The sequence below is a fragment of the Euprymna scolopes genome, chromosome 45, assembly GCF_053919585.1.
Source record: "Euprymna scolopes isolate OS-2025 chromosome 45, ASM5391958v1, whole genome shotgun sequence".
Lineage (NCBI taxonomy): Eukaryota > Metazoa > Mollusca > Cephalopoda > Sepiida > Sepiolidae > Euprymna > Euprymna scolopes.
The window spans coordinates 29925532-29997620 of record NC_136526.1 but is presented as its reverse complement, the minus strand read 5'-3'; the positions used below and the strand labels follow the sequence as shown (position 1 = coordinate 29997620).

Below are 72089 nucleotides of genomic sequence, written 5' to 3'. Positions count from 1 at the left end.
ATGTGTGTATTTGTTCTTGAGTTGTTGATATTTGCTGATGTTTTTTTTTGTTTTTTTATTCTTGTTAGGGAAAAGAGTTTTGACCTATGCTCCCTTCACTGTTATGAATTCCGGGACCAGGTTGTTGCCCCTTCTCCATACAAATGTACTGCATATTAGTTGTTTTTCAAGCAGTAATCAAGGAAACACATGTCAGTTATAGGTAAAAGTTATTCAACAATTTCATCCATGATGTGTAAAGGACGCATAATATTAGCTGGATTTTCAGAAGTAGAAATCATGTAATATTGGTAAGCTTTTCATATTGATTTCATGAATGTAATTGGGCGTATTACAAATATTTTGACAAAAACGTTAATAAACATCAATTTAATAAAAGAAAACTGCATGAAAATAAACATTTTACAAAAAAAAAACAGTTTACATATATTCTTATTTGTATATTTACAAGCAATATTTTATATCACAACACAACAATAACACGTGAAAACTTTTCCAGCAGTCAAATTGACTGCCACTATCTACTTTGTATAAAGTGCTTCAGAGCAATAGCTTGAATAAATATTAAAATAACAGAAGTTTTTAATCCTATTAAAATAATTTTATTACAACATTGAATCAACCGGTATGCATTTCGTTTCTTGATGAACCATTTAGTGATTTTAATGTTTTTATAAATATGTATGCATTTCGTTTCTTGATGAACCATTTAGTGATTTTAATGTTTTTATAAATATGTATGCATTTCGTTTCTTGATGAACCATTTAGTGATTTTAATGTTTTTATAAATATGTATGCATTTCGTTTCTTGATGAACCATTTAGTGATTTTAATGTTTTTATAAATATGTATGCATTTCGTTTCTTGATGAACCATTTAGTGATTTTAATGTTTTTATAAATCATTGTGAAAAGAAAAGAGAAAGAAGGAATGAATTACTTTTAGAGCTTTTGAAAATGGAATTTAATTTAAAATTTAATTTAGTTTGGTTAATGGAAAGTTTATTCTTGTTTTAGCATTCTTATCAAATTGCCATATATTAAGTACAAGCAAAAATGGACAAAAAAAGATAGGGGGACATAGTTTTGAAAGCCGATTTATCATATTTTTTGTAAGTTTCCGACTACTTTTTGATTGTATTTGGAAGATTAAAAACTAAAATTAATTTGCTAAAGGAAAAAATATTTGTACATGTGAAGAAAAAAAAATTATGAAAAATGTTTTCACGGTGAACTAACCAATTCAGCTAATTTTGAAAGTTAAATAAATTCATTGTAAATATTAATTTTCTGGGTCTACTTCAAAGATAATTAGTTAAGTCCTACGGTTGAATTAAATAAAAAAAAACACCTTGTTTGTACAAAAAATAGCTTAATCAGCCCCCAAAATCAAGGGATTCTTCCCTTTGCAAAATCGCAACAAACAGAAGTTTTGTAAACATCAATTATACAGAAGCCCTAAATCTGAGACAGTTGAAAGACTGTTTGAAAATGACGATATGTAATTAAAAGGAGGTAGGATGTGCTGGTTTTCTTTTTTCCCCCCCAGGCGTGCATCCATACATTCCTACCCAGAAATTTTGTATCAATTTTACCATTTTTTTATTTAATTATTTTTCAATGTTCCTGTTATTAATTTTTTTTTTTTCAAGATTATATAAAAATTATGTTACGCCGAAAGTTTCACATTCATACAAGCAAGGAAAATATTAGAATCTTACGGATTAAAATTATGTGAAACCTGTAATTTAAAACAAGTAGAAATATTTTTTGTAATTATAATTTTTTGTATGAAAATATTAAATAAAAAATGCTTCATTTTATGATAATATCGATAGTTTGAGAAATTAATTTTTCTTCAAGTTATATTGAATTGATTAATATCGACTTTAGGGCATTTTTTCGTAATGTTCCTGTAAAAATTAAATTCTGTTTTTCAATTGTTATAAATTACGATGCTTTATTTTCATAAAAATAATAACTTCATGCATTTTTTATTTACTACTGAAAACCAAAAGTATTTTTTGTTAAACTGAAATAATACATCTCCACTAAGATTTAAGTAAAAATAATGGGTTCATTATATTCCATGATCATAATAAATACTGAAAAATCCTTTAAAATTGGTTAATTTCCTGATTTTGGGTGAATTTTTAAGTAAAGGGAGGAGTCAAATCGGTTATACATTTGGAGCATCGGCATTCATTTTGCACCCAATTAATACAATGGTTATAATCAGCTAACGTCTTCTCTAATTTTGCATGTGGCTGCTACAGAACTGGTGAAGAATCAAAACAGTTTCTTCAATTTCTCTCACGTCTATATCTTCCCGATCCATGTACTTTTTTGTTGTTTTTTTTTATGTTTTAGTGAAAACAGCTTTTTCTAATCTTTGCTTATTAAGAATTATTGGAAACACTTTTTCCATCATTTTTATAAAGAATTATTGAAAACAGATAAAAAATAAAAAAACTATTTTTTTTTATAATTTGTCATTAAAAGTGTAAATAAAGATTGAATGTGTTATTTGTTTGCATAATTTTTTTTTATCATATACTTTTCAATGTTTGTTTTTATAGTTTATTTTAATAACTTGCTTCCAAATACAAATACTGAATATATATATATATATATATATATATATATATATATATATATATATATTAAGCATTGTCTCTTCACCGGTTCTGAAAATTTACGGAAGACGTTACCTAAGCATAACAAAAGTATTAAACATTTTTTAATGTATTTGAATTAAATAATTTGTCACCATTATTATTATTGACAAGTTTTTTGATACTTCTACAGTTTATCGCCGAAAATGAACACGCCATTTTTTTTTTCGTGCATCTGTCGTTAAAATTGTGTTAAAATTCATTTTAAACTATGACCGGAGCATGAAATAAATAACAAAAAAAATTAAACTAGATAATGATTTTTCGGTTTCATTTAAATTGATTTGTTAACCCTTCAAAGTTGCTTTAATTAAAAAAATGTTTCATGAAAATTATCTATTTGTTCGAAAAAAAAGAAAAGAAAAGAATATTTTATAAAAATCCAATGTTGCTTTCATTACAAAATTGTTTTATTAAAATTATATTTTCTTACACAGACTTTTAAATAAATGTTTTTTTCAATTACATTTTCATACAGTAAATGTGTTGGTTTTCAAATGGCGTTCACCCAGTTTAGACAATTATGAATATGTTATTTTAATTTTCTGTTTTTAATAATGTCTTTTTCATTTTCTGTTTTTCATAAAAATATACATATGTTTCATGATAAACTTTCCTGTATATTCATTAATTAAATCAAAACATTTTCAACTAAAAAATTACGGACATATGTTCTCTAGGGTCTGCCAAACGATTGTGAAAAATGGACCGCATGTTTCAATGACGTCAGATTTGTGTTAACTATACAAACTATGGAAAAGCAGAAGCGACTTAATGATTTTTAAAACCTTTGTTTATCTTCTTCAAACTGCAATTAATAATTAATCTTTGTTATAATTTTGTTAGCTTTTAAGATTTACACAGTTTAATGATTAATAATATTATAAACATTTGTATATTAAATATGAAATACGGTTTTACTGAATGTTCATTTGGTTACCTACGGGGTTCCATATTTTTTTGGTAAAAAGAGACAAACAAAATATGAGAGGGGGCCTACAAAATGCTTAATATTTGTGCAATAATATTTTCAAATTGGTTTTAATCTGGCGATAAAATAGCTGACAAGAGTCATGGTTATATTAAAACTTAATATTAAAAACAATTTGAACACAATTAACTAAAAATCTATGTTGTAACGGAACATTTTGAAATGATGGAATTTTAATCGTTTTAATCTTTTAAAAATGAATTAATGTTTACAAAGTTTCTTTTTCTTGGCAATTCAACTGATTATAGTATATATTAATTCGAACAAACGCTATTTAAAAAGAAAAAAAACATAATAATATTTTTTAATTGCAACTTCAAGGTAAATTTTTGTTCAATATGTGTAGTTAAATTAAAAAAATATATATATATTTCTTACTTATTTGAACTCTTATGTTTTATAATAAATAGAAATTTCGATAGATTTAAATATATTTTGTTCGAATTTCGAAAAAAAAAAAAATAAATATAAGAGGGGAGAAGACACACTAAAAATATTTCTCTTCGTACATTTTACGAAAATTGCATTTTATATGTAATTTCATTCTAAAATTGATAAGTATCGAAAATTTCACGAAAATCTGACCATTAGTTGATTTTTGCTAGATTTATTAAATACGGGTATGTTTTCACGTTCGGAATGTCTACTACATGGGAACGTTATTTTTAACCACGATTTTCATCCAGCAATTACATTATTTTCGTTCGATAAAGAAGTTTTAAAAAATGATTACTAGTTTATTTTGCCCTTCTTCTTTTAAATGGTACAAAAGTTTTACTGATAATATTAATTCATCATAAAGTTACATCGTGTTACATATGGGGGGGGGGGTAATTCTGTCGTGAATTTTGGCAGTCCCTAATGTTCTCTTTCAATTTCTTTATTTACTTTTTGTGATAGTTCTTTCCGGAAGTAATTAATATCTAGTTTAATTTTGTTAGTTATTTCTAACTTCGGCCATAGATACTGATTTCTCCCTCGGATTTTAATGACAGGTGCACGAAAAATGGCGTCTCCATTTTCGTCGAGTTTTTATGCATTATTACCGGTCAAAATTGTTCGGATTAATAAAATTAACAGAAAAGGTTTAAAAACATTAATTGAAATAAATCCAATATGAAAATTGGACCCTTAGAATAAAAGATTAAACTTTAGTATAAAAAAGTATATTTTATCGGTGTTTGAAATAAACAAAAACAAAAACAACATTTTTTAAAAATTAAGGAAGTAAATACTTACCTTTCGTCAAATCATGTTAGGTCAAATTGGTCTGCTTTAAAGAATGAAGAACTAAGAGCGATATGATTTTTACTTTTAAAATATAAATCTTGTGGCAAATCGTCTTAAAAAAAGAAAAATGACGTCTTGATACAATAAAATATTTGTTTAGTATTTGTGCTGCGTCATAAACCGGAAATAGATTTTGAATTATTCAACCCTTTTCGTATACGTTCTTCTGTTTTGGTATTTTTGAAAAGTTTCGATGGCATTTATGCAAGCGCACAAAGTTTTTATTTAGAGTTCAAAGCAAGGAGAGACAAATGCCATTTCAGGATCAAATAAATAAAAATAATATCTCAGCAATCAATGCTTGTTTATATATATATATATATATATATATATATATATATATATATATATATATATATATATATATTATATATATATATATATATATATACCACAAAATACACTTTTTAAACACAAATTAGAGTTTTTTTCACCTTTTTTTTTTTTTGTAATAAAACCAAAATTCTTAAATTTTCGAATGGTACTTTTTTTTTTTAGAATTATTTTAAAAATAAATATACGAAACTTATAACACGAAACAGCTTTCTGGCTCCTGATGTACGTTTGTCTGCCCCTGCTATACATTCTCCAAATGTTTCAATTAAAAAAAATAAGAAAAGAAATTTACCTTCCCACTAGGGCACAAGTGTCGTTTTGGTTGTTTGGAAAAAGAAAACATAAGACGCAAATAAACAACCTCTAATAAAATTGCTTGACCACCTTTTCTGTGTATATGCTTATGTTTCACGTCTACATGACACATTAATTTTATTTGTTATAAACGGAGTATTTACTGAAAAAAAAAATAACAAATGAAATAGCCTAAAATAAAAAGGGCATTATAAAAATCCTATTAAAAATGATTTTATTACATCATCGAGTCAGCCAGAATGCATTTTGTTTCTTTATGAACAATTTAGTAAATTTAATTAATTTTGTAAATAGTTCTGAAAAACAAAAACAAAAAAAAAAAACGAAACAAAACGGTTGGTTACTCTTGTTGTACTTATTTGCTTCCCCACTGAGTTATTTTATCTCACAATTTTTGGTCTGCAAAAATTTAATCACGTGACTACGGTGGAGTGTTAGTGAGAATAAAATAACCATTAATACCTCTTTCTATGTTATTATGTAATTATTTTAAAAAACAATTTTGAATTTATATGTAATTATTGAAAAAATACTATGCCGATTGCCGCTGCCGCTCCCCATTTGGAAGCACTAAACTGGTCAAAGGGAAAATTATTCCCAACTCGCATTTAGGTAAAAATGCACTTTCGTATAAATGATTGGGCAAATGTTTACTTTAACTACAACAGAACACCGACGAATAAAATTTGTTTTTTAAAGGTTGTGCTAATGCAGAGAGTGATCCGCGCTATTTTTTAAATCGTATTTCCACATTTAATTAAAATTTTATTATATGTTTTTTTTTTAATTCAATTTTAAGGTTAAAGTACAGAATAGGTACAAAACACCCTCCCCTCCCCATGTTAATAATGGCTTTTTAAATAATAACATTATTATTTCAGCACGGATCACTCTGCATGAGTACCTAAACGTTTTCAGAGTCGTTAACAACAAATCTGATATTCAAACTCGTCGTAAATTTATCTTTTGCATGGTATTAACTAGATCCTCGCACGCTTTTGTGCTATATCACCGTATTCGGTAACACTATGTGTGAGTAGTTCTTCTTATTGAAATGTGCTCACGTGACCTTTCACGAGGCGCATGAATACATGACAGACATTTTAACTGACAGGAAATATTTTCCAGAAAATAAAATGAATTGTTTCCATCTCATTATTAGTAATTAGATTAAATACTTTCCATAAAATAAAATAAAAAAATAGTTTTCCCCTCATTTAATAGTAAAAAATAATGTCAGTAAGTTTCCACACAGAGTTTATAAAAACATTTTTGTTTTTTGTTCCTTTTTTAGGGGGGGGGATTCAATTATAGAACTTGTATAGTTTTTCACAAGTACTTGTGCAGTTTAATCTACCGTTTTTCTGTAAGTAACGCGCTGACATACACCGCGGGCCGCCACACCACATGTTCATCGATCATGTTTCATCTTGGTTCTATGCGCTAAAATGGGAGATTGGTAGCGAGCAGTACAGACAGCGCTGTTTGTGTCAGATTTGCTTCTCCTTCCACGACTGTTCACATTTTATCCGGCTTCACAACAGGTTCCAAAAGAGAACATACCAGTTACACGCCTCAATTTCCAGAAGTTAATTGCACAATAAACCCAAACCGCTTTCAAAAGATTCTGTAAAGACACATCAGCCGCTAGTGTCAGTATGACTATAATTATTTTATTTTTTAGATTTCATTAGTCTAAAAACTATATTATGCGATATATATATATATATATATATATATATATATTATATATATATATATATATAAATTATAATAAATTATAACAAAATTCAACTATTTCCTATGCAACCACCCCTTCATTATCTTCACTGACCATCGATCATTAACATATCTGGACCAAAGAGAGTTCAACAATGCCAAAATACGGAGATGGCAAGAGGAATTCTCATGCTATAAGTTTGTCTTAAAATACTTCGAAGGCGAATCTAACATATGGGCCGACATGCTCAGCAGAGGCTGGGGACAGAAGAAAATTAAAACTCTGCATAACCCAACCCCAGCAGGCTGAACATTCGAGCTTAGTGGTTCAGAATTATGCATATACATCCCATCGTGGTGCCTGGGCGAGTTTAACGGTTTACACCTCATACCTAAAACTCACACACAACAGGACACCCGCACCCAAAAGCACGTCAGCAATGCATTCTTCGCATTCCACTCTTCGTCTGCCTTTCCTACAGACAGAGTTGGCAACCACTTTAGCATTGCAAACGAACAACAGAAGGACAAAACTCTAGCAAAGATCATCAGCACTCTCCAGTCACCCAGTTCAAATGAGCCACATATTGATCCTGGCGACCGAGCTATGTTCTTCAAAAAGCAATTACGGCAATTTTTTATGGAATCAGGCACCTCTGTTCTGATGATAAGAGAAAGCAAAAATTCCTCCAAGCTGGTTGTACCATATAAACTCCATGCCAGATACGTCTTTCAAGCACACAAGGGCAACAGCCACTCAGACATCACGTGCATGCAAGAACTCGTGTCCAGCTTTTCGTGGAAATTCAAAAACCACAACATTAAGGCATGTTGACTCTTGCGACACATGCGCAAGATGTAAAGAGAACTATGGCACATGCATCTACTGGCCCATCGGTCATTTCAAAAAGGGACAGAGACCATTCAAAGTTATCTACATAGACTTTGTGCCAATTCCAAACTAAAAGGAAAAACGATACAACCTGACCATTCTGGATAGCTTCAGCCGATACTTCATGTGCAAGGGACCGCGCCATTGATGCCGCCCACGGATTGTACCTGCTCTTTCTTTTGGCATAGGGAGATTCCTTGCATAGTATCCTCTGACCGAGGCATACACTTCATGGGAGAGGTCTATAGACAATTCTGTAGCCAAATGTCTATTACGCACACTTTTTTTATATATTAACACACACTTTTTTATATATTAACACACACTTTTTTAATATATTAACACACACTTTTTTATATATTAACACACACTTTTTAATATATTAACACACACTTTTTTCATATATTAACACACACTCTTTTATATATTAACACACACTTTTTTATATATTAACACACACTTTTTTATATATTAACACACACTTTTTTATATATTAACACACACTTTTTAATATATTAACACACACTTTTTTATATATTAACACACACTTTTTTATATATTAACACACACTTTTTAATATATTAACACACACTTTTTTATATATTAACAATTCTGTAGCCAAATGTCTATTACGCAGGAACTCTACTGCCCTAGGTAACCACAAAGTTCAGGAAACATCGAACATCAACACCACACAATGAAGAATGCCTATGCATGCTATGCAAAGACAGAGGCTGTGAATGGACAGACGTCTTTGAATCACAGGTCGTCACCCAAACATTTGTCTACTTATGCTACATAGTAAAGAAGTCAGAGGTGATGATCCGGGAGTATCTGGCATGAAGATCAACGCCCTGTTGAGACAGGTTCACCACCACGTCACTCTGGCTAATGACAAGGCTGACCAAAAGCTTGAGAGGAATGCACATCGCCCCACTTACAAGGACTCAATTACAAGTGGACGACAATCAGGAATGGCCCAAGCATCTCATCTACCTTGGGTGGGAAATTTCAGTCATAAAATCAAATGATGTGGTGTGCCAGGTACAAAGTGAAAAGGGAGATACAGCCTGGATCTACCGTGCACATTTCAGATGCTGGGCCCCTCGACCACCACACCTATGCAGTAGACCCCCACTTCCTCCACCATGTACCAACCACCAAGATGATAGCACACAGCAGCCGTCAAATGACTCAGCTATAACTCATGACATACATCCTATAACATTACAGGAGGACAATACAGACAGAATTCCACCCCCAGCAAGGATAACAAGAGGGCGACTCTCTGCTGGCTTCAAGAACTTTGTCATGAACATTCCACACACGTAGATTACAAATCTGATTGACAGCTGCGGGGGCCTTCGTTACATAACAGATCTCACTCAATTACTGTATTGTCCACTATGATTAAAACAAAAAATGCAATTGCGCACGCATTTCGCCGCACATCAAAATTTTATTCTCGTACACAATTTCGATTATGACACGCTCTGCGAAGAACAATAAACAAAACTGTGTTCTCCACGCGGACATAGCAGGCGACATACCACATGATCAGAAAACGCGACTTACTGACCAATCACAGACACAAAAAATGTTTCTTTTTTTTTATCCAATTGGAGCCAAAGGAACTCCTCCTTCAACCACGAGGCAGTTCTACCGTCCTTGGAGATCGTCGTCACTGACACCAACTTACTGCGTATACCTTGCCATCGTCGCTGACACCATCAGTAACTTATCATGAGTAACTCGCCGACATCAACTAGACTCATTGCTACTGACGAGGACACCTCTACCACTATAAATCTCTGATTTGGTGTGAATAAAATATATATATTTAATTTTATTCAGTTGTATTTCTCTTGCAACCATACATGTTACAAGAAAAGGGTCCCTTTTTCCTGTAAGTAAAAAGAACATTAGATAAGTGGAAAATGAGATTAGGATAGACCGAGCTTCGAACGGTGTAAGCAAGGTTCAGAATAGATCCGGAGTTGGAATGGAGGAATTTGGCTATTGTTTTGGAAATAGAGATATTGTTAAAAGAATTTAATTGTGCATTCTTTTATGGGAACTGAATTAAAAAGGTCAGCTAAAAAAAAATAATGAACAATATAATTTAAAAATATATTAAAAAATAAGTTAGGTTGAAAAATAGGTTAGTGAGAATTCTTTGTTGGAGAAGTGTGTTTTAAGAATGTGCCAAGCCATGTATGTTTAAGCCACGTGAGTTGATCACGTTTTGAAACCACACATTTGACGTCATAGCCAAAAATGAATTCTCAATATAGAAGCTTGTTTCAGTCGAAGATCAGAGGCAGTCGAGTCCGGATCAAACAGTCAGCAGAGTCGGTCGGACAGAACTCACATGACCAGAGGGGGGTCCCTTTAGAAGCGAAGCGAGAACATTTAATCATGTAGAATGACTTTGAATTCCTTGACATCATCATCTCTCTCTCTTTCCTCATCATTGTGATATACATGTCCGCAGTCTCTCTCCAATATGAATGGCCCCTATGCCACCTACACTTGTCTATTACATTCTCCTAAGTATTTCCCTATAGGCAGTCCTATATTTTATTTACATGAAAAACAAAACTTACAAATTATCAAGAAAATGGTGCATATATCTGTTTGATTGATAATTAACAAAATGATTTACTCCACGATTCACATATTATTTATTTTCCTCATGTGTTTGTACAGATGACTTCTGTGTGAAGAAATATAACTGACCTTATGTGAACATGCTGGTTTAAATTCCTTTTCAAGTGTAACACATTTTTCAAACGCAGTTCTGTATTTTCAAATGATCTTTCCAGAAAAATTTTTGCGAAAAAGATCATTTCACATAAATATTGTTTTCGTTTCCCTGAGATGTTGGATATGTTTGATCGAAAATTATTTATCACATATTTAGTAAGAATTTTTGATCAAAAATTAATCACATATTTAGTAAGAATTATTTTTCACATATTTAGTAAGAATTATTTATCACGCATTTAGTAAGAATTTTTTATCACATATTTAGTAAGAATTATTTATCACATATTTAGTAAGAATTATTTATCACATATTTAGTAAGAATTATTTATCACATATTTAATAAGAATTATTTTTCACATATTTAGTAAGAATTTTTTATCACATATTTAGTAAGAATTATTTATCACATATTTAATAAGAATTTTTTCACATATTTAGTAAGAATTATTAATCACATATTTAATAAGAATTATTTTTCACATATTTAGTAAGACTTATTTATCACATATTTAGTAAGAATTATTTATCACATATTTAGTAAGAATTATTTTTCACATATGTAGTAAGAATTTTTTATCACATATTTAGTAAGAATTATTTATCACATATTTAATAAGAATTATTTTTCACATATTTAGTAAGAATTATTTATCACATATTTAACAAGAATTATTTTTCACATATTTAGTAAGAATTATTTATCACATATTTAGTGAGAATTTTTTATCACATATTTGATAAGAATTATTTATCACAAATTTAGTAAGAATTAATTATCACATATTTAGTAAGAATTATTTATTACATATTTAGTAAGAATTATTTATCACAAATTTAGTAAGAATTTTTTATCACATATTTATTTTTTTATTTTTTTTTTACACAGAGATCACCACTTATCAAGGCCCGGAAGCCACTCAGGGATAAGGGTTATTGCAAGTACATTACATTAGTGAGGAGATTTGATGAAGTGTTTACTTAAGGGGGCGGTTCGTTAGGAATTTGTTAACATTAGACTTGAAAACATCCAAGTTGTAGTCCGGAGGGAAGCAGGCAGACGGAACAGAGTTCCACAGGCGTGTAGTTCTAAGAAAGAAGCTTTGTTCATGAAATCCGCGTTTTGATTTAGGCACAGATATAGAGTGGGGGAAATTTTTCACAGTAGATTCAGCTAGACGGGTGTTTTTCGTGAAAGATTGGCGAGGGGGGACCAGGGATTGGAGTTCAGACGAGCACCTGCCATGAAAAGAATTATTTATCACATATTTAATAAGAATTATTTATCACATATTTAGTAAGAATTTTTTATCACATATTTAGTAAGTATTATTTATCACATATTTAATAAGAATTATTTTTCACATATTTAGTAAGAATTATTTATCACATATTTAGTAAGAATTTTTTATCACATATTTAGTAAGAATTATTTATCACATATTTAGTAAGAATTATTTATCACATATTTAATAAGAATTATTTATCACATATTTAGTAAGAATTTTTTATCACATATTTAGTAAGAATTATTTATCACATATTTAGTAAGAATTATTTATCACATATTTAATAAGAATTATTTTTCACATATTTAGTAAGAATTATTTATCACATACTTAATAAGAAATATTTTTCACATATTTAGTAAGAATTATTTACATATTTAATAAGAATTATTTATCACATATTTAGTAAGAATTATTTATAACATATTTAATAAGAATTATTTTTCGGATATTTAGTAAGAATTATTTATCACATATTTAATAAGAATTATTTATCACATATTTAGTAAGACTTATTTATCACATATTTAGTAAGAATTATTTATCACATATTTAGTAAGAATTTTTTATCACATATTTAGTAAGAATTATTTATCACATATTTAGTAAGAATTATTTATCACATATTTAGTAAGAATTATTTATCACATATTTAGTAAGAATTTTTTATCACATATTTAGTAAGAATTATTTATCACATATTTAATAAGAATTATTAATCACATATTTAGTAAGAATTTTTTATCACATATTTAGTAAGAATTATTTATCACATATTTAGTAAGAATTATTTATCACATATTTAGTAAGAATTATTTATCACATATTTAGTAAGAATTATTTATCACATATTTAGTAAGAATTATTTATCACAAATTTAGTAAGAATTATTTATCACATATTTAGTAAGAATTTTTTATCACATATTTAGTAAGAATTTTTTTATCACATATTTAGTAAGAATTATTTATCAGATATTTAGTAAGAATTATTTATCACATATTTAATAAGAATTATTTATCACATATTTAGTAAGAATTTTTTATCACATATTTGATAAGAATTATTTATCACATATTTAGTAAGAATTTTATATCACATATTTAGTAAGAATTTTTTATCACATATTTAATAAGAATTATTTATCACATATTTAATAAGAATTATTTATCACATATTTAATGAGAATTTTTTATCACATATTTAGTAAGAATTATTTATCACATATTTAATAAGAATTATTTATCACATATTTAATAAGAATTTTTTATCACATATTTGATAAGAATTATTTATCACATATTTAGTAAGAATTTTATATCACATATTTAGTAAGAATTTTTTATCACATATTTAATAAGAATTATTTATCACATATTTAATAAGAATTATTTACCACATATTTAATGAGAATTTTTTTCACATATTTAGTAAGAATTATTTATCACATATTTGTTATAATGTGTTCGATTAAAACTTATTTTCCTAGTAAAAGGCATCCCAAATACATTTTAAAAATATGGTGTAAGGCATATATATATATATATATATATATATATATATATATATATATAGATCACAAATGCTACCTAATGGTAACCGTTCACACACTCTTTTATATATATATATATATATATATATATATATATATATATATATACACACACACTTTTTTATATTTACACACACTTTTTTATATATTAACAAACACACTTTTTTTTATATATTAACAAACACACTTTTTTTTATATATTAACACACACTTTTTTATATATTAACACACACTTTTTTATATATTAACACACACCTTTTTATATATTAATACACACTATTTTATATATTAACACACACCTTTTTATATATTAATACACACCTTTTTATATATTAACACACACTTTTTTATATATTAACACACACTTTTTATATATTAACACACACTTTTTTATATATTAACACACACTCTTTTATATATTAACACACACTTTTTTATCTATTAACACACACTTTTTATATATTAACACATACTTTTTTATATATTAACACACACTATTTTATATATTAACACACACTCTTTTATATATTAACACACACTCTTTTATATATTAACTTGCACTTTTTTATATATTAACACACTTTTTTATATATTAACACACACTTTTTTATATATTAACACACACTGTTTTAATATATTAACACACACTTTTTTAATATATTAACACACTCTTTTATTTATTAACACACTCTTTTATATATTAGACACACTTTTTTATATATTAACACACACTCTTTTATATATTAACTCACACTTTTTTATATATTAACACACATTTTTTTATATATTAACACACACTCTTTTATATATTAACACACACTCTTTTATATATTAACACAGACTTGTCTATATATCTCCCTGTCGTAACATGAATTGTTTTGTTTTTATCCTTTGGACGATCACATATATAGATATTAATAACAGAGATATGAGTCGTGATATATTTTAAGACAACACCATATTGGCATGCTTTATTTTCCAAAATGTGGCGGAGGCAGGGGTTCCTACTAATCTTTATTTTACTTAGTAGAGAGGGAAGATCTAAGGGAAATAACTCATAATATTACATCACTCTTTTCCTAAAAAAAAAAAGAACTATGACACATTAGGGCATAGCCGGGTTGTCTACCTTGATACTGTCCTCATCATATATAAACCGTTTAGGTGGTCTTATTATATGACTGGATCTGGATGTCCTTTGAGCTTCATGATGATTGTTAGGTGTTTTTTGGGGAGGTATCTTGAACAGGTCTGCCATCTGCTGTGGTGGAGCTGGTTTGTTCCATGTGTGTTAGCCGTTGCTATGCCAACTGCTGATCTTCCATTAGATTCTGGGGATATTACAGCTGAGGATGCAGATGCTCCTGCGTTCAGCCTTACTGTGGACTCAACTTCCCTCAAGTGTTTGCGGTTTCGGTGAAGTGACTTTCCAGATGAAATCTGCACCATGTAGGATTTGGTTTCCACACATTCCTGAGTGACAACTGCAGGGGACCATTTCACGAACGTGTTCTTGTAATTCCAGTAAATCTCTGGTTCTATTGATACTTCTGATATGACTGCCTTTGATACAGGCAAGTTGCGGTTTTCTCTTTGGGTTGAATTGTTTGAACACTTTACTGGTAAGTGTCCCATAAGTTTTCGGTTTAATAATAATTCACCAGATGATGGAATTATCTGGGCTTGACTGTAAACACAGAAATACTATGTCTACATCGCGATTGCTCGAGGTAGCCTTTCGAATAGCAGATTTGATGGCTTGCACGCAGCACTCACCTAGGCCATCTGATTGAGAATATCTAGGGGATGATGTATAGTGTTCAAATCCCCACTCCCTTGCAAATTGCTTAAACAGGCTAGAGCTATAATGAGGACCATTGTTGCTGATGACTCTTTCTGGGATTCCTTGTTCTCTAAATATTTGTTTAGTCAGTTTGATTACTTTTTGACTGGAGAATTCTTTTAATTAGCATGGAATTGTGACCTTTACTATGGAACAGGTCTGTGGCCACTATTTGCCATGGCCTCACAGGAATCTCATGTGGCACCAGAGGTTCTCCACTCTGTGCTTTCTGGTGCTGTTGACATCGAGCACATTGTTGTATGACGCCATCTATGTCCTTATTAATGTTGTGCCAAATACACAACTTTTGGCTCGCAGCTTACATTATTCGATTCCCTGATCACCATAGTGGATTTTTTGTATAATTTCCGGCTGCATCACTTTGGGTATAATCACTTTTCGATGGCCAGCTTGTCCAGATATGATCAATATGGCTGTAGGTTTTTGCTAATTTCTGTGGCTGTGTTGGGTCAGCCATACAGAATGGTTTCCTTTAGCTCGCAGAGTATGGGGTCAGCTTTTGTTGCTAGCCTTATCTGTGTTACTTTTTCTGTGGAAAATTGAACAAAATCTAATTTTATGTTGAGGTTGGTCTCTTCCTTGTTTTTTCTGTAAACGAGAGAATCCGTCTGCCAGGGTCATCTCTTTGCCTGGGCGATATATGATTCTGAAGTCGTACCCTTGTAAACATTACAGCATGCATTGTAAATGTGGTGGAGCCGCGATTAAATTCTTTCAGCTGATCATTTCTAATGGCTTATGATCGCTTTCTACTTGGAATTTGCATCCATATAGGTAGGTTTTGAATCACTTACGGCCAAAAACCACAGCTAGAAGTTCTCGCTCTATGTTTGCATATCTTTGCTCCATCTCTGTTAGTGCTTTGGATGCAAATGCAATCGGTTTCCGTTCTTGAAGGAGTACTGCACCTAAACCTTTGTTTGATGCATCCACTTCTAGGCATGTTTCTTTAGATGGATAAAAGTATGTGAGGAATATTTCCTGACAAATCAAATTCTTGATTTTTTTTAATGCTTCCTGGTGACTGGCAGTCGATTAGTAATCTGAATCTTTCTTTAGTAGGTCTCTCCTAGGTGCAGTCAAATCAGAAAGATGCGGAATGAAGGGAGCTAAGTAGGTGATAATTCCTAACACCTTTTGCAATTCTGTGACGTTGCTAGAGCTGTGAACTTGTTTTATTTCATCCACCTTGCTTGGATCTGGTTTTAATCCATCTTTATCGTAGAACTATCGAGTTGTTATTTTTTCACGATTACTGTAAAAACATATGTTAAATGGGTAGATATTTTCTCAAATGTAACACCAAAAGAACTGATCTGCTTTTGACCAATAGCACATTTTTCACTGTTAAAACATAACCCTCCAACTTATGCTATTTTCATTAACCTGTGCAGGTTGCGATCATGCTCCTCTTTCGTCTTCCCATAAACAATGACATCATCAATTAGTCCAATTGTACCCGGACATTTTTCAAGTATCATGCCCATTCTCTGCATGAATACATCCTGTGACATCACCAGACCAAAGGGAATTCTTTGAAAACAGAATCTTCCAAACGATGAATGGAAGGTCGTTAATAATTGCGATTCTACGTCAAGTGGTATGGACCAATATCAATTTTTAGCATCCAACTTTGAAAACTGTTGAGCTCCTGACAGCTTATGCGATAATTCCTCCATTGTACGATTCTTATAATGGCATCTCATTATCGCTTGGTTAAGATCCTTTGGGTTGAGACATAGGCAAAGTTTTCCATTCGTTTTCTGAACGTGCACTATGCTGCTAACCCATTCGGTTTGTTCACTAACCTATCTAATAATGCCTTGTGATTCCATCGACCTTAATTCTTAATCGATTTCCCCTTTCAAATAGATTGGATATTTTCTGGGTGCATGGATCACTGGTTGATAACCAGGCCTTAGAACTATGTGATATTTGTTTTTGAAATGTCCTATGCGGTCAAATTGATTCGGGTATGATTTCTCTAATTCGATGATGGAATTAATAGGTTCCTGGGTTTCTCTAATTGTGTAGTGGATGCATATTAGTTCCAAGTTTCTGAGTGAGAGCAGTCCAATTATTGTAGGACCCTCTGTTGTAATCACAAAGAATTTAAGCGTGATCCATTTATCTATGTGTGCACAATGTATGGAAATCGAACCATGCTGCATTATACTTGAACCATTATATGCAGTTAGTATGGTGTGCTCCTTTTTTGTTGAACCTGGGATGGGCTGTCCCTGATTATCTATTTTTTATGATGGGAACATCTTATGAAAAGTTTGCAGAGGAACCGTATTTCCTTCTGCACCTGTGTCCACTTTGGTCTTTAATAGATAGGTGCCTGGTCAATTAGGCAGCTTTATTCTCAATTCAGTGAAGACTTCAGTATGCTCATCTTTTTGCTGTTAAATTGCGTCAAAACTTAACTGTTCGAATTTTCTATAAACTTCCATGGGTTCTGATTTCAATGAGCATATCTGGTTATTCCGCTTATTGTTTTATTTTCGTGCGGTTGTTTGCGGTCCTGTGTGGTTCTGGTTTGAGTGAATCTTCTTGTGCCTTCATTTTTGTTTTTCCCCATTTTAACCCAATAATTCTTTTTCCCGCATGCTGAGCATGTGGTGCCCCAGGCTGGGCATTTTTCTTTTTTATGTGGGTTTTCACATCGTCCATACTGGCTCTGTTTGATCGAGTCTATTTCCTGACAATCACTTTCTTGAATCTCAGTCAGCTGTCTCATGTAAGTTAGGGACGCTTCGTGCTTTCGCCCACTATTTATGGTTTCTTTAAGTGTCAGCTCAATGCCTTTAGGTAGCAGGAGTTTCTGTAATTCCGGGTGTCTTGTGCCGCTAATTATTTTTTCTATGAGACATTCTTTGGTTGCCAGGTTATCTCTGAACCTACATTTGTTTGCTTGTAACCTACACCTTGCAACAAAATCGTCAATGTTTTCTGTAATTAATTGTGACAGGATAGGAATGTTGGGTCTCGTAACTCAGAAATTGTTGCCTTCTCTAGTTGTTGGCTAACTAATCCTTAGGCCTGTTTGGGTAGCATTGAAACCTTAATCTTCAAACAATACTCCCTTGCTGCCGTAGAGATTAAACGTTTTATGCACTGTGCCACAGGCCAAGGCCTGTGGCACAGTGCATAAAACGTTTATATATAAAGGTTGGATTTTATGTTCTTATAAATCCAATTTTGTGTTCTTATCTTCCATTGTCGTATTCATACCAAATGTTATTATTTTTTTTATTTTTTAGAATTCATTCCTTTTACAGACTGTTATCTTCATCTTACCAGTTGTTGTTTCACTACGTTTTAGCAAACTCATCTTCTGAACTTCTTCACGTTATTAACCATGAGGAGATATGAATGGCGAGTCTCATAACTTATCTCTAGAAAATCACATGGAGAACACCAGAGGATGAGTTGGCTAAAATTTGGTAAAACAACAACAATTATGAAGATGAGGAGAAGTCTGTGAAAAGAATAAATTATGAAACCTCTTCTCTAAAGGATTCCAAAAAATAATAAACAAAAATAACAACCAGAAACAAGTCAGATTTATTGGTGCTATCTTCAAGAAAACGGGATTACACCCAGACCCTCAATTGTGGAGGAAATAAAAATCCCTCTACAGTCAAACTAATGTAATGAAGCTATAGAAGGAACAAGGAATCATTCCTTGGCTTCTGGGCCTCATGGAAAATTTCAGGAAACTCCTGAAAAATGATATTGACTAGGAATGGAGCAATAACCACCAGAAATTGCTGCCAGCAATAAAGGATATTCAAGGAAACGCTACTCTGTTATTAAGAGCCTTTTTAAAAGTCTATAATACAAGTCAATGTATCATCTAGAGGTTTAGGAGCAGCTCTAATCTAAGATAGCTTTTGTTTCAAAACCTTTGACCCAAACAAAACAACGCCACATCAATATCAAGCATGAGCTATTAACTGTTGTATTTGGATGCAAATGATTTTGCATATATATTTACAGATGATTATTTGAAGTTGAAAATTTCACAAGCTTTTACGAATAATCTGCCCCAAAAACCCAACAGCAACACCTCCCCAACTACAATGATTGCTATTAAAATGCCAAGAATACATGATCATTAAATTTCGACCAGATAAATAGCTGCTACTGGCGAATGGACTTTCCAGACTCCCAAAACGGATGAACAAAGATGTCACGGATTTTAACATTAAAGTAGACTTCATACAATTTCCAAAAGAAAAATTAACATAAATTCATCAAACGTGAATACTAACCCAATCCAAGGTTATTAAGAGTAAGGCTTAGGAGCTATAGCTGATATAACTATTTCTCATGGAAAACCTCATCCTAAAATGAAAGAAAAACAAAGAAACAAATCTAGGTTTCTTTCATGCGGCATATAGTTGAGGTTTTTGTTTCAAACATGGTATGTTGCATTGTTGCAATTGAGAATAAAATTATATAATTCTAAAGATTTAGACTTGAGAAGCACATGTCATTTACTCAATATCAGTTTAAAAAATGTAATCTTTAATGATGGCAGTGTCTAGCTGTATACAACATCTCTTGGGGAAGAATTTCTATTATTACTGAACTGAACTGAACACTAAGCTATTCTTTTGTTTACTTTTATTTTTAACACTGGAATTGTTGAGTAAAAACAGGAGATTGAACACACGACAAATATACAAACTTTCTCTTTTTAATTCTTTTATATTTTAAATTTATATTCCATTATTAAGACATAAATTGCTAATGTTCTTTCTGGTTTCTATTTTGTATCAGGTGGTGGCGGTGTGTAAGCCAAGGGGGAAGAAACACAATTAAAATGTTTGGGTTAATGTTCAGTGAACGGAGAAAGAGAAATACTATGAAAATGTGCATGAGTGAAACGTTTGGAAAAGAAATGTTGAATAATCAATGTACCAAAAACTCTGCAGGAAGACAATCAGAAAATCAGTCAAAACAAAAATAATTGAAAATTGAAAGTTCATTTGGAAAAACAATGTTGAATGCAGTGATGTTAGAGACTGTTAAGCAAAAAAAAAATTAATTCAAAAAGGGCATTTGGAAACAATGATAATGAAGCTAGCGGCCAGCAAATACCAGAAAAGAGATAAAGACCACATTTCAAAGTTCAATGAAGTTTAGTTTTTGAAGAACAGGAGCCTAGAACCAGCTCAGCCAATTCCTGTGTGTGCATCTTTCTCCTATCATTATCTTCTCCCCTGACTCAAGATTGCCACCACCAAAATCCAAAATAAAGCGGTCGTAATATTTTTAATAAATCAAGATGACATCATCATACACCTCATCATATGGAAGTTAGTAATTTTTGAGCCATTGGAGTGCAGCTTCCCTGTACTAGATATTATTGGTTAATATCTTCTGTTCGCTTATGTTGTTTTCATCTCTTTCTGTGTTTCAGTTTTTGCAATTTGGAATGCAAGTTAATCATCTCTGCAGTATTCTTCAGTAGCAACCCACCTCAAGTATTGTGAGGTTTGATGCAATAGATACTCATTGTGATCCCTCACCATTCCTATTATCATATCTATTGAGCTTTCTGTTGTGGCTCGATATGCATGGTTGATTTCAGTGAGGTCACAATTTCCTTCTTTTTATGGTAGGTCTATCCTGCTGTAGCATTCGTTTTCATACATTGTAAAGCTAACATTTTTTCTGGCCTTAGTATCAAGTTTATTGATATTAGTTTGTGGCAAATCAATATCAAAACCATAGGCGAAAGCAGGGTTTGCCAGTTGCTTAATGGCAGTTATCTTGTTTAGGGATTTACTTCTGATTTGAGGATCTTTTTTCTCACTGGTGTATCTCCGTCTTATCAAGATTAACTTCTCTGTAAAAGAAAAACCATTTGTTGATTTAAATTCTTTTTTATTTTTCACAAACAGATTTGCTCCATATTCCAATACTTAATCTCATATTGTTTGTCAAAGGTGAGTTTTGAGTTCGAGTTTATTTGGATGCTTTTTCTAAGCATGGAACACCTTACTGGAAGCCAGGCATTTACAATATTTTAGAAACTTCAACTTTTTTTTTTACTTTCTAACTATTCCTTTAAGTCTGTATTCCTGTAGCACTTTTCTCCAGAAGTCTCTTTGTTGATTCCAGTTGCTCCTATAATTAGTACAATGACAGAAATCTTTCTTAGATCATGTCATACACAGGACCATGGTATTTTATCATCTACTCTGGCTCAACTCGATTTAAGCCAGCATCATTAGAAAAACTGATTCTTATAAGGCTGCTACTTTCGCCTTGTTGTCTGATATTACTATCCTATGTTAAACAAACCAATATTGTATAATCAGAATAGGTGGTGTATGACGTATATCCAACTGTTCTTTCTGATATGTTCTTAGGACTGGCTACTGCACAAGATATTTACCTTTATACAGATGGTCCAGTGGAGATATTTACATACTCAATTGTGTCATATTGTGTAGTGTGTTTACTTATATGTCTTGTCAAGCTTGCCTTTTGTGTAAAGGAAGTCTCACATATTTCACAAGAATATGGCTTCTCTCCAGTATGAGTTCGGATATGTTTATATAAAGTTCCTTTGTGCGAAAATGACTTACTACATACTTCACAAGCATACGGCTTTTCTCCAGTGTGTATTCTCATATGTAATGTCAAGATTGATTTCTGTCGAAACGAAGTCCCACAAATCTCACAAGAATATGGCGTCTCTCCAGTATGTGTTCGCATGTGTTTATTTAAGGTCCCTTTCGCAGAAAATGGTCTGCTGCATATTTTACAAGCATACGGTTTTTCTCCCGTATGAATTCTTATATGTTTATTTAAATCTTCTTTTTCTAAAAACGACTTAGTGCACATTTCACAAGCAAACTGCTTCTCTCCAATGTGTATTCTCATATGCCGTGTCACGAGTGACTTCTGTGTAAATGAACTCCCACAAACCTCACAACAATACGGCTTCTCTCCCGTATGAGATCTGATGTGTTTATTTAAATCATCCCACGTTGAAAATGATTTACTACATATTTCACAATCATAAGGTTTCTCACCTGTGTGTATTCTCATATGTCGATTCAAGTTTGCCTTGTCTGAAAAACATTTATTGCATATTTCACAATCATATGGTTTTTCACCAGTGTGTATTCTAATATGCCTTGTCAAGGTTGACTTCTGTGTAAAAGAAGTCTCACAAATTTCACAAGAATATGGTTTCTCTCCTGTATGAGTTCGGATATGTTTAGTTAAATTACTATTCAGCAAAAATTTTCTTCCACAAATCCCACAAGAAAATAACTTTTCCTCTACCGATGCAGCAATATTATGCTCCATCTTTGATATTTTAATAGAATCTAAAAATTCAAATTATTAATAAAAATTAATATAAATCATAAAATGCTGTTTCTTTGTAGTGTTAGTTCATACATTTTAGACAATAAGTATTGATTCATGTTTAAAATATTCCATTCTCAAATGGTATATAAAAGATTTTCTGCAAATGTGTAGTATGATCTTTTAAAAAATATTTTAAATGTGAAAATACTCACAAATGTGTAAATCAGAATTCATTTCAATAAATTTTAATATTTTTTATTAATTTGCGGTTTTCAGGTTCCTGTTTTCTCGGTTAAACATCCACTTATATGTATGAGAAAAGGTTTTTATCTGTAAAGCAAAAGAAAAGTATATCATGATATATAGTTATCAAATGTTAAAATTATTTAAATTTCCAAAAATAAGACTCAATTTATGCAAAAAATCATTTTAGTACTACAGTAAATCACTTTTATCTAATCAAAGTTATGAAATTATATTTAAAATAATTGAATTAAAGACTTACAATTTTTATATTCTAATTTTATTACATTTTTATCTTATATATATATATTCAAATTACTTTTTCTAGTTTTGAAAATCCTTCAGATATATTCTTAAGCTGCATTACTGCGAGTACTTGAATAATGAAGTTCTATATTCTCACAGAAATTGAATTAAAATATTAATAACTACTATGCAATATAAGTAATGACATTAAATATATATATATGTGTATATATATATATATATGTGTGTGTGTGTGTGCGTACATGTGAAGTTATCAAAATACAATCATGCCAATTAATCTACACAGTATTATACATTTTATACCTATATATATCCAGTGGCAAGGAGAGGTCCAATACTGACTGGAAACAAATGCTGAGATAAGTGGAGAGCACATACAGCACCTGGAATTCCCATTTTAGTACTGACCAGGCTCAACGTTGCTTAACTTTGGTCATCTGATGACGGGAACCATGATGTCAATGTGATTACCCCGTGTATATAATTTTCAAACATTTATAATCGTTTTATCTATTCCCTCTAAAACCCTTTTGCATTTCTTTTTAATTAATTTCTTCTGTTAAAATATTTACATGTTAAGAAAATTAATTCAAGGAAAGCATAGTATTGAAAATATCGATTTTATAATAAAATACATCTGATATCTGTAGAAGTTTTCACATTTAAATCTCATAATTTTGATTTTTTGTTCTTAATTTAAATATTGCTGTTCCTAATCATTTGATTCACACAAGATTTCTTTTTAAAAGCTTTAAATATTGCAAAGGCCTGGATAAATAGATCTCCAAATTGATATTAAAAGTATATATAAAAAAATCATTGACGTCACTTTCTTTGACCTTTCGCTTCCATCTCTTCTCTTTTTCTTCTTTCTCTTTCTGATCCTAGCAAACAAATGAGATGATTCGGGGTTTTTCTCAACCATTTTCCACATGAAAAATAATTTTCTGCCTGTACACATATGCAAATATTCAAAGTAAGCTTACCTGAGTTTCGCCATGAAAATTAATGGACTGTAAAGGACAATTGATTTTCTCACAACTAAAGAACATTCCAGAACTATATATAAACACACGTGTTTACAGACACACACACATTCTCTTATATTTATCATAGCAATCAGATTTACTTTGTACAACTTTGACTTTGCAATTAGCTTCATCCTTCTAAGATACTTTTAGTTAATATTGAAGACAGCGAAAATAAGTCTCATTTTAACTATTTAGCAAACAACTTTATTTGTTATCTCCGTTAGTAGAAGAAAGAAATGGGTAAGTAGAAGAGTTCAGTGTTCATGTGCACACCTGTTTTTATAGTCATGAAAAGAGTTCTTGATGTGGAGACGAAGATTAGACATTAGTCAGGCCTGTTGAAGGAAAAAGAAAGAGAAAGGTATTTAGTGTATACTTTATTTGTTAAACTTATGCATTAATATTTTTTCACTGTTCATAATAAATGGTCTTTTTGTATATATATATATAAATATATATATATAATTCGGTCCTAATGTTGGAATCAAGGAAACTCATATTCACTACAGGTTAATACTTGGTATACCTCAACTACTTTGCTGAAATTGATTGGAGATGGCATGGCTGCCAGCAATTAAAATATTGCGCTTAAGTTAATCATTTTATGTCAGGTCATCATTACTATCAGTGCCATTATCAGTATGATCCTCTTTTACAGCATTGTTTCCAGTAATTTCACAGCACTTTCCCATATCTATGCACTGTACCTTGTTTTGTAAACATGTAAAAATGTTTACATCTTTACATTAACTTGTTTATATTGGTACATTTGCATTCTCTCCAATCCATTAAACTCTCTGGAACGTAATTTTCTACGATAACAATCAGGGAGATGGATATCTGGATTTGCATAAAGGCTAATTAGATTGTGTAACCCAATATATTTCTAGTGGATTTAATGTTCCTTGTTTTTTCAGAGATATAATTGAAATATAGTTATGTTTATTTATCATAGCAAAGTAGGGTTGTAAACGAACACATGAATGTTTTTCTGTTGATCATAAAAAATGTTCTGTTTTTATAAATATAATTTGGCCTAAGTTATTTTAACGTTTCAGTCGACGACACACACACTTATCAACTACATGTTAATACTTGGAATACTTCAACTATTTTGCGGAAATTGATTGAAGATGGCATGGCTGCCAGTGATTAAAATATTGCGCTTAATTTTATGTGATTACTTTTCTAAGTAGTACTTTTGTTCAGAATAGATTTATTATTACTATTTTCTTCCATAATTTCATAAATACTTCTATTTTGCTTAAGGAGATAAGAATATTTAAAAATAAATGGTTGAGTGATCGAAAAATATTATTGTTATTTAAATGCTTGTCTAAAGAGCTTTTCCTAAGAAAAAATAGTTGGTATGATAAAAACGATTCTTTCTATCATTCAGTACAATTTTTAAAACAGAATTCTAAATTTAAGAGTGGATAATTCAATAATAAAACAACGATGGACGAGAGACAACCACGATTCATCTCATTAAACAGATCTAGTAATAAGAAAGCTACAAAAATTAATGCTATTTTTACAAAGAATAATTATAAAATTAAAAAAATTAAATGAAAACTAAACTGGTTTAGAAGAATTAAGAGAATGTTTTAAATTAATCTATAAATGTGCATGAAGACTTTATGAATATGTGCATACCTTCATATATATATATATTCAAACATTACCTAAATCTAAAAGCTTCAAGCAATAACGATTTTTAGCTGCATAAAAATTTTGCCGAAATCTAATTGATGCCATCTCTTTGCACTCAATTATTTCTAGTACTATTACTGTCTTTCCCTGCACGACTTCCTAGGTGAGTTTGAAAATCAGCTCTGACCTGAAACGTTGAAAATACAGTCGGAAGATGAAATAACTACGATGAGATTTATGTGACTACTTCATGAAATTCACATTTTGTCTACTATTATGTGCCTTTTAAGAGTTGGTGCTGATTGATAAATTTTCCTACACTTGACAGAATAATTGATCTTAGATGGCAAGAACATGGTGATTGTATCTGGTAAGCCTTCAGTTGAATGACACAGACAGCCTTTGATAGAATACTTTCACATTTGTAATACTTCAAGTTCTGTGTGACTTCATGAACATTATTCTGTTTATCTTTGTGCAATCTACAATTAAGTATTTTATAGTCTATGTGATTAGTTCTTAGAAATTCACATCCACAATTAACATCTACAATTGACATCTACAATTAAGTATTTTATAGTCTATGTGATTAGTTCTTAGAAATTCACATCCAATCCTAATGTGTTTTCTCTATTCTACTTTATTTAAGGCTAATATTTCTCAGTTCTAAGAATCTACAAATATTCTATTCAGGTGTTCTTTGATACAGTCCTTGTCTATGCTTCTAAGCTTGTGTTATAATCATTTCCCAACCTGCAGTTGATCGAGAAATCGTTATTTTCAAATTCTATATTAATCATGTGGCACATCCATTGTATGTGAATAGAGATTGTCATCTGTTCGATGCTGGTATATGTCTTTCCTTAACAAGAACTTCACTGTTTGGTATTTGATTGTGACACTTAATACTGAGTATGCACCTCAAATATTTTTACGAAAGTACACATTGTTTGAACAGGGGCAGGTGTGTTGTGACCGCCGCAGCCGCCACAACACCTCCACTCCCACCACCTCCAAATGAAAACACAGAATTTCTGTTAAATTTTAAATGGTATTCTACTCTGTAAATGTCGGCATGTTACTAATGGAAAAACGGTTAATTAAACTGCAGAAGAACTTGTTAAACTACACAAGTTCTATAATTGAATACAGCAAAAACGAACGAAAAACATAAAAATATGTTTTTGTAAACCGCTCGTGAAAACGTAACAACACAAAAAAATGAACCACTTTCTTTTTTTTTTAAAACTTTTTTGTTATTTCATGTCTGCTGAAGATTCCTTCATGATGTGATAAGTTACTTTACTATGCCCACGCAAACACATCATGTAAGATCGGCAGATATCAACCATACCGGTAATCATACGTGCCACAAAGCTTATGAAGAAGAATCCGAAGTCCTACTTTACTAATATTCCTGGTGAACCAAGAGCAAAAAGAGATCCAGATAATTGCGCTTAAAGGGAACAACGAGGATACTACAAAGAGCTCTCGGTTGTTTTCAATAAACAGCAATGTTGGCAGCTGGTTTGGCTTCCCCATACCCAACGTTGCAATCTTCAAAAGAAGAACATTTTTTTAAAAAAATCATGTAAGAAAACATTAACATAGCATTAACAAAGACGGTGAAATGATGCAAAGTAGTCCATGAATACAGGAGTTAATACCATGCAAATGGTAACTTTGCGACAGGCTTGATTATCAGACTCATTGTCTGAACTAGAAAACCCCTAAAAAAAAGAAATTAGTGGTCGGTGTTATGTTGTAGGGTAAGGTAATATTTACCTTTTAATTTATTTTAATAAATATTAACTCTAAACGCTATTTTAATTTGTTTTAATAAATATTAACTCTAAACGCTGTTTAAATTTATTTTAATAAATATTAACTCCAAACGCTGTTTTAATTTATTTTAATAAATATTAACTCTAAACGCTGTTTTAATTTATTTTAATAAATATTAACTCTAAACACTGTTTTTATTTATTTTAATAAATATTAACTCTAAACGATGTTTTAATTTATTTTAATAAATATTAACTCCAAACGCTGTTTAAATTTATTTTAATAAATATCAACACTAAACGCTGTTTAAATTTATTTTAATAAATATTAACACTAAACGCTCTTTTAATTTATTTTAATAAATATTAACTCTAAACACTGTTTTAATTTATTTTAATAAATATTAACTCTAAACGCTGTTTTAATTAATTTTAGTAAATATTAACATTAAATGCTGTTTTTATTTATTTTAATAAATATTAACTCTAAACGCGGTTTTAATTTATTTTAATAAATATTAACACTAAACGCTGTTTTAGTTTATTTTAATAAATATAAACTTTAAACGCTGTTTTAATTTATTTTAATAAATATTAACTCTAAACGCTGTTTTGATTTATTTTGATAAATATTAACTCTAAACGCTGTTTTAATTTATTTTAATAAATATTAACACTAAACGCTGTTTGAATTTATTTTAATAAATATTAACTCTAAACGCTGTTTTAATTTCTTTTAATAAATATTAACTCTAAACGCTGTTTTAATTTATTTTAATAAATATTAAGACTAAACGCTGTTTTTATTTATTTTAATAAATATTAACTCTAAACGCTGTTTATATTTATTTTAATAAATATTTACACTAAACGCTGTTTTAATTTATTTTAATAAATATTAACACTAAACGCTGTTTAAATTTATTTTGATAAATATTAACTCTAAACGCTGTTTTAATTTTTTTTAATAAATATAAACACGAAACGCTGTTTTAATTTATTTTAATAAATATTAACACTAAACGATGTTTTAATTTACTTTAATAAATATTAACACTAAACGCTGTTTTAATTTATTTTAATAAATATTAACACTAAACGCTGTTTGAATTTATTTTAATAAATATTAACTCTAAACGCTGTTTTAGTTTATTTTAATAAATATTAACTCTAAACGCTGTTTTAATTTATTTTAATAAATATTAACTCTAAACGCTGTTTTAATTTATTTTAATAAATATTAACACTAAACACTGTTTTAATTTATTTTAATAAATATTAACACTAAACGCTGTTTTAATTTATTTTAATAAATATTAAATCTAAACGCTGTTTTAGTTTATTGTAATAAATATTAACACTAAACGCTGTTTATATTTATTTTAATAAATATTAACTCTAAACGCTGTTTTAATTTATTTTAATAAATATCAACTCTAAACGCTGTTTTTATTTATTTAAAAAATATAAACTCTAACCGCTGTTTTAATTTATTTTGATAAATATTAACACTAAACGCTGTTTTAATTTATTTTAATAAATATTAACTCTAAACACTGTTTTATTTTTTTTTAATAAATATTAACTCTAAACGATGTTTTAATTCATTTAAATAAATATTAACTCCAAACGCTGTTTAAATTTATTTTAATAAATATTAACTCTAAACGCTGTTTTTATTTATTTTGATAAATATTAACTCTAAACGCTGTTTTAATTTATTTTAATAAATATAAACACTAAACGCTGTTTTAATTTATTTTAATAAATATTAACTCTAAACGCTGTTTTAATTTATTTTAATAAATATTAACTCCAAACGCTGTTTTTATTTATTTTAATAACTATTAACTCTAAACGCTGTTTTAATTTATTTAAATAAATATTAACTCTAAACGCTGTTTTAATTTATTTTAATAAATATTAACTCCAAACGCTGTTTTAATTTATTTTGATAAATTTTAACACTAAACGCTGTTTTAATTTATTTTAATAAATATTAACTCCAAACGCTGTTTAAATTTATTTTAATAAATATTAACTCTAAGCGCTGTTTTAATTTATTTTGATAAATATTAACTCTAAACGCTGTTTTAATTTATTTTAATACATATTAACACTAAACACCGTTTTAATTTATTTTAATAAATATTAACTCTAAACGCTGTTTTAATTTATTTTAATAAATATTAACACTAAACGCTGTTTTGATTTATTTTAAAAAATATTAACTCTAAACGCTGTTAAAAATTATTTTAATAAATATTAACTCTAAACACTGTTATAATTTATTTTAATAAATATTAACTCCAAAAGCTGTTTTAATTTATTTTAATAAATATTAACTCTAAACGCTGTTTTAATTTATTTTAATAAATATTAACTCTAAACAGTGTTTTTATTTATTTTAATAAATATTAACTCCAAACGATGTTTTAATATATTTTAATAAATATTAACTCAAAACGCTGTTTAAATTTATTTAAAAAAATATTAACACTAAACGCTGTTTAAATTTATCTTAATAAATATTAACTCTAAACGCTGTTTTAATTTATTTTAGTAAATATTAACACTAAACGTTGTTTTTATTTATTTTAATAAATATTAACTCTAAACGCTGTTTTTATTTATTTTAATAAATATTAACACTAAACGCTGTTTTAATTTATTTGGATAAATATTAACTCTAAACGCTGTTTTAATTTATTTTAATAAATATCAACTCTAAACGCTGTTTTTATTTATTTAAAAAATATAAACTCTAACCGCTGTTTTAATTTATTTTAATAAATATTAACTCTAAACACTGTTTTAATTTATTTTAATAAATATTAACTCTAAACGATGTTTTAATTCATTTAAATAAATATTAACTCCAAACGCTGTTTAAATTTATTTTAATAAATATTAACTCTAAACGCTGTTTTTATTTATTTTGATAAATATTAACTCTAAACGCTGTTTTAATTTATTTTAATAAATATAAACACTAAACGCTGTTTTAATTTATTTTAATAAATATTAACTCTAAACGCTGTTTTAATTTATTTTAATAAATATTAACTCCAAACGCTGTTTTTATTTATTTTAATAACTATTAACTCTAAACGCTGTTTTAATTTATTTTAATAAATATTAACTCTAAACGCTGTTTTAATTTATTTTAATAAATATTAACTCCAAACGCTGTTTTAATTTATTTTGATAAATTTTAACACTAAACGCTGTTTTAATTTATTTTAATAAATATTAACTCCAAACGCTGTTTAAATTTATTTTAATAAATATTAACTCTAAGCGCTGTTTTTATTTATTTTGATAAATATTAACTCTAAACGCTGTTTTAATTTATTTTAATAAATATAAACACTAAACGCTGTTTTAATTTATTTTAATAAATATTAACTCCAAACGCTGTTTTTATTTATTTTAATAACTATTAACTCCAAACGCTGTTTTTATTTATTTTAATAACTATTAACTCTAAACGCTGTTTTAATTTATTTTAATAAATATTAACTCTAAACGCTGTTTTAATTTATTTTAATAAATATTAACTCCAAACGCTGTTTTAATTTATTTTGATAAATTTTAACACTAAACGCTGTTTTAATTTATTTTAATAAATATTAACTCTAAACGCTGTTATAATTTAGTTTAATACATATTAACTCTAAACACCGTTTTAATTTATTTTAATAAATAATAACTCCAAACATTGTTTTAATTAATTTTAATAAATATTAACTCTAAACGCTGTTTTAATTTATTTTAATAAATATTAACTCCAAACGCTGTTTTAATTTATTTTGATAAATTTTAACACTAAACGCTGTTTTAATTAATTTTAATAAATATTAACTCTAAACGCTGTTTTAATTTATTTTAATAAATAATAACTCCAAACATTGTTTTAATTTATTTTAATAAATATTAACTCTAAACGCTGTTTTAATTTATTTTAATAAATATTAACTCCAAACGCTGTTTTAATTTATTTTGATAAATTTTAACACTAAACGCTGTTTTAATTTATTTTAATAAATATTAACTCTAAACGCTGTTATAATTTAGTTTAATACATATTAACTCTAAACACCGTTTTAATTTATTTTAATAAATAATAACTCCAAACATTGTTTTAATTAATTTTAATAAATATTAACTCTAAACGCTGTTTTAATTCATTTTAATATATATTAACACTAAACGCTGTTTTAATTTATTTTAATAAATATTAACTCTAAACGCTGTTTTAATTCATTTTAATAAATATTAACTCTAAACGCTGTTTTAATTTGTGGTCTTATCTTATGTTCTTTTTTTCCGCTCAAGAGTTCTTGTAATTCTTTGCTGCAATAAATGGTAGGGAGGGAGGATTCCAGTTACATGGATCATATTTAGCCTTTTTTGGTGTATTTTCGTTATTGGAAAACAAGATGGCCACCAATAAAAACTATATAATAATTACGTTGGACACTGAATGTTTCCAAATATGGATAACTACTTGTTTGTGCAAAAAACGAACTGTGATATTCGTTCTCGGCATACCTATAAACCTATAAAAGTCAACAAATTAAAGTTGAATGCGAAGGGGTCGGTAAACTAAAAATTTACCTTAAATTATTATTTGGTAATTTTATATACTCACTCCCATCACCAGTCGTGTTTTTTTTTTTTTTTAAACAGGGAAACTAGTTGAAAAAATGCACGCAAAACGTCAGAATTAAAAATGTTAATATCTTGCAAACTAATAATTTGCTTTTTTAACGGAAAAAATTACATAAGAAAGAGCAGTAGGCACTGCCAAGCAAATGTAAAGAATTGTGAAAAAAGGAACGCATGATTCTGTGACGAAAAGCAGAAGCGACTTAATGATTTTTTAAAACCTTTGTTTATCTTCTTCAAACTGTAATTAATAATTAATCTTTGTTATAATTTTGTTAGGTTTTAAGATTTACAGTTTCATGATTAATAATATTATAAACATTTGTATATTAAATATGAAATACGGTTTTACTGAATGTTCATTTGGTTAACTACCGGCTTCCATACTTTTGTTCAGTAAAAAGACAAACAAATAGGAGAGCCGTCAATAAAATGTTTAATATATATTTTTAAATTGGTTTTAATTTGGCGATAAAATAGCTGACAAGAGTCATGTTTATATTAAAACCTAATATTAAAAAAAAATTAAACACAATTAAAAATCTATGTTGTAACAGAACGTTTTGAAATAATGGACTTTTAATCGTTTTAATCTTTTAAAAATCAATTGATTTTTAGGAAATTTCTTTTTCTTGGCAATTCAACTGATTATAGTATATATTAATTAGAAAAAACGCTATTTAAAAAACAACAACATAATATTAAATTTATATCATTTTTTTAATTGCAACTTCAAGTTAAATTTTTGGTCAATACATGTATTTAAATTTTTTTAAAATAAATATTTTTTACTTATTTGAACTCTAATGTTTCATAATAAATAGAAATTTCGAGAGATTTAAATATATTTTGTTCAAATTTCGAAAAAATAAATATGGGAGAAGGGCATGCACTAAAAAAACACACAAAAAAAAAACTTCCCCTCGTATATTTTAGGGAAACTGCATTTTACATGTAATTTCATTCTAAAATGGATAAGTGTCGAAAATTTCACAAAAATCTAACCATTAGTTGATTTTTTCTAGATTTATTAAACACGGGTATGGTTTCACGTTCGAAATGCTTACGTTATTTTAAAGCGCCAATTATGTAAACACGATTTTCGTCTCTTAATTTCCTTATTTTCGTACGATGAAAAATTCTTTTTAAATTATTACTAGTTTATTTTGCCCTTCTTTTAAATGGTACAAAAGTTGTATTGATAATATTAATTTATAATAAAGCTACATTGTTTTACATATGGGGGGGGGTAATTCTGTGGTGACTTTTGGAGGTGCCTAAAGAGCAGTCTGGAACCCGGTTCAGAAACGGGAGTGATTCTATAAAAATAACTACTATTGCGTGAATTAATAATTACGTTAAAAAAAAAAAAAAGAAGACTAATACTGATATGCGTTTTTAACTTTTGAACATATTAAGTTTTCGTCTGACTAAAATATATTTTGTTCCTCTTCCTAAAAGAAAATTGTGAGGGAGGGTTAATGCGATACTACTCAATGAACATTCCGTCACAGAAAAAGCCAGTCTTTCTTTTTTACAACTTAAACTCTCAACAAAGAAATCAAAATATGGCTCATTTAATTTAAAAGTTCATTACATCAAAGTAATTGGGTTTGTATTACTGTACACATAGATTCGAAAAAGTTGTCAAAAAATAAATATATAACAAATAAATATTATCAAAGGCAAGATAAGTTACTTTTCTACCAAACTGGATATATTTTTTGTGTTTTTATTCAATGTAACATGTTTATTCAGCTCGAAAAACATGCAGTGTTTACCGATGTATTGGAAAATTCAAAATGGCGCCCGACTCTCTCTTTACCACGGTATGTTTGGGAAAAGGTATTATAAATAATAAATTAGACAAAATACTATTAAAAACAAAAAACACCGAATATATGTCAACTTATGTCACGGTAACATATATTGAGCGAATTTTTAACAGTATTTTGTCTAGTTCATTATTTATAACACCTTTTCCCGAACTTACCGTGTTAAAGAGAGAGTCGGGCGCCATTTTGAAGTTTCCAATACATCGATAAAGACTGTGTACTTTTCGAGCTGAATAAACATGTTAAATTGAATAAAAACACGAAAATTATATCCAGTTCGGTAGAAAAGTAACTTATCTTGCCTTTGATAACATTTATTGGTTATATTTTTTTTTGTTGACAACTTTTTCGAATCTATGTGTACAGTAATACAACCCCAAGTAATTTATTAAATCAATACTTACTTTTACTTAGATTCTGTAACGCATATATTGTCTGCTTTAAATAAACATCACGATTATATGATTTGTAAATTTAAAATGAAACCTTAAAGAGTTCATTCATCTAGCAAAATGTTGAAAACAGTCCTAAACCGGAAGTAGATTTCGAATTATCTCTCTTCAATCCCTTCTTCTATTGGCTCTTTTTTTTTCTTCTTAAAATTAAAATTCTTTATAGTTATACGACATAAGCTCCTATTTACAATGCCTCCTCACGGGACAGAGTTAGACACCAGGGTCGTTTTTTTAACGTGGAGAAAAGGAACAAAAATAAAAATGGTCACAGTCGTGAAGAATTTCTCCTCCACTGACAGAGAACAAGAAATTGAAGTGTAGTAGCATCTGAAGAACAGATCTTGTCCCGAAGGCCAAGTCAATAAAATTTGGTTTTTGTTTAGAATTTCTCCTATAAAAAATAAATCAAAAGTGTAAGATGTACGTCTCCGTGATGAAACGAAAAGATCATATTCCAAATATCAATTAGTCATCTAATCTAATTTTCTGCGAAGAAGCGCTGCCGGAAGCGGTGACAAGGCAATCAGTTCCTACACTTTTATTGCTCTTCAGGGATTGCGATTGTGAAACGATTTGTTGAAATATTGAAAAAGTATACAATAAAAATTAACAAAATTATACAGATAAAAATAACACAATTAATCTTTATTTGCACTTTTAAAAACAACATTTTTAAAAAATAAAGTTTTAATTGTAGTTTTTTAATTTTATAAAAATATGTTTTTAATTTTATAAGAAATATATGTTTGGGAAATTTAAAATTAAAAATGTTCTTTTATTTGAATTTATATAATAAATATGTTAATGAAAGCATAAAAATAAAATTATTGAAATCAAAATAAATGAAATTATAGAAATCGCATAAGGAAAATTGTGGAAACCGAAAAAAAAAAAAAAAAGGCTTACTGTTAAAGCATACGTATGCGTGTGCGCCATGTGGAATAAAGCTGCTGAGGCGACGGGGGGGAGGGAGAAAGAATCAAGATGGCAGTGCCCATAACATCTATGACTAGTGATCTCGCAAAATGACAGAAAATCTCGATGCTCATGTACAAAATCTTGTTGCTCAACTTCATATAAGTAGATGGTGTTAAAAATGCAGACAGACTGTTCCTTGGAGACTGTTGTACAAGAAACTGTTGTGTGTTACTGAGTCACTTGTTTTCTTGCTTTTTTTTTTCTTTCCTTCTTGTGTTGCAAGCTATTTCGGCATTATGGACAAATTCAATCTAAAGTTGATCCCTGAATTCATCAGCTCCTCCACTGGTCTGTCTATCATTAAGTGGTTTGAAAAGGCCAAATGCATTTGCAAGCTGTCAAAAATAAAAGATTCCACACTGGTCATCCCACTGAGAGTCACAAAATAGCCTGCATTGTGTACCAGCAACTCAGGGATAACGTGAACCTAGAAGAAATTAAGCAGACACTATATGCGGCCTTTGGTATAGACCTCTTCATTGGCTTGAAACAATTTACTCAACGACAACTCAAACTGGGCAAAGCGGTGGACGTCTACTTGGTTGATTTGAGGAGGCTAACCTTACCATTTGGGGTAATGAACAACCGCATACTAGGCTGCACCTTTTTGCAGGATCTTTGAGACAACACCAGTCAACTACTGAGAATGTCTTCAAGGCATAATGAGCTAAGACTGGATGGATTATTATCCAGGGCCCGAAACATTTTAAAAGATGCAGGACTTGTCATGGCAGCTGGATTATGAGTGCAGATAAATGTAGCATTGCCTGTAGTTGAAATGATGCTCAGTGCTTGGCGCTCATCGAAAGCGGGTGTTCCCAGTCAATAGTTAGCACAAATTGATGCCAGACGTGGAGCAGTCAACTGATAAGAATTTAGACAATTGATGGAGTGTTGCAGGCTTGCTGTGGAGTTGGAATTGTGTCGATCCTTACAGATGCAGTTGTTCAGGCCAAAGTCACTGTTTCGGTGGCTTGTGGGAAGGCTATGGGTTATGACCTGCTGCTTGGAATCGACACAATTTGAGTGTTGGGAGGTGTTACAGTTTCACTAGTCAGAGACATGAAAATTGGTGGAAGAAAGTGAATGTTATTTTGACGTCTCCTTTGATTTTGATGAGAAAGTGTGGAGCAGCAGGTGGAAATGGGTGCAAAACAACTTGCCAGTTCAACTCCACAATAAGATTCCAAAGTACAAGGTGCTGATAATGTCAGAGGACATGAAGGAACTGGAACTTTGGATCACAAATGGCTGGTTGGTTCCAAATCCTCAGGAGAGACTAGAACCTCCCAAGGGCTTGATTACTTTAATAGAGATTGTACAACAGCAAAAGCAGAAAGGATGTCCAGTGTTGAACTTCAGTGAATTAAATGGTTTCATAAGTTCCTTCAATGCCAACACATTGAAGTATCTGCACACAAAGCTAAGGCAGCAAAGAGTTGATGTATCACTTCTGGATTTATGGAAGCCATATTCACGTTGATGAGATAATTTGGCAATTTCAAACTGTCCTTTTCAAGGGTCAGCACTTTTGTCTCACGTGGCTAGAATTTTGGCTCAACGTGATGCCTCTAATTATGAAATCTGTTATAGATGCCATCACATCGCAAGACCACACAATCGAGCGAGCTATGTCATCATATGTGGATAACATTTTCATTAATGAAAGTTTATTCTCTATATTGCATATGTGTCAGCATCTTTCAGACTAGTTTCGTCTGCAAGTATCTGGTGCGACTAAAAGATTGAGTCAAAGTTCTTGGCTTGAAGGTCTGGGAATAAAGCAGCATCCTCTGATGGGAGACAAGGAAATCAGATTCCTGAAATCTTTGATGTGCTGACTCGTCAGTGCACGTTTTCCCTGTGTTGGAAACTTGTTAGTCATTTTCCTGTGTATGCATAGCTAAGGCTGGCAATCACATTCATAAAGCACCTGGCGATTGCAACAAAAAAGAGATGGGACGACTAGATTGAAGATCCCTCTTTTTGTTGCATATTAGTGGAGCTGCTGAGTAGGACCCTGTTGAAGGACAGTGATGGCAGCGAGATTACAGTCTGAGTAGATACAAGTTCTGTAGCTACGGGAGTAGCAATGAAGGCAAGCACAAATGTCATTGAATATTTGAAGATTCATGTGTGATTGCGTCCAACCAATGATCTAGGCATATAAATTGAGCCGAGCTTGACATGGCATTCAGGAGGATCAATTTGACCTCCAGTGGGAGGCGACAATATTCCACTTGGTGACTGATTCAGCATGCATGCACCAGTGGATTTCAAACACCTTGATCAGGAAGGCACGGATGAATACAAGGGCTGCTGGTGAGATGGTGGTTAAGCAACGGTTGTGAACCCTGCAATCACTGATGAAAGAATATGAATTGAACATGGATGTGATGCTGATCCAGCATTATCAGAACCATGAAGATTGCCTCAGCAAAATACCATGTAGGTGACTGGATCTGCTAAAGGAAAGAGAAGGGCTGGCACTTGAAAGATGAGCAGGAATGAGAGGATGACTTGACCAAGACCAGGTAGTCAATGTCCATTGTAAAAATAAACATCCGGGTGTGAAGTGAACTCTGTACTTTGCCACATTAATCGAATCACAAGTATCCAAAGAGAATGTGAAATCTGTTGTAAAATCCTGCCAGTCGATCGATCTGGCACCTCTTCGCTGAACAAGAGGGAAACTGAGTTCAAATGGAGCAGACTGACAATGGATATAACACCACAATAGAATGTTTTTAAACTTGTCGGTTGTGGTCCATCTAGGTTTGCAGTATGGCAGCCACTGCATTGACAAGATGCGATTGCCGTCATCAGACAGTTAGAAAGTATCTTCTTTGAGCAAGCTCCATAAGTGGATATACTGATTGACAATGGCACTCCATTCACTAATGAGTATTTAAAGAAATTTGTGGATAGTTAGGACGTGCATCTATGGTTTCAATGTGCCTACTTGCCGAGTGGGAACAGAATCATTTCAAGATCATTGCAGCCAGCAAGGACTGTACAGTGTCTGAAGTGGTCTACTGACACAACGTCACTTCAAAAGATAACGTTTCGTCTTCTACATTAACAGCTGATCATTGCACAGGTACCATGTCAGAGTGAAGGGCATTGAAGCCAACCCACTGCCTGAACTGGAAATAACTGAAGAGAAGTTTAAGAAGGGTGATGTCATTTGGGTCAAAAACCTACACAGGAGGTGTACAACAAGATATGGTACCATGCTATGGAGGCAAAACTGGCCACCGCTTTGCAAATGGACTATACCAGAACCAATAAACTTTCATTGCTATTACTTTTGAATACATTTTGAGTTTGAAAAAATATGGCTTTTGCATTGTGGATTCTTTTGCCTGTGCCAGGGAGTAAACTGAGATGTGAGAATTAAATTTCTCATAATTTTAAATGTTTTCACATGCCTTTCAGTTTTCTTCTATTAACTTTTCATTCGATAGTTTTAAGTTTTGGGGCTTGTTTAATTATATTGTACGTGCCTGTTTTGGAATAAAGTTTTCATATAAAAAAATCACTTATCAGGTAGTTTTTTTTATGAGATCAATCGTGTTGCGTCCATCTTGCATATTTCGCAGACGAGGAGGGGGGGCACCAGGGGAGATAACTCCAATCACCATATAAAGGTTGTCAAAATTTGACTAGATTATTTTGAAACATGGGCAGAAAAAATACCTAGAAATATTTGTTAGTTTTTTCACTTATTTTATAGAGTTTCTGTGTCCTTTTTTAATCCCTTTTTCATTTTGTCCTTTGTTTTTCACTTTTTCGTTTAAAGTTGCTCCCTCCTCAACCATGAAACATGCAAGATGGCCGCGACACGATCGATCTTATTAAAATTTGATTTTCCTCTGTAAAAAAAAGAAAAGAAAATATTTGATCAAATTAAGTCATTTTTTGTATGAAAACTTAATTCCATAACGAATAATTTTTTTCAAGTATTTTCGTTTTTAATGTCTAGATTAAACTAAACAAGTGCCAAAATTTTATACAACTTGATTAAACAATAATTGGCGGCAACAAATTGCTCAGGGGTAAATATGAAGAATCATTCAACCCTCGAAAATTCCTTTAAAATTACTACTTGTATAAGTTTTCGGGGGCGCTGAAAACGAAAATAACATTTAAAATTACGGCAAATGAGTAGTTTCCAAGATATGAAGAAATGTTAGTTTTTAAAAAGTGGGGGATCACTTTTCTGTAATAATTTAACATAAAATGAGCACCCACTTTGTGGCCACGAAAATACATTGCTGATTTTATATAATCTAAACTCGAAACCAACTGCAAAAAAACGTCAAAGAACCACACAATCCAGAATAGTAAACAGACAGAATTCCTTCGTCTGATTATGTACATAAAAAACGAATAGTGCTCCCAAAATGTATAGACATTTTGACCCCTCACTTCACTTACAAATTCCCCAAATATACAAGAAAGCAACCAATTTAAGGGGAATTAGAATATAATGAACCTGCAATTCTTTAATTCTTAGTAAAAATATATAAGGCACTTCTCCATGAGAGTTGAGGCGAATGTTTGTATTTTAGTTTCAAGAACCGCCGACAGATGTCGCTTGTCAGGGGTGGATAACTCTTCATTTTCTAAAAGTTCGTGCAAACCAAACTTATATTTTTATACAATCTTTCTGTACAAAAAAAAAAAAAAAAAAAAAAAATTCTTAAGCCTCTAAAAATGTTTAACGTTTTTTAAATTATATTTTTCTACATTTTTATACAATTTTACCGTAAAATAATTCTAAAAACAATCTATAAATGTTTCATGTTTTTTAAAGTATATTTTTCTACATTTTTATACAATTTTACCGTAAAATAATTCTAAAAACAATCTATAAATATTTCGCGTTTTTTAAATTATATTTTTCTACATTTTTATACAATTTTACCAAAAAAATTCTAAAAACAATCTATAAATGTTTCATGTTTTTTAAATTATATTTTGCTACATTTTTATACAATTTTACCGAAAAATAATTCTAAAAACAATCTATAAATGTTTCATGTTTTTCTCATATTTATTATTTTATTTTCAAGTCATTGAAGAAAATTATATTAAAACATTAAAAATATATTTTTATACATTTTTTATTCAATAAATATTTCGATTTTCGTATTTTTGTGTTATTTATTTCGTTATTATATATTTTTGCGTTATCGTAAACACCTATTTATATTTGAGGTTTGACGAATGGGTTTAGTTTTGCTTTTAATGAGAATAAAGCATCGTAGATATTTGCAATTTAAAAAATTAAATATTTTAGAAACATTATGGAAAACATCCCTAAATCCGTGATAATGAAATCAATATAACTTGAAGAAAAATTGATTTCTCGAACTAACGATCAATTAAGCATTGTTTATTCAATGTTTTCACACAAAAGTAATATGCTTGCTAAAAAATATTTCCTATCATTTTAATAACAATTCTCGCAAAACTTTCACGTGTAATATTTTTTTCCTTGTATGCATGAAAGTGTAAACATTAGCGTAAGAAATTCCTGAAAATAAAAAAATATAAGAATCGCCGTTTCTTTTGATTGTGAAAACGCTTCTTTTTTTTTTTTAAATCAATTTTTTAAATTTCTGTATCTTTCCTAATTATCTTTGAAAATCTGCAAAAAACTAATACTTATCTATCAGAAAATTAAAAAAAATTATTTAGCTTTCACATTTAGTTAAATTTTCACGTTTTTGTAGCCACCATGAAACCATTTTTTTCTCGAATGGTTTTGATGATTCTAAATTGAGGGAAAATTGAATCATCGGTTTTTAAAAGTCTAAAAATTTGATTATCCACTGCAAATATTAAAAATCCATACAAGTACTCGACACAGTAAAGCTTTGTTTAGAAGGAAATCAAGCTTTCTTAAATTGTTTAGAAACTGAAATGCCATAGCAAAATAACACGGATATAACAGCAAAATTTTAAAAAGTTATTGTCAATAATCTTGTTGATTATTTCAAACTATGACAATACTGTCAACATCGGTGCACAAATCATTTGGAATATTTTCTTATTAATCGATTTTTTCTGTGAAAACATGCAACTCAGTAAAAAGGAATTCTACAGAATTGGTTGAGTTTACCATTAGATTAAAAATGGTCTTTCTTTCTAATTGATTTCTGGTGATAAGTTCTCCCCTATTACTGCTATTTTGAAAATATCAAGAACATTAACATCTACAGATGAAGAGTAGGACTATGATGTTACGAGTCCAACATCAGGTATAGATCGGCAAGAACAATATCCCAATCAGTTTTGAAGAATTCATTGATTAATACATTTTATATTCTCTTATTTCGTGGGCCACAGATATAAGTTTTGTGTTTTTTTTTTACACTTGTCAATTATGTAATTGTACTGTTGGTCCGACAATCTGAATCCTGACTTCTTACAATCAGACAGTTATGATGATCATGCTTTGAAACGTGATAGAAATATGCCTTTTCTTTTTAATGCAAACAATTTTTTATTGTTTTTTTTTAATTCAACTATTATATTTAGTTACAATTTTATGAAAAAAAAAATAAATAAAATAAAAATGTATAATTTGATGAACCTGTAGCAGCCAACACCCACTACTACAGGCAGGAACAACTTCTCACAAATCGAGATTTGACATCCATTTCCTCCTGGCTTGTCCAATCACAAGCAAGCTCTCAATCACGTGACAGAGTATATAAAAGGCGTAATCATGAACCTTTAACCCTTCTTCTCACTGGTCTGCCCAACAGCAAACATCGCTGGGGGCTTTGGCCCCCGGCAGAACATAATGCGTACTACGAACTACCAATGGCTCTCTTCAAACTCACATTTCCACGTGCATATTTACCCAAACGAACATTCTTTGTCATGCTAAAGAATATCCGCCAACACACACCTACTACAACATGTCAACACACTGAAAACTCTTGCCCCTTTCTTTCTCTTTTAACCAGCCTCTTTCGTCCCAGCAACTACTGCCTATAAACACGTGTGGACTGAACTGTTCTCTCCTCAACAAGCCGGCAATATATCAATTCTATCGTCACACAAGAACACCCGTCTCTTTCTTTCTCCTTTAACAGGATTGACCAATATCTAATTGTCGGATATTTAACCTTCGTCTCCACATAAGGAACTCTCCATGACTACTATAAAAACACGTGTGCGTACAAACACTGAACTCTCTTACTAATATGTTTCTCTCTGCTACCAATGTTATTAACGAAAATGACAAATAAAGTTTGTTTATTAATATAGAATGAAACTCCATTTCTATAAACCTTTTAATTCTCAACTGCAAATCATTTTTTGATGTTCGTTGTTTACTACTAAGACCTCAGTTTGTATAAATTTTCCAAATATATTTTAAACTTACTCGCAATACCTTTATCTTAATACCTTGGTAATGAATAAACGTAAAATCTGATGATTATAATTGTCATGTAGGGGAATAAATAAGAGCACCGGATTACCGGTGTAGGGTAAGGAGTGAGGTCCCTTGAGAAAAGAGAGGAGAGTCCGTACACATGAGGCACGGACGCAAAAAGTTCTTCTCCTAAAAGACAATGTTGGACAGGCAGAGTACAACTCTAGAATACAGTCCTCACTCCTCCCGTAAACCCCACTATTGAAGTGAGTAATCTTTTTACCTTAATGTTCTGAATTGCAGTGTTGTCATGTTTTCATGTTTGTTAATAAATTCTTGTCGTTTATACTTGTTGTACGTTTAGTAATTATTAAAGCTGGTCGGTAGTTTTGGGACTTGGAAGAACCTAAACAGGTACCAACAGTCGTTTGGATCATTGCTGGAGAATAAAGAAAGACTATTGTGATATACAATCTTTGCCAGAAATTATAATAGAACAGAGAGTAAGAAGGACTGAAAGTTTTACATTTTGTTGTGGTAGGATCTACCTAATTGGCATATGTGGAGTGTCAACTATATAAATATGGTTGGTACCGTAAAGACTGGAGAGACTCAGCGAGAGACATGAGATCGAGAATCAACAACCACCCAGCCAACACCTTCTCCAGACACGGTCTCTCCATGACTATACCAATGGACTCTATGTAAATATTGCATATACTTTCTTGCTTTCAATATATCTGTTCTATTTTACTTTTGCGTTGTATGTATGTATTGCATGTGTTCAGTCGAGCTTGAACTCATTTTCATACCAATGATCTGTTAGGTTAACTTCAAAAATGTCCTTAAATGAGATATTAACTAACAAAAATGTCATAGATACATCACTGATCTGTCGTATTTCTTGATATATATGTGAGAGATAAAGGATTCCATGATCTTTGTATTATGAGAAATTTCTTTATAAGAAAGCAGATGAAGAAATTTCTTTATAAGAAAGCAGATGAAGTGTTCATTTTCGTCAACTTTGTTTTGTGAAAACTGATTCAATATTTGGGCTTGATCGGCACACTTTAGAGAAATGCGATTACATTTTTTTTTACACGGTGGTCACCACTTATCAAGGCCCGGAAACCACTCAGGGATAAGGGTTATTGCAAGTACAGTACGTTAGTGTGGAGATTTGATGAAGTGTCTACTTAAGGGGGCGATTCATTAGGAATTTGTTAACGTTGGACTTGAAGATATCCAAGTTGTAGTCAGGTGGGAAGCAGGCAGACGGAACAGAGTTCCACAGGCGTGCAGTTCTAAGAAAGAAGCTTTGTTCATGGAATCTACGTTTTGATTTAGGCATAGATAAAGAGTGGGGGAAATTTTTCACAGTGGATTCAGCTAGATGGGTGTTTTTCATTAAAGATTAAAGAGGGGGGGACCAGAGATTGGAGTTCAGACAAGCACCTGCCATGGAAATAACGATAAAACAAGGATAGGCTTGCAACGTCTCCTCTGTGGGAGAGAGGATGCAGGGTAGAGAAAAGGCCATCCCCCACTAAGCCACAAAGTCTATTTTGTACTCTGTCAAGACAGGATAGGCTGTTTTTAGCAGCTCCTGCCCAGATATGGCAACAGTATTCCATCCTTGGACGTACTTGGCTTTTATATAGATAAAGAATTGCATCAGTAGTGAGATATCTTCTGAAGGATCCCACCATCTTTCCAGCGACCTTGGCAACAGACTTGATGTACGTGTTCCATTTCAGATCAGAAGTAAAGAACAAACTCAGAACCTTGTCAAAACACGGGGCTTCTCCTAGACGAGAGCCATCCATTTCAATTGATACCAGATGGGGATCAGAGCGTTGATGATGTAAAGATATGAGTTTGGTTTTAGATGCATTAAAGGTAAGCAGCTATTACATTTTACATTTGAAACGGGTGGTCTTTTCCCTGATACACGCTTCTATCATGATGATATCATCCTCATATAAATCATGGAGACTGTTAGGACGATACAAAAGTATAATGCAAGGGGGATAATTCTTTACTTCCTTGGGTAAAGTTGCCTCCTCTTGTCCGTAGTCCAAAACTTGAAATTCTCACGACTTCTCACAAAATCAACGACCGGAAGTAGAGAATGTTGAAGGAAAACAGAATGACTTTGAAAATGGAGAGATGAGCATCATTCCCGTTCGTTCTTGTTATCATACTTGGACTTCTAACCTTTCATGTATTATGTTTGAATTGTTGTTACATGTGTGTGTCTCCATAATAAACATATATCGTTATGTAACAGCGAGTGATTTTCTTATTTGTTCATAATTTTTCCATTCTTTCACTTTGAGCTGCAAACATACCCACGTGAAAGCTGGACACCATGCGGTAAGATATTTTATGTTATATTGATTCTAACGCATCTCACGATATAACAACTGGCGAGGAGGATGAGATTTGGAAATAAAATAAGCAAAAACACTTTTCAAAAAAAATTGTCTATCCCCGCAGAAGTACTCAAGCAAATCTCGAGAATCGAGAAAGCACAACTGAATCTAATAACGACATTAACCCAACAATTTCAGTTGCAAGACAATGGGAATTCATGTCGTGTCGAGCTTTCTAACATTATTACAGAATTTTCCTATGAGGCCAACAACAGCTGCATGTTCAGCTCATGGTTTACACGATGGAAGGACATATTTTACCATGAATTTCCTAGCAAGGATGACGACTGGAAAAAACACCTGCTGATACGAAAGGAAAACGAAAGTTTCGTAAATTTTATTTTACCAAAACAACCTTCTGATTTAACCTTTACGGAGACTATCAGTATCTTGACAGACATTTTTGGGCAACAACAGTCACTATTCAATATTCGATATAACTGTTTTAAACTTGCAAAAAACCAGTCTGACGATTTTGTCACTTTTGCTGAATGTGTGAATCACGAGTGCAAGAAATTTCATCTCCAGACACTGAGTGTAACAGGTTGTTAAACTTAAGAAAGGACACAATGTTAGACCAGCAATAACCCAAACTACCTTCACAAACGTCACATATCAGCTCAAATGATAGACTCAACGTTTAAAAAAAACACCGTTTGGTTTTGTGGCATGTTTTTGTTCTTTCAGAAAGCACAAGTGACAAGTGTGACATAAACGTGGCCACAAAAATTTTTTTGTCATCTTCCTAAGACCAAATCCCCTACTCAGCAAAATCACAAAAGGAAAAAGCAGATGAGGAAATCAAATGCAGTGTCTGCCTCATTTAAGATCCATTACAAATCTCGCAGAAAATACATAAGCGTTGGATTAAATGAGGGTCCTGTCCATTTCCAATTCGACACAGCATCAGACATTACTCTAATCTCGAAATGGACGAAAATCAGAAAACTGGACCTATTAAAAACCAATCATGTTGCCAAGAGTGCATCTGGAAATGATATCCAACTTATTGGGGAACTAAATTGCTGTTTCCTTCCAAGACAGAGTATTCATCGGAACCTGTTATGTAATAGACACTGATCTAAACCTGATCGGTTTGGACTGGATCAAAGAACTCAATCTCTTCACGGTCATATAGGAATCTGTCTTCAACACATTTTCGCTTAAGTTAGTTCAAGACACTGAAAAGCATTTTACTCAGACGCTTAAGTCTAAGTTCAGTGATGATTTTCGAGAGGATTTCGGATATTGTACAAAAATGAAGGCCATTCTCAAGTTGAAAGCGGATAGAAAACCAATATTTAGACCCAAACGCCCTGTCTCTTATGCAGCTCTCAACATAGTTGAAAAGGAATTGGATCGACTCAGAGAAGCTGGAGTAATAAAACCAACAAACTACTCCAGATGATTAGCTCCTATTGTTGTGGTCCGAAAAGCAAGCGGCAAAGTTCGCATCTGTGCTGATTATTCCACAGGATTAAATAATGCACTAGATACACACCAATGTTCCTTGCCAATACCTTATGACTTTTTGCCAAGTTAAACAGTGGAACCTTTTTTGCAAAAATTGATCTTTCCAATGCATTCCTGCAAATCGAAGTTGATGAGGACTCCAAGGAGCTCCTTACAATCAACACTTACAAAGGATTATTCCGATACAATCGTCTTCCTTTCGGGGTTAAAACTGCCCCATCTATATTACAGCAGACCATGGATGCGATGCTGACAGACATAGCGGGAGCCACGGCATTTATCAATGACATCATCATCTCTGGCACATCTCAGGATGAACTCCTACAATGCTTGATCACTGTACTTGATAGAATCCAACAGTATGGTTTCCATGTACAAGCTGAAAAATGTCAATTCTACCGAACGTCGATAAAATATTGGGGTTTCATCTTTGACAAAACAGGTCGAAGACCCAACCCTGAGAACATTTCAGCCATGAAAAACATGCCAGCTCCAACAGACGTCAAAACTCTACGTTCTTTCCTTGGGTTGGTAAGCCATTACAGCTCATTTTTACCAGACTTACACCGCATCCGAACTCCTCTCAATAACCCCCTGAAAAAAGGGATTGCATGGAACTGGTCACTAGAATGTGAAGCTGCTTTTGCCAAAATCAAAATTTTACTCTCTTCATATCTTCATCTGACCAATTTTAATCCATCTTTGAACATTATCTTGGTTTCCAATGCTTCTGACTATGGCATTAGAGCTGTGGTCTCTCACATTTTTCTTGATGGCTGTCGCTCATGCATCTAGGTCATTGACACCTGCAGAAAGGAATTACATCAAATCGAGAAAGAAGCTTTGGCGATATATGCTGTAAAGAAATTCTATAAAATGATCTACGGAGGTCACTTTACTTTAGTTACAGACTATAAACCTTTGGTGAGCATTTTTGGATCCAAGAAGGGTATCCCAGTGTATACTACCACTCGACTGCAATGATGGGCTACCACATTGGAAAACAATTTCTCAATAAAGTACCTTTCAACTAATTCGATTGGACATGCAGATGCCCTGTCAAGACTAATTAGTACACACTGTGTTGCAGCAATATCCCTGAAGCCAGAAATCTTTTCAACGTTCACAGCTATGATAAGGGAACTACCAGTTACTTCTGACATGATTAAAGAAGCCATAGCTTCTGACACTCTACTACAAGAAGTCATCCACTACCACCGTACCAAATGGCCAGTAGTACTCCCAAACAAACAGTTACTACCATTCTTTCAATAGTAATCTTCCTTATCAGAGGTTTATGGTATACTTCTCCTTGCCGAATGGGCCATCATTGCAAAACAGAATTCTAAAACAATTCCATTCTGGACACCAAGGCATCAGTCGCATGAAGGCGTTAGCACATGGTTATGGTTATTGGCGAAAAATGGATAAGCAGCTGGAAGATCTTGCACGCATTTGCACTAAATGTCAGCTAGCAACAAAATCCCCTCGAAAATCTACACTTTTATCATGGTCTATTCCAGATTCTCCCCTGGTCATGCCTCCACACAGATTTTGCGGGGCTAAAAAATGGACAATCCTTTCTCGTTGTTGTAGATGCTTACAGTAAATGGGCCGAAATATTCCACATGAACCACATTCGTTCTGAGGAAATAATTTCCAAACTTCAGATTTTCAGCAGATTTGGCATTCCTGAGACTTTGGTCTCTGACAACGGCACCGCTTTTAGCTCAGTCAAGTTTCTACTTTCTGCCAAAAAAATGGTATTAACCACATTAAGACATCACCATTTCATCCACAGTCGAACAGTCAAGTTGAACGCCTTGTGGACACCTTTAAAAGAGCCCTTTTAAAACTCAGGGGAGAAGAAGATCAGAAATACTTGGAGCTTTCTTAACAAGCTATAGGCCAACACAAACGTCTAACACACCAAACGGTAGCTCACCAGCTGAATGCTTGATGAATCGGAAAATCTGCTCATATATCGATGTCCTGCGTCCAAAACATCATTTCATCAAGAGAAACACAAAAATAGAATGATTGTACAACCGCCACCATGGTTCAGTTCAAAGAACATTCTTACCAAGTTAACAAAAGACTACCGGAACAATAAAGAGTCATGGAATCAAGGCTACATTGTACGATGAACCGGAAATGTAATATACAAGGTAAATGTCTAAAATTCAATTTGGGTTTGACACTCCTACTAACTGCGACCATCACATCTCCCAGAGAGAATACCAGATCACTTTATTCCACTAAACATCTTGTTGGACACCTTCAACTTGCCACAACAAACACCAAAAGCTTCTCAGAACACAGAAGCTGGAGTGCAAGAACCTAAAATGTGGAAGTCAGCTCGCAGCCATTGTCCAACACATTTGCAGGAGGATCCCCAACTGAAGTCGTACCAGCAAGAAAATTTAAAGGGGAAATGTTAGGACGATACAAAAGTATAATGCAAGGAGAGTACTTCTTTACTTCTTTGGGCAAAGTTGCCTTCCCTTGTATGTAGTCCTAAACTTGAAATTCTCGTGACTTCTCACAAAATCAACGACCGGAAGTAGAGAATGTTGAAGGAAAACAGAATGGCTTTTAAAATGGAGAGATGAGCATCATTCCCGCTCGTTCTTGTTATCATACTTGGACTTCTAACCTTTCATGTATTGTTTGAATTATCGTTACATGTGTGTGTGTGTCTCCATAATAAACGTATATTGTTATGTAACAGCGCATTTGTTCATAATTATTCTATTCCTTCATCATGTACTGCAAACATACCCACGTGAAGGCTAGACACCATGCGGTAAGATATTTTATGTTATATTGATCCTAACGCATCCCACGATATAACAGAGACTTGATATTAGTTGAAACTACATGGAAAATATCGTCAGGATTCATTGACTAATACTGTTTACAAAGAAATCGCACTTGTACATGCATGACTATGATTTTTTCTGATTTGTATTTTATTTTCCAGAAGCTATTTTGAATAATATACGAATACAGACGATTGTCTTGTTGCAATAATGGCTGTTTGTAGTTTTGTAGATGGTTCATATCATTGTCATTTTGTGTGTTAGACATCCCAATTAGACTTTACCACTTATCTGAGACAGCAATTGTTAGGATTACTTATATTTCAAAAAGCAGCTCTTAATTTTAGGAAGATATTATCATCTTATCAAAATTAGATTGGAGCTGTTTTAAAGTATTCTACAAACAATCCTTATTTATATATTGGTTGCCTATTTCCTACAGAGGATATTTGGTCCATTCTTTCAGTTTTATACTCTGAAGATCTTAGTGTATTACATTGACCCAACATATGTAACATGCTTATTTGGTGTTGTCATCCTATCTATAACAAAGCCTCATTTAACATATTTGCCGCTCTCTCTCCTAGGCTAACACTTAATGCCTTTATGATTAATGAATGTATATTTTAAGATTTTTATTTCTCAAACCTTATCTTAGCCAAGCAGTAAATAATATTCCTCACTTCATTGTGTTAGATTAACATTTTTTAAGCAAATCCTATACATATATATATATATATTTCAATATATATATCAGTATATATATATCAATATATATACATATCATATATCAATATATATATATATATATATATATCAATATATATATATATATATCAATATATATATATATCATATATCAATATATATATATCAATATATCTATATATATCATATATCAATATATATATATATATCAATATATCTATATATATCATATATCAATATATATATCAATATATATATATATCATATATCAATATATATATATATATCAATATATATATCTATATATCATATATCAATATATATATATATCATATATCTATATCTATATATCATATATCAATATATATATATATCATATATCTATATCTATATATCATATATCAATATATATATATATCATATATCTATATCTATATATCATATATCAATATATATATATATCATATATCTATATATCATATATCAATATATATATATATCATATATCAATATATATATATATATCAATATATATATATAAATATATATATATATCAATATATATATCAATATATATATATATATCAATATATATATATATATATCAATATATATATATATCAATATATATATATATATATATATCAATGTATATATATATATTTCAATATATATATATATTTCAATATATATATATATATGTTTCAATATATATAAATATATATTTCAATATATATATATATATTGAAATATATATATATATATTGAAATATATATATATATTGAAATATATATATATATTGAAATATATATATATATTGAAATATATATATATATATATATATATATATCCATACATTTCAAAAACAAAACTATTTCTTTCGAGTATGACTTTTGATACATTAATTTACTTTTCATCGAAAATGATTTGCTGCATATTTCACAAGAATTGTATGTATTTTCATGTTTTCTTAAGATTCTAGTGTAAAAATAATATAGTGCATCTCCAATGTATGACTGGATAAGTTTCATCTTTCCAGGAAATTTACAAGAATATTTATTTTTTATCATTTTATTTCAGTCAAAGCTTTCAGAAATTAAGAGGCTTTCATGGGATTTTTATGTGAAATGCATCTGGGTGTTCCATTAAGATTTGCCTCAACCTTCCTAACGTTGAATTAGTAAATAAATAAAAAACATTATTTTTCTTCTTCGAAATTGAGCAGATGACTATGTTGTTTATGTTTGTATTTTTGTCTCTTGAATTTATTGGATTAGTAAAGTATTCAGCTCCGTAATTAGTTGTCACTAGAGGTAACAATTTCAATTCGAGAAAGTGCACTATTCATCATATAAGCAATTGTGAGTTACCTGTCATAGGATATTTAGGGGTTTACCAATGTTATTTGATTATTTAGTTTGATAGAGGCGAACTATACTTCTGCCAGGTTATCCTGGCAAACTGCTGTACAGATAGACCTAAGACACTTTAGGATTGTGTCTATTAGGCATTCAAGTGTCTTCCATATGTATTCTCATGTGTGTTTGTAAGTGTGAGTTATGTGAAAAAGACGTTCCACAAACGTCACAAGAATATGGATTGTCTGCAGTATGACTTCGCATATGTTTAATAAGATTCCCTCGCACTGCAATTAATTTGCCACATATTACACAAGAATATGGCTTTTCTCCAGTGTGTGTTCGTTTATGTATTATCAATGCTGACTTCATTGTAAACGACATGCCACACACTTCACAACAATATGGCTTCTCACCACTGTGTACTCTCAAATGTGTTTTTAAATTTCCTTTCTCCGAAAATGACTGACCACATATTTCACAAGAATATGGTTTCTCTCCAGTGTGTATTCTCATGTGTAGTTTTAACGATGATTTATGCGTAACAGACGTCCCACACACCTGACAAGAATATGGCTTGTCTCCAGTATGAACTCTGCTGTGGTCAGTTAGATGTCTTCTCACTGAAAATGATTTACCACAAATTTCACACGAATATGGCTTCTCCCCAGTGTGTGTTCGGTTATGTATCATTAAGTCAAATTTCATTCGAAAGGAAGCTCCACATACTTCACAAAAATATGGCTTCTCTCCAGTGTGAGTTCCCTTATGTTTCTTTAAATTTCCTTTCTGTGAAAATGCTTTACTGCATATTTCACACGAATACGGCTTCTCTCCAGTGTGTATTCTCTGGTGTAATCTTAAGGAAGATTCTTTGGTAAATGACGCTCCACACACTTCACAAGAATATGGCTTATCTCCAATATGATTTCGGATATGTTCAGTGAGACTGCCTTTTATTGAAAATGATTTGCCACATGTTTCACAAGAATATGGTTTCTCTCCAGTGTGTATTCTAATATGTGTTTTCAATGAGGATGAGTTTGTAAAGGACGTGCCACACACTTCACAAGAATGTGTCTTCTCTTTAGTTTGTCTTTCCATGTTTTAGTTTACATTTCCATACCACAATAATAATTTAATGCATATTCAATAACATATATTTTCTATTAATTGTACATTTGCGACATGTTAATATTTAATAACATATATTTTCTATTAACATTTGTGATATGTCATTAAAATGTTCTTTACTGAAAAAAGTAATCTTCCACATATTTCTAAAACACTTTTATGTTAGTTCGTTCCTGTGAAAAAATAAGATTTTTCTCAGACTAAGTAGGTTTATTATCTGATTTTAACAATATCGTTTACCGTTACTGCTATTTTATACATTTTAAACAGTGTTTAGCCTCATCTCTAAAATATCACCTGGTCACACAATATGGTGTAAACGATAAAAAAATGAGTAAATAGAAATTTCATTAAGGTCTTTAAGTATTAAAAAATGTGAATCGTTGCAGGATTTCAGTTTTGATGTTTTTCATTGTTCCATTTAATTTAGAAATCAAAATCCATTTAAATCTGTGAAACTGGAATTTGCAAAGAGAGTATCTGTAAATCGAACAGAAAATAGACATACGTTTTTAAAAAGATTATATATAAACTTAAAAATGAAGAAAACATTTTATGCAAATTTTCACTCAAAAATGAATAATGTAGACATTTTGAACTCATTCAATAAATATATATAAAATATATATTTATTGAATGAGTTCAAAATGTCTACATTATTCATTGTTTCATGTTTGCCTTGTAAAAATCCACTTTTATTATATTCATATACATTTATGTATTTGTCTCAGTAACACACGTGTATTTTCTATATAATAAAAATAATTCCTCTTTGATTTTTCATTCATCTCTCTTGATTATTGGAAATAGGCTCGCATAACAATGCATCTTATAAAACAGCATTATTCAGGTTATTTGGATACTTTAATTTAGATAATTTAATTTAGATAATTTAATTGAAATAATTTAATTGAAATAATTTAATTGATTTGATCAAAGTGCATACAACATTTTCTTTTCATTTAAAACATTAAAGTTTACGTGCGTGAATCTGTCGACTAATTTTTTTATTCACTGATTTATTTTCGTCATTCCTCTTAATTTCTAAGTATAAAATATTTTGACCTTTGGAAAAATCATTCATCAAAAAGGAATGATTTTACAACAAAACTAATCATACACCTTGAGATGTGTTACAATTTAAATCCCATTAATACCTTCAATTTTTCACTCCTTACAATCACATGACTATCTTAATAAAAGTCAAGTTACAACACGATCAAGCATACATGTGCTTTCATTTAACCTTACAATACAACAGTATTTACTTTTATTTCTTCTACTGTTTTGCCTTAAATCAACACTCTACCCAAATTGCATCTGTTGGAGTACTGACACACCATTTCCCTCAAATCTCAGTATCAAATTCAATGTATTTGCTTTTTTATATATCAGCCACAGTGGTTGATTGCATAATGCACATTCTAAGTCATATTTAAACTCATCGACCTGACATTCTTTAACAAGATGGTTTGGTTATGTTGTTTTTGTTTTTCGGCATATCAACCCTTTTCAGGTTATTTAATGCTGAATCCAAAGATTTTGAAGAAAATTTTTTTAATAGAATATATTTGTTGTTTTCAAGTCGGTTTCTATTTAACCCATAGTTGGGACCTTAACAGGTACTACCACTCCAGGTCAGAGTGAACCTGGGAGCAATGGTAATTAAAGGGTGGCTCAATACTCCCCAAAGCCCACAAGCTGGGGCCTCACCACTGGATATAGTTTAAGGTCATATCCAGGACGTTAACAAGATGAATGCATTCTCACACACCTTTAATTAAAAAATGTATATGAAAATCCTGTAAAGTAGATGGGGTCCCTCTTCTAGCACAGAATCTTCTCACATCTTTTAGTTCCTATATGTCTATAAAGCAACCATTCGCCCATGCATGGATAATTATTGTTACATTTAGGCAGGTTCATAAACTAGTCTCTCACTCTTGCACTATGTTCCATATTGTCTGGCTAGCTCCAGCTCTGTTACATGGTCACATTGCTCTGCTTGTTTTACAAGTTCTTAAAAAAATGCTCCGCTGTATCCCCTCAAATTAAATACCAACAAACTACATAATTACCAGCAAAATCAACACACTCTTATGCAGACATCACAGGATATCACACTGTTTATACACTGATAGCTTTTTTCTCAGACTTTTGAATCCCTTCCTTTGTCCTTGCTTTCCAAATCATACCAACTTGCTAAAATTGAAATGTAATTCTTGCTCACAACACAGGTTGTTTGTCATATGTAATTACATTGTAAGCTCTTATTGTTAGAGAATGGATAGAGAGAGAGAGAGAGAGAGAGAGAGAGAGAGAAGGAGGAGGAGTGTGAATTACAGTGTAGACACGTTGACAGGAAGTTAAGATCAGCTGATAGGATTGTGTGTGAGTCATGTGATCAAGTTAGCTGAATCGATGAGATTTGATTTGGACTTAGAACCGAACGGACGGCTTTGCCATTGTCTCCTCCCCTTCGCTGGGGGTGGGGAATGAACGCTGATGTGGTAGAAATAAGACCTAGAAGAAGAAACCACACGCTAAATTCACTTTCCACCTTCTGCAAGACATGTGGGAAAGTGAAATAAACTATGGAACCGATTTCTTGTTTTGGTGTGAAATAAATCTTCGTCCCCAAAAACAGGTATCAAGTCTCCCTCCCAGACGAGAATTTCCAGATGGACCAACGAAGCAGCAGAGGTATGTGAAAATGCATGTCACACATATTCACACTTAACAGCATAGGAACATATGTAATAGAAAGACCTCTAGATGATCACACACACAACGTACCAATCTTTTATAAATAGACACGTTTTAACATAGCATCTCCATTCCAATTTCAACCAATATACGACAAACACTCATTTATGATACGACAACGTAACATTATGCTTCAGTGGCAATATGCTTTTTTAAAGTGCATAAAAGTTTTTAAAAAGGAGGCAAAACTTAATGCTGAATAATTAGCTCATCGACAAATAGGATGCACTTTTTTCATATTATTGATTCCTTTCCTGTTTGGAAAAATGTTCTTTTTCTGTTAAACAAAAGTCTTGCATTACTTTTAGAAATATATAGTTGTCTCCATTAGCTTTGCCTGGGAGTTTTTTTATGTGAAAAGTGAAAAGATTCTTTCAAATAAAGTTTAAAAGTAATATGAGATAATTTCAATACCGCATTTATTGTCCTGAATAAAAAATTGAATTTAATTTACAAAAACTGATTCTAAACATCATGGCCACCACTGAATAAAAGATTTTAATTTATGTAACTATTTCACCTGATTATACCAGCTACCATTTACTATAAAAAGTGTATAATTTGCAGATATTTCAATATGTTTTTTAGATTTTTAATTATTCTAGCCAAAGCCTAAAATGTAGAACTTAAAATTAGTTAACTTTGTAATTGATACAACAATATTTAAACAATCTTACTGAGATATTTAAATAATATATAACATAAAATAAAAAATATTTATTATAAACAATAGTCTAAAGACGTGTACGTTTAAAATAAGAAATTTTTCACTTACCATCTTGATTCATTTATTAATGAAACTAATTGCTCGCATACAAATTTACAATTCCTGTTTAAAAAATTGTTAGCATGAGAATATTTTGTATTATTTTACATTCAAAGCAAACTCGCAGTGATGTTTCCAACTGAGCAACTGATTTTATGGTGTAGGGAAACCTACAAAACTAACTTGCGATGACGTTTCTTGAACTTTTTAGATGAGGATTGGTTATTTGTATTATTTGGATTCTTTGGACTACCATTCTCATTTTCAGTGTCATTTAGTGTCCGCAAGGAGCAGTGGTGTAATGGTTTGTAAAACATGTAAAATACATGGAAAAATACATTGTAAAAGTGATATTTTTCTGAAGGTTGAAGGTTCAATTCTCAATGTGCGTGACTAAAAAACACAATTGCAAATTACTTAAGACCTCTTTCCAGTTGCGGCCGATGGAAGGAGAGCATGCTACCCTCGTGAAGTAAATAATGGGTTCCGTTCAAAATTCTTTCCAGATTTCCGAGTCTGACAGAAACCTTTTCAAGTTCGACAAGATACACCTGAAAAAGGTTGGAGGTTACATCGACAGAAACAAAACACCTGATGAAGGCCGGAGGGCAAAACGGCTGAAACGTTGTGGCTATAACAACCAAGATGAGGAAGTCAGTCCGACAATCTCAATCAATGAAAACACCTCATCTCAAAAATACAGACAATTACTATCAACAGAAATGTTGTGAAAATGACACTCAAGATGAGAACAGTAGTCCGAAGAATCCACATAACACAAATAACTTACAATTTACTCATTTTTTAAGATAGCTATTGCGCATAATGTTTGGTCTTGTGGGCTATATTTACTTGGATCCACAAATGCCAAACAAAGCACAAGATCTAAAAGATAATAGTTCAAGGGAAAAAATTTTCCACATTCCAACCAAATAAAGTGGTGCAGTCAATGCTGCATGCATGATTATAGATCTTTACCAACATTTCTTTTGTGTGTTTAGATAAGAAAAAAAAATGTAAAAAAGCGAAGGAAATGAAATAAGTTCTCCGTAATTTAAAAGAATTCAATTTAATAAAATGAAAATGATTTTAAAAAGTGATTTCGAACGATTGAATCAATTTTTGACACGCTTCAACTCACATGTCCTATAATTTATTATCGGATTTAAAAAAGGATTTCCGCTATTTATTCGCTTTTACGAGAATTTAGTTTTAAATTGAAGTTTCGTAGAAAATAGCTTTTACATATATTTTCATATTTTATTTATATATAATTATCATATTACTATATTTATATACTATTATTATATTATTTTTATTTTCATAGTGTATTTCATATTTTATGGAAGGATTAAATAAAAATACCAAAACAGTTTTTCAATCACTAAAGCTTCTCTTCGTGTTTCATAAAATCAAACATGCAGTATATCAATTAAAAAAATATATCAAAGAAAATATCCATTAAAAAAATAAAAATTTTCGAAAAAAAATGTTTTTGTTGAAGAATATATTTCATCATTTTATCAGATTATAATATATCTTATATATATCTTATATATATATATATTAGGCACCGCCAAAACTGGGGGGGCAGGTCAGTACTTTTTGACGGACCGTCTTTTTAAAAATCTACCAAAAATCAGGTAATTATCCGATCAATACGAAATTTTCAGCGATTATTAGGAGAAGAATGAACTTTATAACAGTGTACTTATTTTTCATAAACGATATTTATATATATATTTTTTTTGCTTACAAAACCCCCCCTTGTTTTGAAGTGGGAACAAATATGCTTAAAATAATCATCTGAAACTGAAATCAACATATTGTGTTGTTGTAAGGGACAGAATTATAGATTCAAAAAAAAAAAAAAAAAAAAATTGTTTGCATACCTTATTTTGACGTCTGAATATCAGAACTTCGATTGTGTTTAATTATCCCGCTTTTGAGTTTTGAAGTGTGAAATTCGGTGAATATGTTAAGTAAAATAATTAATTTAAGTTAAGCAAAACAAAAAAAAATTTTTTTTAATATTTATACGAAAAAAGCTATTTTAAAATTTTTGATAAATAAATTAACAATTTTTTTTTAGCGAGCCGAATAATGCATGACCATTATTAAACAGGGCATGCTTTGAATAATCGATACCAAAAAAAAAAATTCGATAAATATTGTGCCCTTTGTGTTAAAAATAGCATCATTTTTTTCGATCCCGTTTGAAAACGTTTGCCGCCTTTCGACTACGGTGGACCAAACGCGCTGAAATAATTTTTTTTTATTCAGCTTTAAATTGCCCCCCCCCCCATTTTGGGGAGCCTGCCCCCCACACACATACACATTAAAAACCAAACGCATACAAATGGTCACCCATCTGGTACTGGCCAGCCTCAGCTTAATAATACATTGAAATTTTCGTCACTGAAAAATAAGTTTTTTTTGGCCTGTTTGGTCTTCCATAGTTTTCTCATCATCAAAAGAAAACGTAAACAGAGTCGATCTGAACTCTACGTAAACGCGAAATATTTGGTTACCTATATGAATAAGTGGAATTATTTGAAATTCAGGTACTTATATTATAATATTTTTGCATATTCTCTTAGAAAATCATCCTAAATCTTAGTTAGACAATAAATAAATAAATTAATTATTTCAAAACCCCTTTTTTTTAAATATTTAAGTACGTTTTTTGTGCAAGACAAAAAATGTCAATTGTTAACTTTTTGGGAAAATTTAACATTTAAAATTGAATTAAAAATAGTAGAAAAAGTTTTACATTATTCTGTTTTCTATATGATAAAATTCAGGGTTTTATCTTTGTGGAAAATAAAAGTTACTCAGAAATAATGGATTTTAATAAATGTAATTTCGTTTTAAAAAACAACAACAACTTGATTTTGCGGCCATTTTTGGCGGTGCCTAATATATATATATATATCTTATATATATATATGTATATATATATATCTTATATATATTATATATATATATATATATCTTATATATATATATATATATATATATATATATATATATTATTTATATATTATATTATAATAATCTTATTTATATATACATTATAATATATCTTATATATATTACATTATAGTATATCTTACTGAGAAAACAAATTAATGTTTTTCCAAATATGAACGTTGGTAACGTTGAAGAAGCCACAATGACCATCTCTTTAAAAGTTTTTGTAACTTTATAAAATCGACAGAATAAGTTGATTGAAATGTTAATTGAAATGAATTTAAAACAAACAGGATTTAAATATCGAATCTTTTTCTGATTAAAGAATACAATATTAATTCCCAATATGTTATTTTTGAAAAAGTGTATGAAGCGGTTTACTTTATAAAATGGAACTGAGCAAAAAATTTAAAGAAATTAATACTTACTCTTAACCAAGTCTTGTTACACATAATTTGTCTGCTTTTAACAAAGAATAAGATAATGATAATATGATTTTAAAATGTCAAATTTTAAATGACAATCTTGTTTTTTTTTTTTTTTGTTTTGATTAAAAATCTTATGATCAAATGAAATATTTGTTTCGTGTTTCAAAATGTGCCGTCCAAGACGAAAAATAGATTTTGAATTATCTCCCCTTCGCTCTTGTTTTGATATTTTTCGTTCCTTATCGAAATATTTGAATTGATTGCAAAAATATAAAACGTCATTAAACGACATTGCCAATTTTCGTCGGTTTATACTAATGTTTGTCGCCTCTAGGTGATTTACACATTAATATTTATTTTGAAGGCGTAACGGAAGAAGAAGCGTTCCGGTGCGAGAAAAAAACCGGTGTAATGTGAAAATCTCACATTGGTCTAAAAATGTTCCGCCATGAGACCACAACGAGACCGGATTTACATTTTTTAGTTTAAAAATAAATATGACGAATCACTCCACCCTCGAGAATTCCTGTAAAATTACCATTTGTCAGTTTTTCGGGACCGCTGAAAACGAAAATAACGTTTAAAATTACGGCAAACGAGTAGTTTCCAAGATGTGAAGGAAGGAATGTTGTTTAAAAATAGGTGATCACTTTTCTATAATAATTTAATGTAAAATGAGCACCCACTTTTTGGCCACCATTTTGATTTTTCTATCCTCGGAAAATCCTTTAAAATTACCACTAACGTTTAAAATTCCAGGAAACAAGTCGTTTCCATGATATGAAGAATCACCCACTTTATGCCCACCATTTTTTGAGAGGGGGCTGCCGGTTTAGGTTTTTCGGGTTTTTTTTGCAGGGAAGTGGGGGTGGGTATAGTTTTTAACAGGCGCTTCTGCAGTTTAATTAACCATTTTTCTGTAAGTAATGTGCCAACATTAACCGAGCAGAAGAACAACTTCCGTAAATAAGACGCCAGCATTAACCGAGCAGAATAACCATGTAATATTTCACAAAAATTCTGCCCCTCCACCTCCACTGTCTCCCACCAAATGTAAAACGGTTCTCCTGCTCGATTAATGTCGGCGTGGTACTTACGTTAAAACGGTTAATTTAACAGCAGAAGCATCTATTAAAAAAGTATACAAGTTCTATAATTGAATATCCCCCTCCAAAAAAAAAAAAAAAAAAAAAAAAAAAAGACCGAAAAACATAAACTGAAAAAAAAAAGTGGGTGCATTTCTTCATATCTTGGAAACTTTTTGTTACGTTAATAGCTATTTCAAAGGATTTTCCGAGGGTGGAAAGAAAGCTCCCAGCCCCTAAAATGGTGGCCAAAAGTGGGTGCTCATTTTACGTTAAATTATTATAGAAAAGTTATCACCCACTTTTTAGAAACTAATATTTCTTCATATCTTGGAAACTACTCGTTTGGCGTAATTTAAAATGTTATTTACGTTTTCAGTGCCCCCGAAAACCTATAAAAATGGTGATTTTAATGGAATTTTTTAGAGTGGAGTAATTCTTCATATTTACCAAAATAAGTAATAATGGAGGTTACGATCAATTTTTTTATTCAGGAAAAATATATTTTACAAAAATAAGTAAAAATAAATAGAATGTTATTGTTTAACAGCTTTGGATTTTGTTTTTAGTATAATTGAAGTATATTCATGAAATTTAAAAAATAGAAAAATTGTGTTGTTTGTTATTGTTTAAGTTTTTTCACTGTTTTTATTTTACAAAAATACGTAATACTTGATTATTTTTTCGCATAAAACAATAAACAAAATGTTTACACTTTTTTTTTTAACCTTTTTCGAATTTTGTTTGTAGTTTATAAAAATATATTCATGAAATATTTATTGATTTCTTTATTTTAAAAATTAGAAAAAAATTGTTTTTGTTATTGTTTCAGTTTTTTTTATGTTTTTATTATTGTTTGTAAAATGTTTTTTAGCAAATTAATATTAATTTAATTCTAAATATGCAAAAAAGTACTACTTATTTTTGTAAAATATTTTTGCTAAAAATGAAAAATTAATCAAAGCATTTCTATTATTACTTACTTTTAGCTAAAGCATGCAACCCGGCCTTGTCGTGGTCTAAAATGGCGCAACATTTTTAGGATGATGCGAGATTTTCACATTGCGCGAGTTTTTACTCACACCGGGACGGTTCTTTTTCTGTTACGCCAAAATAAAATCGCGTAGAATTAAACAAAATTTCTAAAATCCTATTAAAAAAATTTTAATTGTAAAATTGAATCCACCAGAATTCATTTTGTTTCTTCATGAACAATCCAGTAATTTTTATTGTATTGTAAATAACATTGAGAAAAAAAGATATAAATAACCAATGGAAACACTGCAACAATACTGCCCTCCTCCCATCTGTCCATCCAGTTTACCCCTTTCAGTCAACACTCACAGATATCTTCAACATGGCTGGACGAAAATATATAACATATGCTGATAGGTATTCAGGCTGGACAGAGATAGCTTCAGTGCACTTGGATGCCGGTGTCTCCACAGTAGGCAATATTTTTGCATATACTTTGTAAGTTATGGTGTACCGGAGGAGATTGCTTGCAATAGTGGACTCCCATACAACTCCGGTGAGTGGATAATATTTTTAAAGACACGGGGCATATCCCTGCGAGTATCATCAGCCTATTATCCTCAAAGCAATGGAAGAAACACAAGAAAGTCTTATTAATTACCATAGATCAAACAAACTGCAAGGAAATCAGACAGTGGAATGCACCTACCTTCGTCTTGAACAAGGGATGTGGTCATCGCAATCAGCCTTAACCCAAGTCGATGTCTCACTAGTAGGAATTTATACTCACTGTTCTCATGTGCGGCGCGTTTGCTCAGTTGATAGAGTGCTTGCTTTGCATGCAAGAGGCTCGGGTTTCGAATCCTGAGTTTGGATGTCTCTAACTCATGAGTTGAAAATGAGGGCGAAACTCGAGTCTTGGACTTCCGGTTTGTTAGGTTTCGTGGCTCTTGCTGGCTGCAATGTTGTCTGGCAGTGGAAATAAATTGTATATATATATATATATATATATATATATATATATATATATATATATATATATATATATACTAGCAAAAGTACCCGTCGTTGACTGGGTTCAAAAACAGCTTACAGAAAATGGACTCTGATTTATGAAACTATGATAGGTTATGAAAAGTAAGGGTTGTAAATTTGAGTTGAATTTGGGGGTATCAAAACCAAAAGTAAAAATAAAATAGATAAACCCCATAATTTATTATATCATACCTGTTAACACTGAAACACTTATCACAATATTCTGTGGATATTAAAAAACCTTGTTAAACTTTGTGACATATTTCCATTCTATGGAGATCAGATGCGAACGAACGCCCCATAATTTTATTATACCATATTTCTTCAAACTGAAACATAATTATCAAAGTATACTTACACAGATAGATATGAAAAATCTTTATTAAAGTTTGTGCCTATTTCCATTCTATGGAGGCCAGGCGCGAATGCAGACCCCACAATTTAATCATACCATCCCTATTTAAGTTAAAACACACTTATCAAAGTATTCTTATGTACATCTATGTAAAAAATACTTGTAAACGTTTTTTTAATTTTTAAATATTTTATTTTCCATACTTTGTGGACCAGGCGCAAACGCAGACCTCACGATATATATATTATATAAATATGTATATATACTAGCATGGATACCCACCGTTGACATGAAGTTCGGTTTGGACATATGGCCTCAAGGGTTTATAAAAAGGATTAGGGGTGGGAAAGGATGCCATAGAAGCCACAACCAAGAATACATGAAATGAATAACGTTGGAAGTATGTAGATTCTGACTCCATATAATTAAAGACAGACAAATATTGAAGGTTGAGAACCAATTTTATTTACTACTGACAACTTGTATTAGAAGAGGCAAAGTGTTCGTAGGATGGAATGTGATTTAACAAAGAATAGATTGTCCAATGGAAATATTTGACAGTTTGTATTACGGTGAAATGTTCGTAGAATGTTTGCAGGTATGTACGATTTAACAAGGAATGAATGTTCGTAAAATGTTTGTAGGTATGTATGAATTGACAAGGAATGAATGTTTGTAAACGTAACTTATCTTTTGGACGATGGATGTGGTAGGGGTAGGCCGGCCATCCTGCTGTCAGTAATGCATGTCCTGGCTTGTAACTGGAAAGCGGATGACATTTTCATCAGCAGCTAGCAGCCCGGCATCTTCGTCCTCTTTTTCCTCCTCTCTCCACTGGTTCCCTAAAATCCCTTGTTTTATAGTGGAAAACCGGCTCCCGGTGACTGTGATATTTGAGGTGTTTATTTTAGGCGCGGAGCTCTACCATTAGTCGATAATTATTTTTTGGTTATCTTATTTTTTTTTCCCAAGCGGAAGCGATGCGTGGAGCCATGTGCAAAAGGCGATTTTTCATTTTGTCTCTCATGGTGGATGCGTTAACATCCGGTTCGCTGCTAATTCTCATCATGTTCCCACAGACACACCTGCTATACTAAGAATATTGACCAGTTTTTCATTATTATATGCCAACTCCATCGTTAGCCCAACAAAAATTTCAAAAATAAAAGAACGAAAACGTAATCCCCTCCACCCCGACAAAAGCAGAAGTACGTGACAAACTTTCCACCAGATGTTTCGGCAGAAGGAATACGAAGAGAAGCTATTCTCCGGATATTGAGCACCTTTTTATGGCTATATTCCAACTTAAGCAAATTTCTTTTATACTCCCTCAGTCTAGAAAGATTTGTTATTACGGTTTGTTGCAACGAAATCAAACTGTAAATAATCCAGTTTCAAAAATACCAAAATAGAATTTTTGTAAACCCGAAATACACGTTTTTATGTTATTTTTTTTTTTTTTACATGGGGGTCACCACTTATCAAGGCCCGAAGGCCACTCAGGGATAAGGGTTATTGCGTATACAGTATTCAATGAGATAGTATTGTAGTAATAATTAGTATTGGGGGTTTTGATAGAGTGTCTTACTTAAGGGGGCGGTTTGTCAGGAGTTTGTTTATGTTTTATGTTGGACTTGAAGACGTCCAAGTTGTAGTCAGGTGGGAAACAGGCAAGCGGCAGAGAGTTCCACTGGCATGCAGTTCTAAGAAAGAAGCTTTACTCATGGAATCTACATTTGGATTTAGGCACAGATAAAGAGTGGGGAAAATTATTGACAGTAGTTTCAGCTAGACGGGTGTTTCTCGTGAAAGATTGGTGAGGGGGGACGAGGGATTGGAGCTCAGACGAGCACCTGCCATGGAAATAGCGATAAAACAAAGACAGGCTTGCAATGTCTCTTCTGTGGGAGAGAGGTTGCAGGGAAGAGAAAAGTGCATCCTCCACTAAACCACAAAGTCTATTTTGTACTCTGTCAAGGCAGGATAGGTTGTTTTTAGCAGCTCCTGCCCAGATGTGGAAGCAGTACTCCATCCTTGGACGGACTTGGCTTTTATAAAGATAGAGAATTGCATCAGTAGTGAGATATCTTCTGGAGCGGCAGAAGGATCCCACCATTTTCCCAGCGTCCCTGGCAACAGATTTGATGTACGTGTTCCATTTTAGATCAGGAGTAAAGGTCAAACCCAAAAGCTTGTCAAAACATGGAGCCTCTCCAAGAGGAGAGCCATCCATTTCAAATGATGCCAGATAGGGATCAGAGCGTTGATGATGTAAGGATAGAAGCTTGGTTTTGGATGCATTAAAAGTAACCAGCCACCTCTTCCCCCATTGTACCACGTGCTCAAGATCAGAGGAGAGAGAATTAGAGAGAACTTTGTCATTTACGGCCTTTGATGTCTTGCCATAGATGGTCGTGTCATCAGCATAGATGTCAACGAATGATTTAAGCGTGTGTTTTGGGAGATCATTGATGTAGATCAGGAAGAGAGTTGGACCCAGGATGGACCCCTGAAGGACTCCAGCATTAATACTGTGGGCTTCGGATTTCTGCCCATCAACCACTACTCTTATGAACCTATCGGAGATGATGAGTTATGACTTATTGTGTTATTAAAAGAAAAAAAAATTTGTTACGATGTCAAAAAAAAAAAAAAATGTGAAAAAAAAACTGGTAAAAAAAAACGTAAATGAAAGGTTTTTTTGTTTTTTTAAATAAAGAATCGTAGTTGAATTGGATTGTTTGTTTATTTAAAATAAAAATCCACTGGACCAAAACGTTAATTGCGAAATCACGGAAATTATTTTATTTAATCTGATTCCAAAAATGATGCTTGAAAGTTTGTGTGAATTATTTTTAGTTTGATTATCTGCTGAAAAAAAAACAAAAAAAGAAGAAAGGGAAATAACTCAAAACTCAAACTGTTTTATAAAAAAAATCAATGTTGGTAAAAATAAATTAAATTGAATATGTTATCAATATAAATCAAATTTAAATAATAATAAACTTAAATAGAACACTTAAAACAATTCTCTCACTATAAACAATAACAAACAGACGGCTATTTAATAAATCGATTTTCCTTAATGTAATATGCAAATGAGGTCATCTCTCAATCGTCTATTTTGCACGAATCATACTTTATATATAGCTTTTTAATCAGTTTGGGTCGAAAATTTTTAATTACCAATATATAAATGTATGTATGTTTGCATGTCTGCCTACAACTTTGGACAGAGGCGACAGATCAGTATTGTTTTGAAGTTCGACCTTTCAGACGACAAATATTGAAAAATTGACTACAAACATTAATATCTTCACCTTCAACTCGTCATTTTTCTAAAGGGGAGGTCGCTTTTTTCGCCGATATTTTTAAAAGCCATCCTCTCCTTTCGAGTGTCTAGCCTTAATTTAAACATGTTACTTCCGGTTTGGCAGTGGTCGTAACAGCAAAGACGCCAGGTTTTTCCCCCGTTCTTTTCCTCCTTTGCGGTACGGGTTTGAGCATGCCTTGCTACTACCACTTTTTTTTTTTTTTGCTCAACATACACATCCAAGCACCTGGGCAACCTGGGATTCATGCCATAAAAAATATATGCGCACTTGCGTGTACAACAATGGCCACCATTTTATAAAAAAAATGTTGCATTTAAATTTTCTGCAAAACAAGTAGTTTTCCATATATTAAGCAATAACTGTTGTACGCGCAGCAAAACTATGTGGGTTTGCACACACAACAATGACAATCACTTATAATGTAAAGAATTACATGCTTAATATCCAGAAAACTACCTACTTGCGGAAAATGTAAATGCAATATTTTGTGTTATAAGTGGTGGCCATTGATGTGTGTGCAAGTGCGCACATATATTTTTTTATTCTATGAAACTTGCGGAAAAGTATCTTTTCAGTAGTTGCTGGACCCAATTTTAAATGTGACATTCGTTTTCAGCGCACCTGAAAACGCATTGAAAGTAAGTTTTTAAAGGTACAGTTTGTATTGGTCTACCAGGCCACAATTACCTATTTTATGGTAAATTGTGTTCATATTACATTGACAAAACCCCCCACCATAAGAGTGTGCTTATTTTACGTTAAATTAATAAAGAAAAATGATCCCCCACTTTTTGGAATTATAATTTTTTCAATACATGGAAACTACTTGTTTCCTAGAATTTTAAACACTATTTTCATATTCACAGCCCCAAAAACCTAATAGTAATTTTAAAGGATTTTTTTGAAGATGGAAAGATGCTGCTTCTTTACCTCTTAACCAAATTAGTCTTTCTTTATGATTGCCTTGCTTCCTTCATACATTCTGTTTGCTGAAAAAAAAAAAATCTGAAAACCATATCTGTCGCAAATTAATAGTTTCGGAGATATTAATATTGTTCCAAGCGATTATTTTCTTTGTAAAATCAGCTATAATGGCCTAAGTCGGTTGATTGCGTGTGCACACAGATGCCATTTCACTGACTTAATTTACGCTATGCATAAGTGGTAGTCACGTGACATTTAACAACGTGCATGAATACATGGTGAAAATTTTAAATCACAAGAAATATTCTCATAAAAGCAGCAGCACTACCGACTCCCTCTGCCCCACCAATGTAAACACAGCAGTTTTGTGAAATGTTAATCAGTACTCTGCTCGATAAATGTTGGCACGTTACTTATGGAAAAACAGATAATTATGTTTTTGTAAACCGCTCATGAAAACTTAATTTTTTAGATCAATTAAAAAGCATTAAAAACTGCGTAGCACACAAAAAATGAACTGCATTTAAAAACTTTCTTATTAAAAAAAAAATGCCCACTAAAAATTCCTCCGCAATGTCACAAGTGATTTTACGCTCGTGTGCATGCGAACACAAGAACCGAAATTACGTGAACAAATACAACGATGCGTTGTGATATTTACTTTTTACGTACGGAAACTTATAAAATGATAAAATGATAATTTTTTTAAATAAATTCGATTTCTCTTCGGTCTGTGCGCATGCGTAATGAACCGACTTATGTCATTATAGCTGATTATACAAAGAAAATAATCCATTAGAAAAATATTAATATATCTGATACTATTAAAGATTAAAGCGAATGCTGGCAAATGGAGGTTGTAGTCCGAAAATTGCTGCGAAGTTCGTTGGATCAGACTGAGACAAAGGGATTCACTAACGACACAAAACAGGATATAGAAAAAAGTATTAATTATTAAAACAATAAAATTTACAAGTTTTTGCAAAACTTATTGTGTTTGCGGCTTTAGAGAAAGTCCAACTATAAAGTTATTTTACGTCCAAAGAATTAGACGGCTCTTGTAATGTTCGTGTAGGCACAAAATTTTAGGAGAGGAATTTTCCTACCTGTTGCTTCATGGACGAGCTGTGGTTAAAAGAGTCAGAGACTATTATTCTAAAAGCGAACCCGATAAACGGGTGTCCCTGACTGGTTAATTAGACAGACCCTATTTTTAGATTGTTAGTGTATTAAAGGGGGGTAAGTGGGAATGATAAACCCCCTTTTTTTTATAACGGATACGGTTTTCACATTCTTTTCCAGCACACCGAAATCTACAAGAAAACATTTTTTTTTTTTTAAATTCGAGTTCACGCGTTTTCTAAAATTTTACCGTTTTGTTTTGGACATATGATTTTTAAATTTAATTTAAAATTCCGTCGTAAAATGATCGCAATAAAACAATTTCAGTCGTAATCATACTTACCTTAATCTATATCTTTGGTCTTAATTGTTTTTTTGTTTTAATTGTTTTGACAAAAAAGAAAATTATTAAAATAATCAGTTGTAAAGAAAAATAAAGAGCGATATTGTTTGTGATCAAAGAAATTCAAAAGTCAAAAAGGGGGATAATTCAGTAATTCGCTTAAGGGAGGTAATTCCGTAATTTCTAAAAGGGAGATAATTCTAGAATTTCTTTAAAGGTAGATAATCCTGTGTAAAGTATGATTGAAATTAAAAATGAAATGAATAGTAGATGATATTCCTTGAATCTGCTATATACGTATATTTAAATATTTCAACATATTGAAATTAAAATACGAGTCGCAAGAAATTTTTATTTGGTCATAAACTGCCGAAAAATAGCAAAAATTGGCTCTTACAGATAAACAAAATCACTAAATCACGACTTGAGTTGTAAAAATTATAAAAAAAAAAATCTGTGTAGGCATTAAAATTGTGTGTGTGTGTGTGTGTGTGTGTGTGTGTGTGTGTGTGTGTGTGATTAATATTACATAGAGAATCATTTCGAGTGAAAACCTATTGAGAAATAATACACCTTTTGGTAATATCCCTTGAGTGCGTACGGTGGTTATGTGAGAAAATAAAGCTGTGTACGCATTATAAATGTTTATTTTCTGTGCCTTACGTTATACATTAGTACATTAGGGGTCATTTCGAGTTCAAAGTTTATTTACTGCACTCATCTGGACTGTCTCATATAAATAACTAACGATAAATATTTAATATGGCCGACCAGACAGGTGATCAAAAAGTCAGATCGAGTGGACCGACCGGAAACCGAAATGAGACCAAATTGACAACTGGCCTTTTTTTTTTTTTTTTTTTTTTTTGAACTTTGCGCTTTTCGGATTATTTTGTTATGTTTTATTTTCTTGGTGAATATTTTTTCTTTTTGGGGGGAGGGGAGTTTTTTTGTCAGAGATTATAGTTATAGGTAAAAACATTAGAAACACTTCAAACATTGGGGAAGGCACTTAAACCATAAAAAATAACGGTAACATAAGTGCATAAGCACCAAAATTGTTTTTGTTTTGTTTTGTTTGTTAGTTAAATCCGGCCAGAAAAACAATAATAAAAATAAAAAATAATCCGAAAACTGCTAAGTTCAAGCCAAATTGAAATTTTTATTTGTTACGTTTGAATAAGTCGAGTAAGTTTTTAAATATTTTTTTATTCAAAAAAATAAAAGGTACTCATTTTTGTTTACAAGTGCTACTAATCTGGACTTGTACCAATTTTGTTGTTAATAATTTCCTATAACTATAATCTCTGGTACCCCCCCCAAAAAAAACGGCAAAAAAAAAAAAATCCCCCAAGAAAATAAAACATAACAAAATAATCCGAAAAGTGCAAAGTTCAAGCAAAAAAAAAAAAAAAAAAGTCCAGTTGTCACTTTTGGTCTTATTTCGTTTTCCGGTACGCTCGATCTGATTTTTTGATCACTCGTCTGGTCGCCCATATTAGATATACATCGTTAGTTATTTAGACGAGACATACAGTATACACATTTAAATCATGATTTTCTTTAGTTCAGATGGGTGCAGTAAATAAACTTTTAACTCGAAATGATCCCTAATGTACTAATGTATAACGTAAGACACAAAAGAAACATTTATAATGCGTACACAGCTTTATTTTCTCATATAATCACCGTACGTTCTCAACGCTCTTTTTTTTTTTTTTTTTTTTTTTGGCAAGACTAAAGCTTAGGTGGAAAAATAACCTCGAACCCATTATCACATAAAAGGAACTAATTTCCCTAATCACTGTTATGTTACTATGCCAATAATATATAAGCAATAATATAGGTATTTCAGACATTGTTTTAAAATAAATTCTCTTCATGGGAATACAGGAAAAGAGGACGCAGCTTGCGTATCATATAAAATTATCGAATCTGAGAATCAAAATATGATACATAAAACAATTATCAAATTTGAGAATCAAAATATGATATATATAAAACCTTCATCACATTTGAGAATCAAAATAAAATACTTTTCCAAGAAAATTTCAAACTTGCGTCTAATTTGAGAGTTTCTACTCATTAAGGAAAAGCAGTTGAATATTTATTGATCATGGAATATGTTATGCTGCAAAAGAATATGTTTTATTAAACCAGATTTTAAGTTAAAGATGGCAGAGTCAAAAAGTAATGCAGTTTAATACTGACTGATTGTCAAATGAATAAAGAACATAGAAATGAGAGATAAAAAAGAAACATTTAGTGATAATTTATGCGAATGTATATTTGTCTGCATAAATGCATGAAGTAATCTTAAAATGTATAAATTATGTAAAGTTATTATTTTTGAAAGTTGTTTTATATGTTGATATATTCGGATATTATGAAATAAATAGTGTTGCATTTGCCTATTTTACAAAATAAATATTACTGGCTGAATTGGATTATATACAAATCCAAAGCATTTGAAAATCATTATCACCATACGGTTACAAAATGTGTAATTTAGAAAACATGAATTAAATTAATCATTCTGAGAAATCATACCCAAATTGTTAGTTTTATAAGTTTAAAACAGTGTTTTCTGAAAAAAAAAAAAAAACCCAGCTCCGTTCACTCTCTTTATTAGCCAAATTATTATGTAAAAAGATATGTTTTTTATATGTGAGAATAACTTGACTATTTTCATGCAAATTAAATTA

General features: G+C 31.2%; 2 protein-coding genes across 3 annotated transcripts; both read right to left on the bottom strand.

The window, feature by feature from the left end:
- Window positions 1-19236: 19236 nt before the first annotated feature.
- LOC145269337 (uncharacterized) lies at window positions 19237-35603 on the bottom strand. Of its 2 annotated transcripts, XM_080125040.1 has the most exons (3): window positions 34919-35603; window positions 24845-24906; window positions 19237-23360 (listed from the first exon to the last, which is right to left on the bottom strand). In XM_080125040.1, the coding sequence occupies exon 3, from the start codon at window positions 23025-23027 to the stop codon at window positions 22107-22109; it is 921 nt and encodes a 306-aa protein (XP_079981166.1). In that variant the 5' UTR covers window positions 23028-23360; window positions 24845-24906; window positions 34919-35603; the 3' UTR covers window positions 19237-22106. The 2 variants fall into 2 exon arrangements, with proteins under 2 accessions (XP_079981166.1, XP_079981165.1); XM_080125039.1 differs by lacking the exon at window positions 24845-24906.
- A 16069-nt stretch (window positions 35604-51672) lies between these two features.
- LOC145269336 (uncharacterized) lies at window positions 51673-60608 on the bottom strand. The gene is made up of 2 exons (XM_080125038.1): window positions 60211-60608; window positions 51673-53757 (listed from the first exon to the last, which is right to left on the bottom strand). The coding sequence occupies exon 2, from the start codon at window positions 53245-53247 to the stop codon at window positions 52297-52299; it is 951 nt and encodes a 316-aa protein (XP_079981164.1). The 5' UTR covers window positions 53248-53757; window positions 60211-60608; the 3' UTR covers window positions 51673-52296.
- Window positions 60609-72089: the final 11481 nt, after the last annotated feature.

Coding starts and splice junctions, on each gene's coding strand:
- LOC145269337 (XM_080125040.1), bottom strand. CDS start 23,027: ATGGAGCATAATATTGCTGCATCGGTAGAGGAAAAGTTATTTTCTTGT.
- LOC145269336 (XM_080125038.1), bottom strand. CDS start 53,247: ATGGAAAGACAAACTAAAGAGAAGACACATTCTTGTGAAGTGTGTGGC.